Consider the following 70,439-nt stretch of genomic DNA (forward strand, 5'->3'; position numbering starts at 1 on the left):
GCTCTGAGTTTTTTCCTCCAGGACACTGAAGAGTGGCCAGGATTTGGGGACATCTGACTTTTTGGTAATATGGTTCATTCCAGTCTGGTCTGGGACACACTGAGCAGTAAATCTTACTGCATGTTTCAGGCTCCAAACTAACCATTTGTTTAAACAGCTGGATATTTTCGGGGGAAAATTCAACTCCTTTTTTTTTTTTTTTTTAGATCTCTCCTGTGTGTGTGTGTGTGTGTGTGTGTGTGTTAGTCACTCTTTCATGTCCGACTCTTTGCAACCCTATGGACTGTAGTCCGCCAGGCTCCTCTGTCCCTAGGATTCTCCAAGAAAACTGGAGTGAGTCACTCCAACTCTATGCATGTGACTTAGCTGCTTTCTAAGGGTGCACGAGCTATTGTGTGTCTGATGTGTTAGGAAGGTACAAACCACTGGCCAAGGGCTAAGACCAGAGTCAGGCAGGACCAGACCTGAAGCCCAGTTCTTAACTCTGTGCCCATTTCCCCATCTGTAAAATGTGGGTAATCGTGGACCTACCTCACACACACAGGATCGTACTGGTGCCCAGCAAGTAGCAATTACTGGCCCAGTAGCCACCACGATGATATTACCACCATAGTTTCCTGCATAAGTGCCTGTGTTTAACGCTGCCCATTGACCAGTAGCTGCTCCATCAGGTAGACACCAGGCCACGACCAGTCCCTCTTCTCCTTAAGCCCACTACAGCCCTCTGTACACGGGAAGCCAAACAAGAGAAAATACTGCAAGGCTTTGCACTTGGAAGCTGGAAAACAGATGTGCAGAGCAGCTCCTCTGTTTCAATTGCACATGTGACGGGTGGGCTGATGGCGCCTTTACAAGGATGAGTTAAGTGGTTCGTTGACATATCATTATCACATTTTGAAGTTAAACCGCCACGGGATCCATGAACTCTCATCACGCAGTTAATTATTCCTGGATTTCTCTGCGCTCTTGAAACATATTCTGTTTATTTAACCATCCCCTGGGAGCGCGGGCTGCCTTTGTCCCCATGACACAGCCAGTGGTGTAAAACCCTTGCATCTGTCAGATTTCTGTGTGTGCAGCGTAATTGCCTGATTTCCATTTGAAAGTACAGCCCTGACGTTACTACCGCATAGACCCACCAATGATCACAGTGATGTCCCGACGCCTACAAGGGGACAGGGGTGCGGGGGTGAGGGTGGGGGCCTGATGCCATAACAAACGCGCACCAGATGAATGCTCGCCTTCACATGGACCAGGTCTGAGTTTACAGCTGCAGATGAAGTGTGCCTTGGGGACAACAACAACAAAAGAAAAGACTAAAGAAAAAGAAACCAGCAGATTAGCATCAGCGTGAGTCTGGTGGAGCCAGATGGCTCTCTGTGGAAACGGATCTTTCCCGCCTTCTTCCAGTAACCCCGACCAGCAGACAGCAAGCGTGCTAAGAGGAGAGAAAAATGATCTCACGCCTCAGCCAGGCACACGATTCGCCTTCTTTCTCTCACACACAACTCAAGCTGAAGGAAACTTGGAAAAGAAGGAGGGATGAAAAAAGAAGAGAGGGCGGAGGGTGCGGTGGTGGTGGTTGGGTTGCACTGAAGAATAAGCTGGTCAGAGCCCAGAGGAGGGTGAGGTGCAAGCTCCCTGGCCAGGCCGGAGCTTTGGAAAGGCAGGCTCAGATGTCCACAGAGGGGACAGCCATGCCGAGGCGTGGGAGGCAGGAGAGACCCCTGGCACATTGTTAGCCCCTCTGCACACATCCACCAACTTGTCCACAGGGGCATGGTGTGTAAGAGGCTGGAGGTGGGTTTAAAAGCGGTGGGATTAAGCTGTGTGCTCCCTTGGGAAGGACAGTGGATGGTGTTTTCAAAATTTTGCAAAGTCATTTCAGTCATATCCGACTCTTTGCGACTCTCTGGACTGTAGCCCACTGGCCAGGCTCCTCTGTCCATGGCATGAAGACCAGAATGGGTTGCCATGCCCTCATATCCACCTCTCTCTGAGGGCCGGAGGCCAGACTTTGTAATAGTCCTTGACCTGCCGGACGAGGTCGAGGAGAGCTGGATCAGAGACCTGGGATTCCAGTCCATGGCATCCTGGGAAAGGGGCTGGAAAACCAGACAGGGTTACTGGGGAAAAGGAACCTTTCACAGGTTGTGGGTGTGGGAGGGGGCCTCCAGACTCACTCCACCTCCCCGGCTGAGCAGAGCATTCGCTGCTCATAAACAGAAGTCTGTTACCTGCGGTGACAACCAGACCTCGGACTGCTGGCCACGAGGCGGGCCACCAGCTGTTGGTGCCCACACACAGCCCTGGCAGGGGCCAGCGGGTGCAGGCGTCCCACCAGCTAATCTAGTGTGCCCTCTGAGCAAGTGTGCACACACCCCCAGCCTGGCACCAAGGCTCCAACCCAGAAAGAATGCTCCCCTGGGAGTGGCAGGGGCTCGCAGTCAGCCTGGCGAGGTTTCCTGGGCACCCGAAGTTTGTCTCCACCAGTGTTCACTCCGAAGAATAAATAGTGGGCTCCAGGAGAGGCCAAATGCAGGCTGTAGTCATTCGGTTACAGCTGGAGAAGATTACCTTGATCATAATAAACATGGAACAAAATCCACCTCGTTTTCAGCCAGGGCTGGGACACCTGCTTTGCCATTTCTGGCAGCCTTCGGTGGAGCTGAGCATTAAACTGGCATAGTTTGTCTGGGCCAAGGAGCAAAGCGAGCTGCCAGCTGGGAGCTGAGGCCGCAGGCTCCAGCTTTTCTCCTTCCAAAAACAAAACAAAAAACCACTACTCAACCAAGCAACCGTTTTGCCCTTCATCTCTCAGGCAGTGCTACCACCTAACCATGTTCCTAGTTCTAGGCGGGTTTCTCTCCCTCACAACTGGGCTGAAGGATTTTGAAAAGAAAGCACACAGGGAAAGTCACAGGAATCACAAGGTGGATCAGCTCTCCTTGGCCCCACTTGAGCAAGAAGACCACTCAACAGGAGGAACATTTTAAAAATAACATTTACAGAGGGATAACTAAATGTCAGTAACTTTAAGTGCTTTGTGGATATGTCATTAATCCTCATGACACCCCTACAATGCAGGTCCTCTGATTACTCCCATTTTACAGATGGAAACTTCAGGTGCAGAGATGTTAAGCAACTTTCCCCCAACACATGCAGCTGCTAAATGGTAGAGCAAAGATTCAAACTGGGCTCTACCTGGCTCCAGGGTCCACATCCTGGCTATTCTGCTTTTTTGACCTTATAGTAACAGTGGAATGTGTTCCACTCAGCCAGTGCCAGCACTGTGGGCTACTTGAGTCTCCTGGAGTTGACTTCCTCATCTGTCAATCAGGGACTGGAAACCCTGGCTTATTATGGGGTTGTGGCCAAGAGCAGAAGTAACGAGTCACATACGTGCAAGGCCAGTGCCTAGCATTTGATCGAAGGTCTATACATGTTAGTAGTTACTATTGTTGTGAATATCAAGGGCAGCTTTGCGCTCTTGCAGTTCACTGTGAGCTCGGTGGAGCAGCTGCCACTAACCCCATTTTACAGGTGGTGAAATTGAAGTACCAAGACATCCAGTAGCAGAGTCTGGACAAGAACCCACATCTTTCAAAGCTGCATTCAGTCTAATCCTGACTCGCTGTGAACTACAGGCTGCACCCCCTATTTCTAGAAACAAGATACCGCTGTCATCTAGAAGGACAGCAGAGCAAGGAATTCAACTCTTGTCACCTTCTCTTCCCCTCCTGCTCCCGGGATTGGCGGCCACAGAAGTCAAGTCTGCCCTCCTGGAAGACAGTTAATGCCTCTGGGGACAAGTAAGGTTCTTGCAAGAATGAATCGCAAAATTCTGGGTGCCCTTCACGTGGGTTAAAAAATACTTGTCTTTTCACCAAAACCAAGGGCAGATGCAGAGACCCCTGGACCACTTCTCAGCCTCCCGCACCCCAGGCCTCTGAGAGCGTGTCCAGCACTCACCACCACCCAGGTGTCCCCACGCCGCAGCTAGAAGCAGCAGAGGAAACTCGAGTCTGAAGAGGGACAAGGGACCTGGTGGGCCGGCCGCACTCTGCCTGGTTTCCCCATCTTTCCTGACTCTGCCCTTCTGGTGATGCTCACATTCTCTCCTCCCTTTTACGTCCGTAAAAACCTCTGGGGAAGGCAGCTTTTATTCCATGGCTTCATATAATTCCCAGGGCTGGGAATGAAAGTGATTTCCTTTCACAACCCCTGGCTGAGTGCCTTTCGCATCCTGGCTGTGTTGTGGGGTGATTTATCAATGCCAGGGGCCAGGGCTCCTTCCCCATCCTCCCCGCTCCTGCCATCACTTAGAACAGGACCGTGCCCACAACCGGCTCCGAGGCCAGGGCGTCCTCTCAAGACGGCTCCGAGCCAGGACTCGGTGGAACCATCGTGATGAGAGCCGTTCGTTCTCCTCAGAGAGAACAAACGCGGCCTGAAGTCTCCAAGTGTCAGGGCTGGCTTTGAACCGAGACTGTGAAAGCATATTTTTCCAAACTTGTCAGGATCGTGTTTCATTTCTAGACCTTTATTCTCCGAGGGACAATGAGAAAGAGACGCAGTTTAAGAAGTCTTGGGCTGAGAGATGAAGTTCCTTTTCTTTGTCACCATTAAACCGAGCAGGGGAAAAATGAAGCTGAGGGGTTCATGTTTCGCTGTCACAACAAAGCGCCGAGGCCAGACGGCAGCGGCCCACTGGGAAGGCCGCGTGTCTCTGTCTGAGCTGAAGGCCATGGTCTGGCTGCTGCCTCCCCAGGTTCCCGTCCCGCCACTGGACTCCCTTTGGGTGTTGACCAGTCAGAAACTGAAACGAGACAGAGCAGTGAGCTGAAGAGTTGGCCCCAGACCGATCCCTGGTCAGGGGGTTTCTGTTTGCGCCCGGCCCTGGGGTACAGTGTGGGCACCGTGGGGTTACCATACCACCTCCTGAGGCCGAGAACATCTTCCCAGTGAGGCCAGAAACGTCCATTCAGACCTCAGCCTTGTTGCTCAATTATTGCTCTAACCTGTATCGCTTTGTTGGCCACTTAGCAAATCCTGGGAGAAGGAAATGGCACCCCACTCCATGGCTCTTGCCTGGACAATCCCAGGGACGGGGGAGCCTGGTGGGCTGCCGTCTATGGGGTCACACAGAGTCGGACACAACTGAAGTGACTTAGCAACAGCAGTAGCAAATCCTGACTCATGCACAGCTCTCATAAGACCCCCAAGCCTCCAGACCTGCTGCCCCATGACCGTCTACACGAGGCCTGAGCATCACCACGCACAGGGTTCAGAGCCACGGCTGCCACTGCTCATCACTACCCTCTCCGGGCCTCGTTCGTCCTCATCTGAAAAGTAGGGAAATGCCGAAGCTGAAGCTCCAATACTTTGGCCACCTGATGCAAAGAGCTGACTCACTGGAAAAGACCCTGCTGCTGGGAAAGGTTGATGGCAGGAAGAGAAGGGGACGAGAGAGGATGAGATGGTTGGATGGTATCACCAACTTGATGGACATGAGTTTGAGCAAACTATGGGAGACAGTGAAGGACAGGGAAGCCTGGTGTGCTGCAGTCCATGGGGTCGCAAAGAGTCAAACACAAGTGTGCAGCTGAGCAACAGCAGCAGTGATAGCCTCCTCCCAGAGTCGTTGTGGTAATTCAATCAGATGCCTTCTATGAAGTGAGTACACCATGCCCCACACAGAGCACAAACTCAAAGATGCCAATTCTTATTTTGAAGTGTGGGAAGCCCATGGAAGAGGTACTGGGAAAGAACCTAGGACTGTGAGCCTCAGCAAGGAGGGGGAGGGAGCGGTACTCAGAAGGAATGGAGACCAGCAGGCTGGGTGGAGACGCATCTCCTGCTTGCCCTGCAATTTCACTGGGAAACGTCCGCATTGAAGATTTTAAAGTCGTCCATCATTTCCATTTCTCTCTCTCTCTCTCTTTTCACACTCATCATTGTTCAGAGACATTCAAGTTCAGAGGGGCTCCTGTATTTGATTTGAGGTTCTAATAGTCTAGAAATCAGGAAATGCAGGTGGGGCTTCTGTCTCCAGCCTTTTATCCTCAGATGAATGAATGACTTCCTTCACCACTGGGGGCTGTCAGTGTCTCCCTTCCTCCCCAACCTGGATTAGTTATTATCTCTGCTTTTAGATTCTAAAAGCTATGGGCAATTTTCAGCACAGAGAAATCAGATGGCAAGTTCCATTTGCTAATGGACACGTCATTAATGAATGTAAGTGATGACACACACGTGGAAAAATGTGGGTGACTGGACCCGTCCCCAGGCTCGCTCAGGCTCAGGATAAGGTGAGAACTTGGCAGATCTAGAACCATGTCACCGGTGCAACTCTGAGTGATGATTCATATGGAGTATTTAACTCCTGCAGAACCCAGGGCTAACCTGATAAGGTCTATAAACCCCTCAAACTCAGCATTGTATAAGGTATGGCTTGAGACCAGAGCTGGCTAAGTGACGATGTCATAAACTACAGGTTCGTTTGAGCATTGTGGTACATACAGCCACTCCACACTCCACCCCCCAACCACACACACACATGCAAAAGACTGACTCCTGCTCAGCAGGATTTTATGGTCTTTGGAAATAAATTATTCCAATATGGGGTGGGATTTTTGCTTCGTTTTTGCTAATTCTCTGCTAGTTTTATTACTCCACATAGCCTTTATCCCTTTCACTTTGAATTACAGAGTTGATTGCAGTATTGTTTTTCTTTGACATGTAAGCCCAAGTATGATTTTAAAAGGAGTTGAATTTTTCAAAAAGGGAAACATTCAGGATAAATGTTAAGGACAGTGTGTTTGAAAAAGCCGAGTTCAGTTTTGTTTGGGCATCATCGCAAATAAAGGAAAAAAAGGAACTGATTACAGACAGAAATTGTAGTGTTTCCTTTTTTTTTTTTTTTTTCCTAGTAAGTGTAGCACAGCCTCCAGGTTGCCCATCAGCACCAGGAAAGGCTGAACCCTCCCCATCTAGTTTTTCCCTGTGCCTCCCCTCTAATGGGATCCTAGACCATACATCGTCTCCTACTCAACCCATGGAAATGTTATGAGAACCGTCGAGAGTAAATCTCCACAAAACAGTACTGCGATCACAGAATGTATTCTGTGTCTTTGTAATTATACCCAAAGTAGCGGTTACCCTGATAAAAACTGAACAAGAAGGAGCTGGAGTTTTTGTTTTGTTTTTTAAAAAGAGGGAATACAGCAAAGAAAAACTGTCTCTTTTCCCTATCAGCAGTTCAGGCTCTTGTGTCTAAGGTGCTCCAGGATCGAGATGGCACCAAGACTTCTTTTGTAAACAAGATGAATAATCTATTTTATGACTTAACCTCTCACAGATAATCTTGGAAGTAAACTCAGCACCAGGAAATAACATTTACAGACCTCTTAATCTTCCCTTTATGCAACACCTAATTTCTCTTATCAAGAAAAAAAAAATGTACAACTTAGCTTTTCACTTCTAATTTCCTTTTCTTGCATCCACAGCAGTTTTCTCTCATCGTACTTGGACGTGTCTCATTTTCTCACTTATGTCTTAACTGTGGTCCTCCTCCTCCTCTTCCATTTCTACTGCCATTCCCCTGCCTGTGAAACCTGTTTTCCCCTCTTCCTTTCTCTCCTTGAGGAAAAGTTCCTTGATCATTAGACCAAGACGACAAACTAGGACTGTGTTGGGGAAGGAGCTGAGACTGCCTATTGAAAGCTAAACAGGCCCAATCTGAATGATGCTGCCTGACAATGTCAAATGAGAATTGGTCAGCACAGAACTGCAAGACTCTCTTGGAATCTCTACACATATGTATTTGACATTTTACCCAAATCCAATTCCACAGCCTGGATGGTGGAAGAATTTCCTTGTTTCCTTGAGATAAATTCTCACCCATCATCCTTTGTTCCCATGGAACCATTGCTCATAGCCCTCGAGGACTGCCTTGTAGGACCCTCACGTTGCTACAGTCGAATGCTCGTTATTGTGCACAGCTAGGAAATGCAGCCTCCTGATCAATGTCGTGTTCTGAGTAATTGAGAATTCCAGTGTACATCTTCTAATCTAAACACCAGACCTAAACGAACTAGGTGAGTCCTTGGAAAGCTCAGAGGCAACTTCAGGACTCACGGAATGTCAAGGTCACCACAGAAGTGGTGCAGATCAGCAGAAGGACAAGATAATTGGGGTTTCCATTGGATATAAAGTAAATGTAGCTTTCGGTGTGTAGCATCAGGGAGCGAAAATAAGGGCACCATTTCGAGCACATAATTTTTTTACATATATACAAAATTTGAAATGTTCTGAAATGTTTAGGTGTTCAAAGGAAAGAAATTCATGGCCTGCCAATTTACAAAACAATCTCTGTGTGATAATCCCAGGACTGTAAGAAAAAGTATATATGTACACACATATACACATACCCTCATGCACTCAAGTCTGGGAAAATAGCCACCAAAATTGTAACAATAGTCTCTCTGGGTGATGGAATTAGAGAAGCTTTTGTTTTCTTCTTTTGTTTTAGCTGCACTTTCTAGTTATAAAAGATAATAGTTAAATATTCCTTCCATAATGTAAATGAATAAACAAATAGCCTTAGTTGAGCAAACCAACATGGCCCGATAAGTAATTAAAGGCGGCACAGAAACCCATTTCAATGTAGATTAAGAATGGATTAAATGGAAAGAGTGGTAGCAGAAGAAACCTTCCTGTTACGAAAACAACCATCACACGAGCTGTGTTGTCAAACGTGGCCTTGGCTGGGGAGGGCGGTGCGGAAGTGGTACTGAGGTGGAGTTTGGGGGGCTGCCACTGCCTTGGGGAGTATACACTGGATTTGGGTCATCACCTGGTCGTTACAGGCCGGGCTCTGCGAGTCATAAAGGATATGACTATCTTGGGGTCACGAGAAGGGATTCTTAACATTTGCAATGAGAACAATTTCTTGTCTGCATTTCTGCATCTGTTTCTAACTTCCTAGACAGAATCAGATATGGGAAACCACATCTTGGTTTCAATCCTGATTCTCCCCCACTGAGGGGAGGGGGTTTGGCTTGAGCCTGAAGTCAGACGCCATCGGGTCTCCCCAGGACCCAGTCCTGGTCCTTCCCAGCACAGGGATGCTTGCTGGCCTTCCCGTCTCACCGGTTCCTCCCACCCCAGCTTTTACTCTCCAGGGTCTCCATGTGTGGGGGGCACGTCATCTCCTCCCCCTTGGTTCCATCAGGGTTAATGTTCTAAGAGACTGACCTGCTCTGAGGAAAAGGCAAGCGGACCACACCATAATGTTGTAGGTGTGAACAGAGAAAGGAGCCACGGGTTCTGGGAACATTTGTGGAGGGAGACACCATTGGTGAGGGAATTTTATCCTGTCCATAAAAAGGGCTTGATGGAGCTTCCACATTTAGGGCAGGTGTTGCCAGTCTAGGATTGCCCACCCGCCTGCTTCCTAAGTCTGTCCGTGAGCAAAAGAGACCATGCCCTGGAGGAATGACATCTCCAGCTTCCGGAAGCCCCTGAATTTTCCAGGGATCAGAACAGAGGCCCCATCCTTGCTCAGCCCTTTCCTGCTGTCACCTGCACCTTCCCTATGTTGCCACTGTTGTGCTGGTCGCTCAGTTGTGTCCGACTCTTTGCGACCCCGTGGACTGTAGCCCGCCAGGCTCCTCTGTCCATGGCATTCTCCAGGCAAGAATACTGGAGTGGGTCACCATTATCTTCTCCAGGGGATCTTTCTACGCCAGGGATCCAACCTGGGTCTCTTGCATTGCAGGCAGATTGTTTGCCATCTAGCCACCAGGGAAGTCTGCACCTCCCCAAGAGGCTCTCAAGTCCTCAGTGTGCCTCAGCCTCTCCTGTGCTTGCTGTTGGCCCTGTAACACCTCACGCTGGGCAGTGGTCCTGACTTCCATGGGGCTCTGCTACACCTGCTGATCTAAAGCTCCCTGTGGGGAGGGGGGTGGGAGGGGGGTTCAGGTTTGGGAACGCATGTACACCCGTGGTGGATTCATGTCAATGTATGGCAAAACCAATACAGGATTGTAAAGTAAAATAAAAAATAAATTAAAAAAAATAAAAAATAAAAAAAAAATAAAGCTCCCTGTGTATGGCAAACCAGTCTTCTTGAGTTTTGTGCCAAGACTCACCTATTTGTTAAGTGAAAGGATTCTCAACAATAGAGTCCCTGAGTGATGAAGAATTGGCACCCTTGACCTTTTTATTTTTTAGCACTTTACAGCTTTCAGATGATGCACAGTATCTCACAGGTTCCTCCAAGTGACCTCAACCTCTTACAGCAGGCGTTCTATCACCCCTGCTCTCCAGATGAGAAAAATGAAGCAGAAAGGGTGGCCCACAGCCACCCAGCTAGTTACTGGGAGCAGACCTGGGAATTCTGATTAGGGGCTAATGCTCTCGCCACTGTGACAGTTGGTTCTGAAGCCTGGCAGCTCATCCGACTGCCCTGGGGAGATGGCAGAGAAACCGGGGTGGGATATACCCTGCTCTGGACCTGCGGAGACACTCGGCATGAGGCTCTGCCACCTACATTGTCAACCACAAGTGACTGGTGCCCCCTACAGCCTCCCCACACCCCCAGCTCTGACGCTGCCTCCCCATCTGTGCCACCAAAGCTGACAACCAGCGACTTTATGGGCTAGCTCTGACCCAGAAAGCCAGTTCACTTACACCTCCCAGGATCTTCCTTCTTTCGAACATCGCTGAGTTAACAGCTCAACGTCTAGAAAGCCCGAGGTTAAAAATAACCATGCCTGTTCGTCAGCCCCCAGCAGAAGGGGTCAGGAGAAGGTGACAGCCGTGCTTATGAAGGCCTCAGAAAAGCTGCTGGAAAGCTTTGGAGCCAAGAATAAGGGCCCAGGTCTGTCAGCCTGGCTCCAAAGCAGTTGGACCTCAGTCTGTGGGACAGGTCTGGGAAACACCCTTGTGTTCTCAAGACTCTGTAAAGCCAGGGACAAAGACCCTGACAATTAAGTGACCACAAACCCATCCAAGAATTACCCATGGAGGGTGGAGGGTTTGTGTATGGTGGAAAGTTCTTCCAGTCGGGAAGGAGCATGTTAAATGTGAAGGCAGAGTCCCCTGCAGGCAGACTACTAAGAGCTCAGTCAGGAGAGAGAGCTTCAGCACTCATATCTCCAGGACAATTAGGAACTGGTGTAAGAAGTCCTCAGAGCTGACTTAACCTGCCCTGAACTTGGTGAGTGGACACCCTCAGCCCATGATTTATGGGGGAGCCCGGGCTCCCTGCCTGAGCGCTGTATACGGGTCAGCCTGGAACCCATTATAATAATCGTCGGGAGAATCAGCTTGGAGACAAGTTGAAGCAAGCTGAAATTTGAAAAAAACACATTAACAGGGGTCTGAAGGGATGCCAGAAGAGCCTGCCAGCAGGGGCAGCTGGAAGGCCAATTTTTCAGTCAATACTGAAAGGTGGTTGCTTAAATCTCTGAGTCAAATGCACAAGATTTTCTCTCCAGCTCAATACTCCCGTTTAATTGCTCTGCGGAGTCTCTCCACTGACGCATCTAACGCCCAAATACCAAGTGGGGAGGGAGAGAAAAGCGTGTCATTGACGTGCAAATGAGGAAATGAGGTCCTGGGTGCAGCCTGGGTCCTGCACTGACTGCCCCACCCCCCCCCAACCCCAGGGGGTCACCAAGGCCCCCCCTCCATAGAGATGGCTGGGGGTGGGCGGGCGGCACCTCTCAGCTGGCCTCAGGACTCTAGGGGGGCAGCTCTTCACCCCTGCAGCTCCGGGGCAGGCTGACCTGAGGACGGTCTTCAGGAGCCAGAGTTTGCACAGGTGAGAGAGGGGCAGGGGCCCCTCAGAGCCCAGAGCAAGGGAAATGTGAGCCACCGGAGGGCGTTCCCACATTTGACACCCAGGTGACAACCTGGAGAGACTGAGGGCAGACGTGATCATGATCGGTGAGGAAAGCCTCGACTGGGGTCCTGAGATTGGGGAACAGAGGGGTCTCTGAGGGAGCGAGGCCCAACAGCCTGACCTTCAGAGGGAGTCTCCTGACTGGAGCTCTTACCGTGATGACGCCCACAGAGGAGCCCGGGGCTAGGTCTTCATTTCTCTGAGCCTCTGGCTCACACAGCACTGTTTCCTATTCACCCACAGCATGGGGGCTGTTCCTTGTCCACACTTCCGCTATTCACACCCAACAATCAGAAATCCATTCACATGGGACCCAGAGGATCTGACAGAAGCATGGCTGTCCTGAAGCCAAGAAGTCCAAGCACAGCTGCCCACACTTGGGGGCCTTGACTGCATGCGTTCCCGCAGGAGGGCGCCCATGGTCTGCCCCAGACAGACAGCCTGAGGGGCGAGTCCAGCTTCACCCACTCGCTGGTTGTGGGACCTTCGACAAATCATATAACCATTCTGAAATTCAAGCTTCCCACCTCTTAGGGGATTAGCCATGTGACTGACATATAACGTGACTTGTATGGAGGGCACCATGTCTGGAGAAACCTCATTTTGTGGGTTCATGGGGACTAATAAGCTTTTCTGAGTATTAGACGTTCATTGGAGGAGGGCAGCAAGGGCCCTTTCAGAATGAGGGGGCCCCTACTTGGGACACTTAGGATGGGGAGGCGGGTAGGGTGGGGAGCATAGAGAAAAACTTGCTCAAAACACAGAGAACAACCATCAGAAGCATCCCGCCCAGGGGCCCCTCTCTGGCCCTTTCCCCTCCCCCGGGAGCTGGGCCTCTGGCCCAGTGCAGTCTGGAGGTCTCTGCAGCCATCTGGGGTACTCACCACAGGCTGCGTCACTCTTGTGCAGCTTCCAGCTGTCCGCATACTTCATGACAGCCAGAGTCTTGCCATCCCGACTTCCCTGATCACTTGCTTCTGCGAAAAAGGTGTGAGGGGAAAGGCTGTGAGTACGGGTCAAGGTGGGACCTTTCTTTGAGCCCCTGGGGACCCCTAACCACACACAGGACACGGAGGGTGCCCAGACCCCTCCCTCACTGCACACTGGAGACGCCTCCGGTCCAACCCTATCTGGCCATGAGGGGGAAACTCCCACAGCCCCTGCAGGTTCAGGGGTCACAGTCTCGAGTCCCCCCAGACCCCAAGCAGTGTCAGCATGGGGTCTTTCCTGAGGGATCCCAGTCTTCCTGTTTCTGGTGGGGATAGGAGGGGCAGACTCCCCAGAGCCTGACAACCAAGGCTCTGCATCAGAAATCCTAGGCTGATGGGGGGAAAGCAGAGGGAGATACAGAGAAGCGTGAACATGAAAAGAGGTGGCGATCCCCCTGCTTCTGGGTTCCACACACAGGGCTGTGTTTCTCTGCACAGAGATTCCTAACCAGGGGTTTGGCTGGGGCTGGCATTCACCTAGAAGAAGGGTGACTTTCCTCTATTATAAGCCATGTCTGGGGGCTGCCTAGGCCCAAAGAGTGCCTTTTCCCATTTTGCACACATGCTGTTTGGGGTCTGGGGGGGCTGTCCCCTTCCCTCTTTCAGATCCTCTCTTCCTCCTCTTTCTCTGGGTCCATCGCGAAATCTGCAACCAAGAGACCCTTTACTCATTCCTGTTTTGTTTCCAGCTCAGAACTGAAAGTGGGTTGGAGTCTACTGGCCCAGACCAGGAAGAGAATCCTGTTTCTCAAATTTCCAGCTCAAGCGCCCCTACAGGGAGAAAATGGAAAGAAGTGTTCCGTGGTTTGAGCCAGGTACACCTAGTCAATTTATCCCGTACAGCCCTCTGTCCTTCAGGGAGGACGTGCTGGTGAGAAGGACAGATGATGCAGGTGGGTGAGGCACCCAGAGCCTAGAAATTCAGAAACTCTAATTAGGGTACCTCCTGGTCTTTATTAACCAAAACTCTTTCTACTTTTTCATTTAGATCTTTCTACCTCAAGTGTCTCCAGCAATAAAATGTGGCCAAAATCAATCACAGCTCCCAGGCACACTAAGGTGAGCTGATGTTAGAATGACAGCACCTCCAAAGCCATTGAAACAATTCCCCTCTCCATTGGTATAACCCCACTTTTAAAAATAGGAACCGTAATTCATGCGTCCCCAAGTGACCTCCCGCATAAATGAGCTACACAAATGGGGAACCTGTGGATTTAGAGATTTTTCTCTGTAGGCCCCAGGAGCAACTAAAGATTAGTTCCAATCAGAATGAACGCATTTCCTTCATGAGTTTGCTTCAAACGTTCAGGAAGCTTTGCCTATCGGATTAAGTTTTAACCTATCTGGAACCAAGTGAGTCACACATTTTATCTTTCTTCCCAGTTTTGGAGGTGGAACCTTCCAGTGTGTGAAGAGGAAGCCTGTCTGGAGCCTCCCTGGAGGCTGAGGAGCAGAGGGAGGCTCTGAAATCCTCCCCTAGCTGCAGGAGAGGCTGATGGGGAAAGCCCCTTTCTTAGGGCAGCGCCTTTAAAATGAACTCATGTGGGACTCTTGAGCCTGGATGCGTTCAGCAAGAGAGGATTCAGGCACAATGGTCCCATGACTCGTCAGGGGCCATGACTGAGCAGAAGGTCATAGCCTGGGGGTGGGCGGGATGGTACCCAGGCTGGCCCTCAAATACGCTTGTTGCTGTTGTTCAGTTGCTAAGTTGTGTGACTCTTTGTGACCCCATAGACTGTAGCCTGCCAGGCTCCTCTGTCCATGGGATTCACCAGGCAAGAACACTGGAGTGGGCTGCCATTTCCTTCTTCAGGGGATCTTTCTGACCCAGGGATCGAACCTGCATCTCCTGCATTGGCAAGCAAGCTCTTTACCACGGAGCCACCAGGGAAGCCCACTAAACAGAGCCGAAGTTGCTAGTGGAAAAAACACCCAATAGGAGTACTGATGAGGCTTCTCTTTCTTGCTTACCCTCGGAATCAAGCCGAGCCTGAGGTTTCCCCATGATCTCATCCTCTGAGGCCTTCAGGTTTCGTATCAGAAAGTAGGTGGTCATCTTCCCTTTCCCTTTTACTTCAATTTCACCCCACTCGGTTATTTCAAACCCTTGATTCTCCAAGGCTCTGCACAGAGAAGAGAAAGAGATGCCCCAGGTCACAGAGCTGTGACTCAAGAGTGGGCTGCAGTGAGCAGGATAATGTGCGAGGAGAAGTCTGAGAGCCAAGTGAACAGGGAGGGGCCCGTGCAAAGGGACAGGGCTGCAGAGTGACTAGGAAACTGCTCGTGTTTATGTATTTACTGGCTGTGGAGAGATGCCGAAGACACACCACAGACCAGTGCAGGCTAACATCACATCCAGTTCACGGTGAGCTGCCTCAGCCAGGGCTTAGCACTCATCAGGCTTCCCTTGTCCTTGGCTTTGGCTGGTTTCGTGGAGATTTCAGACCTTCACCAGGCTCCTCACATCCCCTCATTAGGCACCTGAGCTCCTCGCCCACATGCTGCTGACCGTGCATCCTACTGTGTGACTTGTTTAGCTGCTCAATCGTGTCGGACTCTTTGGGACTCTATGGACTGTAGCCCACCAGGCTCCTCTGTCCATGGGGATTCTCCAGGCAAGAATACAGGAGTGAGTTGCCGTGTCCTCCTCCGGCGGGGGTCTTCCCAACCCAGGGATTGAACCTGGTCTCCTGAATAGCAGGCAGACTCTTTACCACTGAGCCACCAGTGAAGCCCACTCTGTCACCTGATCTATCCACAACCTGGAACCCTTAGAGCCGAGACCCTGCACCTTCTCATCCCATTGACCACACCTGCCCTTTCCCCCAACTTCAGAGGTTGAAGTATCTTGTTGAAGGGCACCCACCCAAGACCCATTCCCACCGCCTCAAGGCCCAGCCCCCGGGTCACCTCTTCTTTTATCTTCAGCTCCCTCTCCATTTGCCTCCTCCCTTAAGCCTAACCAGCTTGCTAAGGTCTCTTCCACCCTAAAGAGAAGTAAAAATCTTCTTACTTGTTCATCTTCTGCTTTAATGCCATACGAATGCTCGTTCCTTTTATCCTTCAACCCGCAATCCAGTGTCTATTCATTCCCCTGCCCCTCATTGACCACAGTTACTTCTGATAATGTTCCCACACCTCTGACTATTTTTCACTCCTTGCCATGGAATCATCAGAGAGCCACCAGGGAAGCCCAATTATAGTTGATATTTTTGTTCCATTCTTCCTCCATAAAAATAGCCAGAAGGGTGCTTCCCTTCCTGAATTCTCTGCTTCTCCTGCCTTTTCATGGCCCCTTCCTCCATCTGCCAGTGAAATGTTAGTTCTTCCCATTGTTCTTCTCACACGGCAGCCCTCTGCAGGTGGGATAACCACCTCTGTGTTATTACTCTAAGTCTGGTTCCCCAACCAACAGCCTGATTCCAAATCTCACCCAGTGAGTTAATGCCACTTCTCTCTAGATGCTTCCCAGTTCCTTTTATTCAATACTTCCAAACCTGAGCTCATCGTCTCCCTCCTGGACTGGAATCCCTTTTCCCTTATCGCATCTCAGATGATGAGATTCAGGCCCAAGTTACCCACGATGGAGACCTGGGAGACAGTCAAGGCTCCTCCCTCTTTCTCAGACCCCATTTCTAGCAATTACCAAATTTAATTGATTTTATCCTCAGATTCCTACCAACGAATGTTCTGGTTCAAACTAAACTCTTAACAAGTCTTGTCTTTCCCATCTTGTGATGCTCAAATCTGCCCTTACATAGCCTTGAGTGGTCAGTGTCAAGCAGGACCCTGACCTTGCCATCGTGTCCAAGCTCACACTCCTTAGGGGCTCACACTCTTCACCGTCAGTGTGAGCCCTGCCCCTCAGGGAGGCACACACAGCTCTCCCCACTTTCTGCCTCACAGCTTCGACCCCAGCAATGCTAAATCATTTGTAGTTCTCTGCCTTTATTCTATGTCTGTGTTTGTACTGCTGGATATTCACTCCAATATCCCAGTTTGGTCTAAACTCTGCTCTGGAATTCCTTGTTCAAGACCCAGCTCAGGAAACTCCCTTCTCCACACAGAATCTCCTTACTGGGCTGGGCTCCTGTGCCCCACAACACACAATAATTCCCACAGGCATGGGAATGGATGGTTAAAGCCTGACTCCCTGGGTTATATCCAGGCCATTTTCCTTCCTAGCCAACTTGTGACCTGAAGCAAGTGAATTACCTCTTTGTGCCTGATTTTTTTTTTCTCATCTGTAGATGAGAATGATAATAGTATATCTTCATAGGGTTGTTGCAACAGTAAATGGACTAACATATGTTGACGAGGGCTTCCCTTGTAGTTCAGTCGGTAAAGATGTCTGTGGTGCAGGAGGCCCAGGTTCGATCCCTGGGTCGGGAAGATCCCCTGGAGAAGAAAATGGCAACCCACTTCAGGATCCTTGCCCGGAAAATCTCATGGACACAGGAGCCTCATGGGCTGCAGTCCATGGGGTCACAAAGAGTCAGGCACGATTGAGCAATTGACACTTACTTATGTTGATGAACTTAGAGACTGTGGCCTCTAACAAGTTCTCAGCAAACTGTAAGTATTGTTTCATGCATATCGTGACCACTGCACTTCTCACACTTTAAAAATAATTATCTGTGAATATTTCTTTCTTCCTGCACTACACCAGGGGTCAGCAAACTTTTTTTCTTCATAAAAGACCAGATAGGAAATATTTTCAGCTTTAGGGACCACGGTCTCTGCTCAGCTGCTCAACGACTCAGGTCTGCTGTGGTAGCATGAATGCAGCCGTGGATAAGATGCAGATAAAGATCCCAGCTGGGTTTCAATAAAACTTTATTTACAAAAACAAGCAACGGCTGGAAGTATACTACCTGCATCTGATAGCTGTGAGGTACTCTGTACCTTCTGGAAGAAGGGGCAAGGAGATGCATGAATAAGTGGTACCTGTAGGTCGTGGGGCTGAGATGCACTTTGCTGGGAAGCCCATGACTTTCCATCCGAGAGGCTGTGTTCACAGTGTCGCCAAACAAGCAGTACCGTGGCATCTTCTCCCCTACAACACCTGCCAAGACTGGTCCCGTGTGGACCCCCACTCTGATCTGCACAGAGAGAACCTGACTGAAAAGGGACCATCAAACACTCTTATTTTTACTCTTAAGTTGAGGTATAATTTACATAAAATAAAAAAGACTTTAAGGTATTTAGCTCCACCAGTTTGGCAAATACCCTTGAGCCACCAATCAAAATCAAACACAGACTGTCTTCATCACCTTGCAAAATTATCTCGTCCCCTTTCCAGTTAAGTTCCATCTCTCCCTGCAGAGGTCACCACTTTCTTCTTTCCTCTCCCCAAGAGGAATTTTCCTGTTCTCCAACTTCACATACATGGAGTCATGTAGCATATTCTGTTTCGTATCAGACTTCATTTATCAAAATCCATGTTTTTGAGATTCACCCATATTATATGCATCAGCAGTTCACTCTTTTACTTCTAAATACTATTCTGTTGTAAGAATTATATCACAATGTATTAGTCCAGTCTTCTCTTCACGATCATTTAGGTTATTTCCCATTTGGAGCTGTTATGAACAGTCTCATACAGATCTTTTTGTGGACATACATTTTTTCATTTTTCTTAGGAAAATATCTAGAAATGGAACTCTTGAATCACAAGGTAGATCTATACATGGAGGACAAATGTTTTTCCCATTCTGTGACTTTATATATATATTTTTTCCTTAATAAGCAGATATTTAAAATTTTGATAAATATATTAGTCTGCTGGGGCCAACAAAATGCCACAACTGAGTGGTTTAGACAAGAGAAATTTACTTTCTCACAGCTCTGAAGTCTGGAAATCCAAGATCAAGGTGTCGGCAAGTCTGATCCTGAGGTCCCTCTCCTTGGCTTGCAGATGGCTGCCTTTTTGCTGTGTTCTCACACTCTCTTCCCTGTGTGTACACATCCTTGGTATCTCTTCCTGTCTCCAAATTTCTCTTCTTATTAAGGACATCAGTCAGATTGGAGTAGAATTCACCCTAACAGCCTGATTTTGACTTGTTCACCCCTTATAAGGCCCTGTCTGCCAATGCAGTCCAATTCAGTCACCTTCATGAGGTAGCAGGGATTAAAGCAGCAGCATATGAGTTTCGTATGTACCTCGGAGCAATGTGTCATGGTTCCCTTTCCCTAACAATACCCTTCCATGGGCCAGCAACTTGTGTTGGGGAAGGCCCCATATACTTCTGGAACTGGAGCGCTCTCTCAGGTCTCCTCCACTATCCATAGCCTTTGACCAAATGAACCTATGCATTTGTGAAGATCTGTGGGGAAAATGTTGGCAAATGGCTAGAGACTCTGTGGCTAGAACTTATCAAAGTCGAGCTCTTTGGGATTCTAACCTGTCATTGCAGCTCCAAGGTGGCCATGAAAATGTCACTAAGCTTTAGATGGGTTTCATCTTAGCCTCCCCTTTGGTGGCTTATTTCTGCTGCTGTCTCCTAGGGAAGAACCATCATGGGTGTCCTCTTGAAAGGTCTTGCCACTTTCTGGAATTTAGTTCATTTCTATTTCTTTTTTATGTGATTTTTTTTTTAACTACTCCAGTGGCTCAGCAGTAAAGAATCTGCCCTCAGTGCAGGAAACGCAAAGAGACTTGGGTTCATTCCCTGGGTTAGGAAGATCCCCTGGAGGAGGGCATGGCAACCCACTCTAGTATTCTTGCCTGGAGAATCCCATGGACAGAGGAGCCTGGTGGGCCATAGTCCGTGAGGTCACAAAGAGTCGGACACAACTGAGCGTGCATGTGGAAACAGATTCTCTTGCAGCTTTCTACATCCCAGTCAGGTTTACTTGTCTTTTCATCTTTCCATGCCAGATTTTCTTTTCCTTAAAATAAGATTTTAAACTCTTTTCTCTGAATCCTTTAAAGCACCTTACTTTCATGCAAGGGTGACCTCAGCAAATGTGGATTATAGGCTTTACAAGTGACAGAATGAAAGATCTCAATGAGTATTAATTTTAAAACTGTAGAAGTAGCAGCACAATTCTCTTAAGGGAGAGGATGTCTCCAGCCCTTTCCTCTACTTCCTCAAATAAACTCACATGATATGCAGTTTCTGGTGGATATTTAATGAGGCTCCTTTGTCACTATTCTTTTTTTAAAAAATATTTTTTTATTTGGCTGTGCCAGGTCTTAGTTGCACATATGGGATCTTTAGTTGCTACATGTGAGATCTAGTTCCCTAACCAGGGATTGAACCCAGGCCCCCTGCATTGGGAGCATGAAGTCTTAGCCACTGGACCACCAGGGAAGTCCCTATTCCCTATTTATATCCTTAGAATTGACAACATCTTTTCCTCTTTTTCTTCCCCCCGCCTTGGTAAGTCCACTATGCAAGTTTCCAGGAATTCATTGTTCATTTTCAATCATATTGGTGTAGCACTATTACCATCTCTGTTGCCATGCCTCTTTCACAAACAGACACTCTATTTACACAACAGTGTATTTTCCATATTCTTTAGTGGCTTTCACTGGGGGTTTTTAGGTGGTGCTAATGGTAAAGAACCTGCCTGCCAGTGCAGGAGACATAAGAGACGCGGGTTCGATCCCTGGTTCAGGAAGATCCCCTGGAAGAGGGCAGGGCAACCCACTCCAGTATTCCTGCCTGGGGAATCCCATGGACAGAGGATCCTGGGAGCTACAGTCCATAGAGTCGCACAGAGTTGGACATGACCGAAAGGATTTAGCATGCACAAATGTGCGCATGGCTTTCATTAGAATTCTTTAACCAAAACACTTATCTCATTTCTGACCTTCTTGTCTCTTCTCTCTCATTACTTCCCTTCCTGATTTTTTATTTATGACATTGGGGGTTTTATACAACAGCTGTCTCTGTGTGTTTGCAATGGGCCAGTATCATGGACATGACGTGTGACCAGCTTTTGCTCTGAAGACTGCCACAGACACCACTACCAGTACCTGCAGTACTCCTCAGCTTCTAAATCGTTAAGGTGATGGTGAACGTGGCACATTTCAGAATCCCCTACACAGGGGCCATCGCTAGGGAAAATCCTACTCCATCTTATAGCCGGCTTTGTTTTTAGCTGGCTGTTTAGTTGATTGCACAGATCTGATTGACAGGAGCTGCGAAGGGACTTCGATTTTTAGAGGACAGAGACTGTTCCAGACCACCTCGGGACCGCTGGGCTCAGTCGAGCAGACAGAAGATGGCATTTACTTTTCATCATCAAAAGCGTCCAACTTTTATAGTGTGAACAAACTTCCATACTTGGAAAAGCAGCTTCCTGTGTTCCTGTGAGAAAGGCGAGCAGATGTCTCGCTCGTGGCCACGTGCTGGAGAGAAAGCTATTGTGAATATCTTATAGCACCACGGTGTCTGGCCTGCTGGCTGCAGGCAGTTTCACACCTCAGCCTGAGTTCCGAACCCGTCAGACGGCATGTCGGATACACAACTTCCCTAAGCAAAGAGAAGTTGGCTGTTTAGTCAACCTGAACCACTTGTTGAAAATGCTTGAGCAAAAAGGCAGGAATTGGAAATGAGCTGGCTTCCTAAGGATGGAAATCCACTAAGCCAGGGTTAGGGACAAAGGAAGCCTGCATTAACCCCATCATAACCCCAAACTCTGAAGCCTCTTCTCAAATTTGGGAGAAGCTGAGGCAATAACCTGGAGAAGGAAATGGGAACCCACTCTAGTATTCTTGCCTGGAGAATCCCAGGGACAGAGGAGCCTGGTGGCCCGCTATCTATGGGGTCGCACAGAGTCGGACACAAGTGAAGCGACTTAGCAGCAGCAGCAGAGGCAATAACACCCTAATATCTCTGTTACTTTACGCAAGAGAAGAGACAAGTTGGGAGAAATGACCCATTTCAATTATGTCACATACCCAGGAGCCATCCAAGCAGACTAATAGAATTCTACTATATTGTGTGAGGTAACTGGTATTAAGCAAAGAACTCGGTTGCTCTTTACCTGGATGGGTTCTCCGGTAACAGGATTCATCACTTCTTTGGCAGAAATCATCATCCCCAAGGCAAAGTTCGCTACCCTCTGAGCATGGCTTCCAACAGGCACTGGTACACCCCCCACCACCATATAAGCATCTCCTATTGTTTCCACCTATAAGGGGGGAAATAGGAGGGAATTCAGAGGGTTTTCTTAATGTGCTAAATATAACACTACATATTTTTTTGTCAATCTCTGGTAGAGAACCTGCCTGCAAATGCAGGAGAACCAGGTCTGATCCCTGGGTTGGGAAGACCACACCTCCCCCACCCCGGCCCCGGGAGAAGGAAATGGCCACCCACTTCAGTATTCTTGCCTGAAAAATCCCATGGACAGAGGAGTCTGGTGGGCTACAGTCCCTGGGGTCACAAAGAGTCAGACATAACTGAGTGACTAACACACACACATTGATAGAAGGACCATATTAAAAGCTGGTGGTTATTTTCTATGGATGTGAGGGGCATGAGGGAGGGTGAGGTGAGAAAAAAAAAAATGACTCAGGAGATGCCACAAGGGAGCCAAAAGTTCTTTCTGCTTTTGGCAGAGGCAAGTCCCAGAGAGGACCAAGCTGTCTATTAGAGCCACATATAACGCTATATATTAGATACACATTTAGGTTAGACTTGCTGCTGAAATGAAGGCATAGTATTCTCTGGGAAAACAGTATGCCTCTTGAAGGCAAACTTACCACTGGGCAGTATAGAAGGATTTTTGAAAAATTTTAAATTTTAGTTCTTCCTCCCATCCCCTCTGGCATGCACACCAAACTCTAGACTAGTGAGGGGAGAGGAAAAATGAAGACCCAACACCAGGTACACACCCTGCCCCGACACACAGGGGCACACACAGCCCAGGGCACCACACGCTTACCTTGTAGACCTCATGGACGCTGGTTAACCTGTCGAACTTGGAGTACATTGAATTCAGCACGTTCACTATCTGGATAGGTTTGCAGGCAGCACAGATGTTCGTAAACGTCACCACGTCGCTGAAGAGAATCGTGCAGGTTTTAAATTCTCCTGCAACATAAACCAGGTGTCAGGGAGAGCCAAGGATGTAGAATAATAATTCTATTAATTCTGGATTCAAGTAGCCTTTAGGAACCAAATTTGACCGTGGCTCAGGGAGAAGGAAGCAGGTCTGCATCACCATTCACCATCCACCCACCAGACATCTGCTGCGTGTCTATTATGAGCTGGTCATCGTGCTGGTGGAATTGTATGATATGAAGCAGACAGGGGTCCTTGCCCATAAGGAGTGCCTAGTCTAGGGAAGCAGACAGAGTGCAAACAAACACTTAATAGGATGTGCAGACCACCGGGGGATGTCAGGATGGTCTGGGTGGACGCCGGCTTACAGAGAGGTCGGTGAGTTAAAGCAAAGCCTGAACCACAGGAGACACAAAGGGAAGGGAAAGTTCCATGGAGGGGAGATTATTGCCAGAGGTACACCCGCTCAGAACTCAGCAGGCAACCCTTCACCACGTACCCCTGTGTTCCAAGTACAACACCCTGCCGTGTTTACCCTCAGAGTGCCTTACCTTGACTTTTGCTGGGCCATTCTCTTGAAATGCCTTTCCTTATTTTTTTTTGGCAGAACTCAAGGCGGCCCAACTCAGGTGTCACACTCTATATATCAGCCTTCACCCCCACACCTAAAGTCTGTCTCTTTCTCTTCTGACATTTATAAACCATGAATTTCTGTGTTATCTGTATTTCCAGAGTAACTTCCATGGTGGGGAAAGAAGGATGAAATTTGGAGTTAAATGGACTTCTGATCCGTTTCCTGCTCTTTTACTCATTAACTGGAGTGAACTTGTTCCACCCTTTTAGCTAATAACACCTCCCTTCTGGAAATGTTCAGAAAATTAAATGAGAGAGCATATATAACCTATCTAACAGAGATCCTGGCAAGATAACTTCTCCTTAATGCACATAAATTTCCTTTTTTTCGGTCACCCCCATTAATGTATTCTGTAGGAACCAGTCAAACTCACAAGACTATAAGCTTCTTTGAGTCCCAGCACCCAGGACAGCACCCTGGCACTCAGCTTCCCATGCTTGCCTGGTGAAATGAACACTCGCTGGTGACCAGCAGAAAGTGAGTTTGGAATAAACATGGCCTTCTTCCCTCTAGAAAAAGCTTGCTCTCCCAGAATGGATTCTCCCAGACATCCCTTTATTTATTTAGCGTGAATGTATCAGCTTCCCTAGTGGCTCAGACAGTGAAGACTCTGCCTGCAATGCGGGAGACCTGGAAGCTGGGGACCTGCATCGGGTTCCATCCCTGGGTTGGGAAGATCCCCTGGAGAAGGGAAGGGCTGCCCACTCCAGTATTCTTGCCTGGAGAATTCCATGGGCAGAGGAGCCTGGCCAGCTACAATCCATGGGGTTACGGAGTCAGACACTACTGAGCCACTGACACTTTCATTACCACGTCATTTCCAATTGTGAAGAACCCTATATGGTCACTGTATTATTATTCTCAAGGTAGAAAGAAGAAAGCTAGGCTACGGAGCTTAAGTAATGAGCCCAAGACCACAGTTGCTAATAAGCGACGGAGACAGACTCCAAACCTTGATCCGCCTGGTTTCAGAGCGGGCGCCCCCAGGCAGCTAGGCGCCCTGCGCGGGGCCGGGCACCCCTCACCTGCTGCGACCTTCCTGCCCTCCTTCAGCTGGTTGGCCACGTGCTCAGGCAGCATGGCGTACAGCAAGGTCTCGGTCTTCTTCTTTTCTGCGGCCAAGTGCGTGGAGAGGACCCGCAGCTCCTCCTTCTTCCTCTCCAGCTGGCTGGACAGCTCGATCTCCGCCAGGCGCTGCTGGTTGAGGAGGATGAGGTCCCTGGTGGGGTCGTGGGGGGCGATGTCGGAGAGGTGCATCCGGCGCTCCCCCAGCTCCTGCAGGCTGCGGAGCCTGGGGCAGCACAGATACAGCACGCAGCGCGGGGGCTCCATCCACATCATCTGGCCTTCCGCCCGGGAGAGAGATGGGACAAGGCGGCATAGCACACGGCACCCGACCGCCACCCCCACGGCCCGCCCTGCTCGCACGGCTCAGTCGCGCTCCTCCCCTCTCCGCGAAGGTCCTGAAAGTCCTCTCCTTTCTTCCTGTCTCCACGTCCTGCACTCCCGCTCTGTCCACAGCAGCTCTCTCCACGGCTGCTTTTCTTACCTTGAAGGGACTCTCGTCCATGACCTCCGAACTACCTTTCCTGTAACACAAGTCTTTTCCTGGCTGGGCCCTTCTGCCATTTAAGGGCGTAGAGCTAATCCTGCTTCCTGGAATCTATCTCACTTCTGGGGACTTTTCTGACCCTGCTTTCACTTAGATTTCTCCTACCTCTTTCCATCTCTCCTTTAGGACTTTCACTCAACCCTTAGATGCTGGCGTCAGCATGCCCCAGCTGCACTCCCACAGTGAATTTATGGAAAAACCTTGCTTCCTGGACTCAAGATACCTATTACTTTTAACAATTTATGTCTATTCTCTTATTATAAAAGCAGTAGACATTCAATGCAGAAAATGCAAAAAAGTAAAAGAAAATAATAAAAATCACCCACAATCACACCACTGATAATTGCTGTTAATATTTGGAGGTATATCTTTTCACTCCCCCAAAATGGGATTATCAGCCATCTTCTTTGAGTAAGCTCAATTTTTCACTTAAATTCTATAATAGATATTCTTTCATAGCATTAAATATAGATAGGTGTCACTGTTTGCTGGGTACATGGGTTATACTGTACTTTATTTAAGCAATAAGCTAACATTGATTATATCTATTTCATCATTCCATATACAGTGAACTACCTTGAAGTACTGAGTGTGATCACTCACCTAGAGCCAGACATCCTAGAATGTGAAGACAAGTGGCCTTAGAAAGCATCACTACGAACAAAGCTAGTGGAGGTGATGGAATCCCAGTTGAGCTATTGCAAATCCTGAAAGATGATGCTGTGAAAGTGCTGCACTCAATATGCCATCAAGTTTGGAAAACTCAGCAGTGGCCACAGGACTGGAAAAGGGCAGTTTTCATTCCAATCCCAAAGAAAGGCAATGCCAAAGAATGCTCAAACTACCGCACAATTGCACTCATCTCACACGCTAGTAAAGTAATGCTCTAAATTCTCCAAGCCAGGCTTCAGCAATACATGAACCATGAACTTCCAGATGTTCAAGCTGGTTTTAGAAAAGGCAGAGGAACCAGAGATCAAATCGCCAACAACCACTGGATCATGGAAAAAGCAAGAGAGTTCCAGAAAAACATCTATTTCTGCTTTATTGACTATGCCAAAGCCTTTGATTGTGTGGATCACAATAAACTGGAAAATTCTTCAAGAGATGAGAATACCAGACCACCTGACCTGCCTCTTGAGAAACCTATATGCAGGTCAGGAAGCAACAGTTAGAACTGGACATGGAACAACAGACTGGTTCCAAATAGGAAAAGGAGCACGTCAAGGCTGTATATTGTCACCTTGCTTATTTAACTTCTATGCAGAGTACATCATGAGAAATGCTGGGCTAGAAGAAGCACAAGCTGGAATCAAGATTGCCGGGAGAAATATCAATAACCTCAGCTATGCAGATGACACCACCCTTATGGCAGAAAGTGAAGAGGAACTAAAAAGCCTCTTGATGAAAGTGAAAGTGGAGAGTGAAAAAGTTGACTTAAAGCTCAACATTCAGAATACAAAGATCATGGCATCTGGTCCCATCACTTCATGGGAAACAGTGGAAACAGTGTCAGACTTTATCTTTTTGGGCTCCAAAATCACTGCAGATGGTGACTGCAGCCATGAAATTAAAAGACACTTACTCCTTGGAAGAAAAGTTATGACCAACCTAGAAAGCATATTCAAAAGCAGAGACATTACTTTGCCAACAAAGGTCCATTTAGTCAAGGCTATGATTTTTCCAGTGGTCATGTATGGATGTGAGAGTTGGACTGTGAAGAAAGCTGAGTGCCGAAGAATTGATGTATTTGAACTGTGGTGTTGGAGAAGACTCTTGAGGGTCCCTTGGACTGCAAGGAGATCCAACCAGTCCATTCTGAAGGAGATCAGCCCTGGGATTTCTTTGGCAGGAATGATGCTAAGGCTGAAACTCCAGTACTTTGGCCACCTCATGTGAAGAGTTGACTCATTGGAAAAGACCCTGATGCTGGGAGGGATTGGGGGCAGGAGGAGAAGGGGACGACAGAGGGTGAGATGGCTGGATGGCATCACTGACTCGATGGACGTGAGTCTGAGTGAACTCCGGGAGATGGTGATGGACAGGGAGGCCTGGCGTGCTGCGATTCATGGGGTCGCAGAGTCAGACACGACTGAGCGACTGAACTGAACTGAACTGAACCTTGAGGTACGTCATTGTGCATAATTGTGGCTATTTTGTTAAAGGATATATTCTTAGGCAAAAATATGCTCATTTTAAGATTTTTGATACATATTGCCAAATTGCCCTCTAAACTGTGACAGTTTATAGACCTTGTTACAATGATTTATTATTATTATTGTCTATTAGGTGTTTATACATGGATGTCTCCAACTGGGCTCACCTTTAGTCCCATCTACAAATCTCTTTTCTTAACTCTTTTATCACAGACATTTTTAGTTCCGACCATGACTCGGGCACACTGCTGTAGGTATGGAAGAGGACACAGCAGTGACTCAAACTGACAAAGTTGTTGTACTCAAGTTGTCAATACCATCTTTCCTTAATCACACCTTTATGACCAGTTCCCTAAGCAAGAAAGCTAATACTTACCCAAATATTCTCTTTTTTAACCTCTACACCAGTTTCTGCCTTAACTCCCTCATGAGTCTGTTCCCCCATCCCTGCCCCAGGGTCCCTGCTTGCCTGCACTCAGCACCCTGAGCTTCCCTCCTGCTCTCCAGGGGCGGCATCCCCTGGCCTCCCAGGCTCCATCTTCTCCCCGGTCCATCCTTCACGTGGCTCCAGAATGACCATTCTAAATCTCAAATCTGATCATGGCAGACGTGTAAAAAATGTCTGCAACTACAGGATAAAGCTCAGGTCCTCATCTCACCAGCCTCTTCTCCCATCATTCCACTCTCAAGTTCAATCAGGGTTCCCAGAACATGTCATTTTCCTCTCAGATGTCCCCACCACTCTGCCTGTGTTTTTGCCTACAATACCCACTAGTCCAACAGAAAGCTCAAAGTATGTGTGCCTCGTAGCATGTTAAAAAATTAATGCAAAATGGGTCAAAGACGAAATGCCAGAGCTAAACCAATAAAACCCTTAGAAGAAATCATAAGAAAAGCTTCGTGACGTTGGATTTGGCAATGATTTCTCTGATGAGACACCAAAACCACAGGCAACAAAAGGGAAAATAGGTAAAGTGGAGAATATCAAAATTAAAAGCTTGTGTGCAAACAATACAATCAACAGCGTGAAAAGGAAACCCACAGGGTGGGAGAAAATAGTTGCAAATCATAAGGGGTTAATATCCGGAATATATGAAGAACTCTTACAACACGACAATAAAATCCAAACCACCTGACTGGAAAATGGGCAAATAGTTTGAACAGACATTTCTCCAAAGAAGATATACATATGGCACTCAACATCACTAATTGTTAGGGAAATGCAAACTAAAACCACGGTGAGATACCACTTCATACCCATTAGGATAATATTATCCAAAAAAACACCCCAAAACAATAACAGGAAAGAACACGTATCCATGAGAAAGTAGACAGACTGGAACCCTTGTGAACTACTGATGGAAATGTGAAATGGTGCAGCAGCTATGGAAAACAGTATGGCACTTTCTCAATAAATTAAAAATAGAATTGCCATGTGATCCAGCAATTCCACTTTCGGATATAAACTGACAGGAAGTGAAAGTAGGGACTCGATGAAACATCTGTACACACATGTTCCCAGGAGCATTATTCGTTATTCAAAAAGTGGAAGCAACGCAACGATCCACTGACAGATGAGTGAATAAGTAAAGTATAGTCCATACCTGTGGGAATAATAGTAATTCAGTCTTAAAAAGGAAGGGAATTCTGACATGTGACAACACGGATGAACCTTGAGGACATTATGCTAAGTGAAAAACGACAGTCACAAAAGGACAAATACTATATGATTCCACTTATATGCTGCTGCTAGGTCGCTTCAGTCGTGTCCGACTCTGTGTGACCCCATAGACGGCAGCCCACCAGGCTCCGCCATCCCTGGGATTCTCCAGGCAAGAACACTGGAGTGGGGTGCCATTTCCTTCTCCAGTGCATGAAAGGGAAAAGTGAAAGGAAAGTCGTTCAGTCATGTCCGACTCTTTGCGACCCCATGGACTGCAGCCTACCAGGCTCCTCCATCCATGGGATTTTCCCAGCAAGAGTACTGGAGTGGGGTGCCATACCTAAATTAATCAGATTCATAGAGACAGAAAGCAGCGTGGTGGTTGTCAGGATGCGGGGTTGGGGAAAACAAGGAGTTGGTGTTTCATGAGCATAGAGTTTCAGTTTTGCAAGATGATTAACTTCTGGTGATAGATGGTGGTGTTTGCACAACTTTGTGAATGCACTTATCCCTCCTGAACTGTACACTGAAAAAGGGTTAAAATGGTAAACTTCATATTCTGTAAATTTTACTATAATTGAAACAAAGCCAAAACAAAAATGTGTGCCCTATTAACAGTAGGGCAGATGATCACGTTACCGTATAAAAGACAGACCATTACTTGAGTACAAATAGTACCACCTGTATTCTGAAAATTCTGGTAACAGAAACCAGAACTTTATAATTACATGTAAATATAATCAGAGTTCCTTTATGCCTAAACTAGACATGGTTTAAAGAAATAAAATATATTGCTACCAGATGAAGCCAAATGGAAAAAACATACGCTGCTCTCAATGTAGTCCCCCACTTTTTAGCCAACTTTTTTGAGGAAATTAGAAAACTGCTTCTTCCCTTTCTGTCTGGTCTCCCAGGGCAGAGAGCAACCAGGAAGGAGCAAGTTACTACCTCGGAGTTTGAGCGCAGGTTGACTTCTCCAGGCTGCAGGCAGCATCTCCCTGCGCACCTTCAGGACAAATTGACTGTTGATAAATTTGCAGATGCTGAAAATGTTGAAGGTGACTTGGGGATGCACAATGGAGAAGTACTCATCTAATCGAATCTTCTGGGTTTGGAGACCTGGGACGTACTTCTGAATGCTCACTCCAGCTTGTTTAACCTGCAGCTATCCACAGGGGACACATGTGAGACCTCATAAGAGACAGCAACCTGAACAGTAAATGTTCCCCTAGAAATAACACACCCCACCATGCTTTGTGACTCGCTACGGGTGAAGGGAATGAAATAAATACCACGGTAGTGATGAAACATTTAAAAGGCAAACCTGCAGCTGACCTCTGAAAGAGAAAAGATCAGCATGGGAGGGCCTGAGAGCGCATTCATTTCTTGACTCACAGGAAAGAGGTTAAAGCTGTCCATGGGGATAACAGTTCTTTCTGAGCTTTAGTCCTGTCTTCTGACTTTGTCTCTCTTTGGAATTAACTAATAAAGGAATGAGAAAATTCTGTAGCTTGGACCTGACACCCAGATCTGGATGAAGAAAAGAATTCATGATGGAGGTGGGGTCACCTTTCACTGCCATCTCCAGGGAACACACAGAAGGAAAAAACAAAATAAGTGTCCTTTACATAAAAAGTCCAACCAGGGTTATCCAGGAACACTCAAATTAACTTCACTCTGTCAGGCTGTAGAAATCAACCTAACCATATGGAATAAGGGTCATTAAATTGTCTATTTCTATGACCAAAACCTAAAAAGAAAGGGAGTGTTTAAGTAGATCAGAATTTTAAATATTAATAGTAGCAGTAATTATAATAATTAATACTAATATCCTCATGGCATTGGGGGAAAGTCACAGTACATAACTTTATAATGTATAGTTATTTCACCCAGGGGTGTTTGATTTTCTCAGATCATAAATTCTTTGCAGCCAGAGATGACCCTCATGTGATGTTTCCTCAAACATCACAGAATCTGTATCCAGCATCTAGTGGTAAGGGATCATGTGACATATATATGCATTCACATAAATATCAGAGGAAGTCAGAATGGCTGAAGGCATTTTTAACTGGCAGTTTGGGGACCAAATTTATTTTGCCCTTAAATGAGTTTATAATTCAATTTTATCAATCACTTTTATCCAAGGAAACTGACCACACTTAAATGATCATTGTCCACCACCCCTCCCACAGAACAGTGGGTACAGGCCTCTCCCTCCTTCTTCAAGATGCAGAAAGACAAGCCTGGTGGAACTGAGCCATCCATGGTGGCTGTAAAGATGGGGAGTGGTCACATTTAGAATCCCACCCTGCCACTGCTGTTGTGGACTTTTGTCTCTTGCTGGAGTGACTTCAGTGTCCCTTCTCTTTTCTCTAATGGCAAATTTGCTCATGCACCCACTGGTTCAAACCCCTTGGAACTGCTCCCTTCCACATCCATCAGGAAGATGCTGCATTCTGGAAGATGCCACAATGAAAAGGAAGGTAGCAGTCCCGCCAGGCTAAATCCTAGCCTCCCAAACCCTGGGTACTCCTCGGGGACTTGAAAGTCCCCACCAGCTGTCGAAGACTATGAGACTTACTCCCCTCCCCAGCCTAGCCCTCGTTCAAGAGAGACAAGTCCCCCTTACTGATTCATCAAATATCACGTGAAAGGGAAAAGCAGTGCAGAAGGTCTTCGCCTCTATTCAGAGCCGCTCGGGATAAATCGGCTCAAAGGTGTCCCTGAGATCCCTGGATGGAGAAAAAGAATCCCATTCATTCACAGACAACACTCGGGCCACCAACCCCAGAGACTATGTCAAACGTTTTCCGGGCAAAGCGCATTCCTGCCCCTCGGCATCTCAAGCTCCCTCAGCATCTCCAGATGGCCACGGCAATTCTGCTTCCAAATTAAAACAAACAGAAAACTTGCTACCAGGTTGAGAAGCGCCCCCCCGCCCCCTGCCAAGTTTCTGCCCGCCGCTCAAGGGTTCCTGGGCCAATTGATTGTGTCTCGCCATGAAAACAGGGCCGGCATTGAAACGCTGACAGCCAGACAATGAGCTCGCCGAGTGCAGCGCGCGCGCCGGGCCGGCATCAGGGACATTTGCCATGGAGCTCTGCAGACTGACAGTTTTGGGTGGCACATGAAAATTTCATCCAACAGCCCTATTTGGCAGGGAGTGGAGATTCGAAATGGAGCCTTTTTGATATGAAAATCTCCTAGACAAAGGATGTCAATTGCATGTTTGACTCGCCTGCAGAGGCTTGAAGGACTCAAAATGCAGTCCTTTGATCGCAGTTGATCTTCTCCCAGACACATGTCGTCATGACCCATGGTTTATGACCGGGGGTCTCCAGCCCCCTGTTCTGACTCAGGTCTTATGTGCTGATCATGAGAGCAGACATCAGCGGGGGCGTGCCTTCAAGAGCCTGATACCTTTGCTTCACAGGTGGAAGATGGAACACTTAGGCTCCCCAGGGACACGGCCAGAACTCTGTGATCCTGGTTCCCAAAAGAGTATCCTTCACACTCCTGGACATCATGGTTTTTACCTACAGACGTCCGGGCCAGAAATGCCTTGTAGTCCCGAGGGCCTGAGGAGCTGCCACAAACTCCTGTTATTGATAATACGTCAGCATTCATCTGCCTCCTCTTCAGCACAGTCACCAGCGGGAGCTCAGTCCTGTCTCCCCTCTAGCAGCTTCCCCTGATTGCAGGGAGACTGTACCTCCGTGTCACCCCCAGCACAAGTGAAAGGGGCAAAGGAAGGCAAGTTAGAGCTAGTGTTTTGAAGCTATAAACCACGCCCACCAAACCCAAGCTCTGCAGAAATCAGTGACCATCCTCAGGATTCACACCAGGTGGGTCTTCCACTGGCTTGTACCCAAAGGGGTTAACCTTCCATATCTGTTTCCCATTGCTTCTCAGGAAATGTTTTTTTTTTTTTTTCCGAGTATAGTTGATTTAAAATGTTGTGTTAGTTTCTGCTGTCACAAGGTGGGGTGAAAGTCGCTCAATCGTGTCCCACTCTTTGCGACCCCATGGACTGTAGCCCACCAGGCTCCTCTGTCCAAGGAATTCTCCAGGCAAGAATACTGGAGTGGGTTGCCATTTCCTTCTCTAGGGGATCTTCCAGACCCAGGGATTAAACAGGTCTCCTCCATTGCAGGCAGATTCTTTCCCATCTAAGCCACCCTGCTGTATACCATAGTGAATCCGTTATATGCATACATATATCCCCTCTCTTTTAGATTATTTCCTCTGAAATTCTTTCAAATGGATCCACTGTTGAAAAAGAAATCAGTGGCATCTTGGTGATAGAGGACTTGGCCCATTTGTGTGCAGGAAACAATTACCCTGGTCTCAGAGCTGAGGTCAGAAGAGCCCACTCACCTTTTCCGAACATGACTATGTTCCTCACAACTTCCCAGCGGGACTTTTTCATGGCATGAATAGAGACACTCAAATATTTCTCCTTCATCCTAAGGAAAGCTGCCTCCGGGGTCTGCAGATAGCAGGGAGAGAAGCATACACCGCTGGTCATGTGACTGGTCGTGTGACAGGAGGTGCACAAGCCCCTTTGGCTAGGATGGGGCCAGAGGAACAATGGGGCCATGCAAGGTCAACTTTAGCAAGATTTCATAAGCCCCAAGACTGTTATCCAATTAATCCTCATGCTGTTTCTCCACCAAAGGCAGCATTATATAAGGCAGCAGATTATAAAATCTCAAGGGGGGTGGTGTTGGTGACAGGAAAATCACCTGGTGACTTCTCTTCCTGTGGGTGAAGATTCTGCAGTGAGCAAAGCAAGCTTTGAAAGCTCTGAGATGCAAACATTGTGTGCTCCAGGAATCACAGACTTCTCTGGATAGTCCTATGAGCTCTGTGGACACAGAGAGCCGTGCACCTAAACTGATATGGTACCTAAACTGATCACAGTCACTCCACAAGCTGCAATCAAGGCAGCCATTCGCAGGCTTCTGAGTTCACTCCAGCCCCCAGCCTGGCCCCAGCTGCAGAAATGGGCACTCGGGACTTAAAAGGTCAATTTGCATCATGGGAATTGCAAAATAAGCCACAAGCTCCAAATTTCAAGGCCTTTACGTTGATAGTTTTTTAACAGGCAAAAATGTGCCAGGCTAAGGTCCATTCCCAAAGAGCCTCCCAATTTTTATTCAAATGAGCTTAGCCCAGTGGCTCTCAACCAATAGTAACTTTGTTTCCCACTCCTGCTCTGAGGACACTTGGCAGTGCCCAGAGACATTTTTGCTTGCCACAACCCGGGTGGTGGGGGGAGAGCTGGGTGCCACTATCATCCGGTGAGTAGTCCAAGGATGCTGCTAAACTCCCACCAGACCGCCCATCATAACGAAGAATTATCTGGTCCAGAATGTCAGCAGGGCTGAGACTGAAACACCCAGCCCTAACTCCACTTTTAGGAGGTCCAGTTGATTCTGTTCTTTGCATCAATTGTTCTGAGACTGGTTGCTCCCCAGAGAAACTGTGCTTTCTGAAAACACACCACACCCGGTACCTCTCGACCTCTCTGGCTGTCCTGACTGTCTTGTGATCCCTTTGGCTTTGCCCTTCTCATCTGTGCGTGTGACTTTTGCACAACCAGAAACACTACGTGCTCCTTCTTCCCCGTCCTCTCCTCCTCCTGATTCACGTCAAGGATGTCCATGGTCACGTCAGTGTCGAAGAAGTCCTTGGCCACAGCTTCAGTGATCCCTGCAGTAGAAGGGCAGGTGAGGGATGGCAGAAGGCAAAATCTTAAAGCAAATCAAGTTATACAACGTTTGACAAGTATTCCCAAGGCCCTGTGTCAGAGCAGGCAGCACATGACAGATTAATAAACTAAAAATAATAATTTAAGGTGGCGATTTCTATAACTAGGCACCAAATATATTCCCACCACTCTAATTTCTAGTTTGGCATCTATTCATTGGTTTGTTTTTTCCAGGAAGGCATGCAACTCATTAAACAAACGCTAGAGAAAATGTAAGAAAAAGTCAGCTATAAAAGTATTAACGATCATTTTTTTTAAGTGTTCCTCTAAAAATCTATCCCAGGGTTTTAACATAAAACATCAGAAAAGCACGCATGAAGATGTTCATTTCAGCACTGTTTGCAATAGCGAAAGAGTAGAATCCACTGAAAATTCAACAATAGGTGACTAGTTAATTACGATATAGAATATGAGTCAGCCATTGAAGACACGGCTTTAAAGACTCTGTGAGGAGCTTCCCTGGAGGTCCCAGTGGTTAAGACTTCCCCTTCCAATGCAGGGGTTGTGGGCTTGATCACTAGTCTGGGAGCTAAGATGCCTCTTGGCCAAAAAACCAAAACATAATAACAAATTCAATAAAGACTTTAAAAATGATCCACAGCAAAAAAAAAAAAATCTTGAAAAACAATGAAGACTGTGAAACTCTGAAAGGATGCCTTTTCTATAATACTGAATACAACAAAAGGATACAAAATAATATGCAGAGTTATCACAATTACGTGAAAACTCACATGATGAAAATGCTGAAATGAAAATCATCCCTTTGTTTGGTACTTGGAAACTTATTTCAAGGCTCAACTTTGGGAGTTATGGTCACGATAGCAAAAAGTCAGGCTACGAAAGAGATGGGACTTGAACTTCCTACCCACAGCCGACTCTTACTCATCCTGGGGAATCTATGGGGAAAGACATTCCTTACGCCATAGACCTCACAGCTCTGGGTCTGGTTAAGCCATCTCCATACCTGGTACAATGTGGCACAGACCACTTCTATCAGAGTAGTAATGGAGAAGCATCTTCCCCTCTGCCCCTCTCTCCACACGAAAGGATGGTGCGTTCATCTCCTGTTTAAAAGACACAGAACATTTTCCCCCGTGGATACATCTTATTTAAATTATGCTCGTGAGACTTTGTGAAGCAACAGTACTTACTTATCACGTCACATAGAACTGTATCCCCAGCCCCCTTCCAATCACATCCAGTGGAGAGTGGCCTAGGTCCCTACAGGTCCTTAGAACAGTCAGGGAGGAACTTTCTACACCTCTAGGATAGGCTGGGGTCTTTGACCCTTGTCTAGCAGGAAGAAGTTTCATAGGAAAAGACCTCCAGCCCCATAGCCCTTAAGAACAAGGGTATAGAGTCTCTCCAGGGGAATGAGACAGGCTGGGACCCTTTGCTGCAGTCACTGCAATGCTTGCACCTATACACACCTCTTCTCAAGCAACAAAATACAAAGAAACTGTGTGGGGCTAAAAATAACGATGTGCATGCAAGCGGTTGGGGCAAATTCTGGACAAAAGATACAGAGACCGAAAATCCCCTACTGCTACTTCTGAAGAGCCAGGAGCAAAAACTGAGTGTCAGGAGCAAAAGCAGGGTCCTGAGCATGCCCCTGCACTCAGCACCACCAGAGGGGTGGGCAAAACGCCTAAGCCAGCCCCCCAGCTCGACCCCTGGACATACCCCTGCCCTCACCCCATATGGGGAACAAGCTTTGCTCCCTTTGGGGAGTAGGCATGCAAGGGCACGTGTTATTTGTTCTTGCTCCCACCGGCTTCAGTGTTAATAAGTTCAGCTGTGTCTGACTCTGTGAGACCCTATGGACTGCAGCCTGCCAGGCTCCTCTGTCCATGGGATTCTCCAGACGAGAATACTGGAGTGGGTTGCCGTGCCCTCCTCCCCTGCTGCACTAGGGCTCCAATAAAGCCTTGCCTCCCCCCAAAAAAACACCCACGATTTTTCAGCCCCTTAAAGTCAGGAATTTTATATAATACCTAATCACCTAACCAACTCTCCATATGCAAGTATCATTGCTGTTGTTTAATCACTAAGTCATGCATAGCTCTTTTGTGACCCCCTGGACTGTAGCCTGCCAGGCTCCTCTGTCTGTGGGATTCTCCAGGCCAGAATACTGGAGTGGGTTGCCATTTCCTTCTCCAAGGGATCTTCCCGACCCAGGGTTTGAACCCATGCCTCCTGCATTGGCAGAAGGATTCTTTACCACTGAGGGACCAGGGAAGCCAAGTGTAAAGAGGAGGAAATTGAGGCTCAGGGAGGTTAAGGCCAGATTCACTGTAGAACATTTTTGACCCCCAAATGAGTCTTTCCACCATGCCATGCTGCTCTGTCTATACTCCAAGGGGTGGCTGGCTGCGTGCTTGGCCTGTGACCAAGTGACCATGAGCATCTTCAGTCTGAATGAGCAGGAGCTTGGAGGAATTGGCAAGTGGAGAAAAGTTCATCTCTTGCTCTGGAAACATGAGGCCATCTGTGCTCCAGTGTTGCACATCTGAAAAGGCTACATCCGAAGAGACCATCTTGCTCTGGGAATAAATGTTGACATCCAAGTATGTACCATCTCACGATAGATGGTGCCAGGGTGCCAGGATGTCAGGATAATCCCTAAGGATGAGTGAAAAATTTGGGGTGTTATTTTGGCGGGTAGGAGGTGGTACGGGGGATGTCAAGAGGAATCCCTGAGAGTAGCTCTTTTCTTGCTTGCTTGGGTAGTAAGCAGCTCAGCACCCAGGTTCACAGCTTTTGGCCTGAGTGAGGGAAGAGATTAAGGATGGGGGTTCCTTCTGAGATTTTTGTTCTCTCCCACAGTGGTGGTGGTAGTAGAGGGTGGGGGTGAGAGAGTCAGAAGGAGGTAAAGAGGGGGTGCTAGTTAAAATGAGGGTTTTTCCCCAAGTATCTCTTTCCAAAAGCATATACATAGAGTATAGATGGGCATGCTTACATTTGAGTAATCTGAAGAAGATTTGAGGCAGCGCAATGTAAAAATTTGATAAAACAGGAAAAAGTTACTTTAAAAAATTATATCCAAAGCCTACCTAGTGAGAAATAACAATAATAACAGAATGCAAAAGGGCTGAAACGAAACACAAGCTTTTGCTAGCATTTTACCCTCACTTTGCACCCAAGCCTCAGCTACTTCCTAGACACAGTTCTTGAAGCTGGTGTTTTAATCCTTCTGGTCATGTCTCCAACCCTCTAAATATTAAGATTGTGCTTTTATATTTTACTTGAAATGTGATTTTATAAAAGTGGAGAATCAGGGCAATGGGAAAATACTGAGAAGCCAACCAGAACATTGTTTTTGGAGACAGACACACCTGGGGATGGGTCCTGACTCAGCCCCCACAAGCTGGGTGATTTGGGACAGTTTCTTTGCCATTCTGGACCTCAGTTTTCTCACCTGTATAATGGGAAAAATAAGAGTGCCTAATCTTAGGGGTAAGAGGATAATTCAGTGTTTATACACTACTTAGCCCAACATCTGTCTCATAATTAGCACTCAAATGAAATTCAGCTAAAAAATAACAAGATGAATGGCACAGTTAAAACCAGAAATACAAACCTTAAGATTTTACCAAATTACTAGAGACAGACATAAAGAAAAAGTCAGCTTTATCTTATTGTATTTTTGCCTAAAGAGATGATCTATAATCTTTTGCCTGGAAATCTATCAGATATCATTGCATACATTTTATTTCAGCTCATATAACATTTATATATTTTATTTATCTCATTATATGCAAAATGTCCTCACTGACACCAGTCTATTGCTCCTCTCATGATCGTTTAGTCGCTAAGTCATGTTGGACTCTTTTGCGACCCCATGGACTAGCTCACCAGGCTCCTCTGTCCATGGGATTTCTCAGACAGAATGTTGGAATGACTTGCCATTTCCTTCTCCAGAGGATCTTCTCAACCCCTGGTTTGATGGGGATCAAACCCTCATCTCCTGCACTGCAGGCGGATTCTGTACCACTGAGCCACCTGGGATCTCCCTCAAGAGTAGTCTGAGCATTCAGTGTAGAAATGGTGAAGAAAAAGCTTAGCAAACTGTAAAGGGCCCTAAAAACAAATATCAACTCTTTTATATAAAATAATAAGCTATTATTATGACATGTGCAAATGCCACTTTGCCTTTTTCATACAGCATTTTCCTTTTTAAAAAAAGGAAAAGTGAGCCTGGCCATTTAAATTTCCACCAATGCCTACAAACAGGAAAACCAAGAACTGAACTCCAGCAGGACAGATCCCAGTAGGGGTTTAGCACCTCAGGCAGTCACGCCATGGGTTAATCAGAGTTGGGTGGTATCCGATTCCGGCTCTTGGCCCTGTGAAGACATTGCATCTAATACATGAATAAATGAATCTGGCTGTACAAGTTATTTATCAGCTCCTTCTAGGCCAGGAAACCTGAGGAGAGAATTTGCAAATCCCCTGAAACCTGACTGGTTCCCAGTCTTTGTTCCCATTGTGATTAATCTTTAAATCTTCTGGACTTAATGTCAAACCCCCAGCAGCTACCATCAACAGGGGCTGTCCCCCAGCACAAAGTCGACCTCTCTAGCTTGCCCTTCTTTGATCATTGCAGCCAGTTTATAAAAGTAGCCAACAAGTTTTCATTTTCCATTCGCCCCCCTAGAAAACTCAGCCCACTGATGCCATGTACCAAGGATTCCACAAGCCCCTGGCAACTGCAGCCTCTTAGGGGAGGTGGCGAGATGACCCAGGACTGCTAGAAGCACCTGCTTCCTCTCAGGGCCACTGAGCTCTGACCCAGCTGGGCTTACCTGATAGGAGTGCGCCAGGTAGCTGTGGAGGGCATCTAGATTTTCAATAAACTCTGTGAGGTTTCCTCCCAGTGTCCGTAACATCCGGTCATAGCCAGACATTTTGCAGAATTTAAAGAAGTATTCCCCAAAGAGTTTCAGAATGGCTTCCCTGGAGACCCCTGTGAAACCCAAAATACAAGCCCCGGCCAGGTGAAATACTAAATTCCACTCATGTCTTTTCCAAAGGTGATGAGCCCCTGGGAAGAGAACTTCTGAAAAGTGCATGGACACATGTGGATTTGTTCCTTCCTCTTTCCTCCTTCCACCCCTCCTTTCCTGCTATTAATAAATCTAGCTTATTCAAGGTGAGAAAAAAAACAGCTGTGTTGTGGGCCCCCTAGGCTAAAGCTCTGAGCAGGTGCATCCTGTCACCTGCTGGAAAAACCACCCCAGAGGCCTCCCCATCCCCAGGACCTCTGTCAGGAGGGCTGGGCCATTTGCAAAGTTGGATCTTAAAGTGGCAGTGTGTTCGGGGCGGGTGCACTGGGATGACCCAGAGGGAGGGGATGGGGAGGGAGGTGGGAGGATGGGGAACACATGTACACCTGGGGCGGATTCATGTCAATGTATGGCAAAACCACTACAATATTATAAAGTAATTAGCCTCCAATTAAAATAAATCTATATTTTTAAAAAAGTTTTAAAAAAAAGTTTTTTAAAAAGTGGCAGTGGCAGCCTTGTGCAGAAACACTGTCTGCTTGACTCTGAGGTTCTATACAGGTACAAAAATCCATGAAGTTGCTGTTCCAGACACTGGTTATTCTGTTCCTGCCCATCCCACTCTGTTCATAGGAAAGGACCTCTGACTGTTTCTGGAGCAACCATCTTGGGTTTGGGTGTGGTTTTCCCCATCCCTGCCGGGCTTGGAGCTTCCTCTAGGATTCCTAGTTGAGAATGCTAGTCAAGGAGAAGACAAAGGTCACTTTTCAAAACCAACCCCTGCGTTGTGTAGCTAGACAGTTTCCCTTCAGTGAATTTAGGATTCCCTGAGTTTTCTAAGTCACGGGACATCAGGAATATGTGGGAAATGACAAGACAATGCAAGAAAGAACTAAAGACAAGTCGTAGATGCCTTAGCATATTTTTTGACAGTGTATAGAAGAGTTTAAAACATGCTTAGTATTCTGTCTTTTGTGTAGCAAATAAAGGTCAATAAGGAAACACGCATCTATCTACTTATTTGTGCAAAGATAAACACCAGAAACTACTGAGATTGGTTACCTATAGCAGTGGTCCCCAAACTTTTTGGCACCAAGGACCAGTTTTGTAGAAGACAATGTTTCTACAGACCAGAAAGGAAGGGGATGATTTCAGGTTTGTTCAAGCGCATTTGAAAAGACCCTGATGCTGGGAAAGATTGAGGGCAGGAGGAGAAGGGGACAACAGAGGATGAGATGGTTGGATGGCATCACCAACTCTCTAGACATGGGTTTGGGTGAACTCCGGGAGTTGGTGATGGACAGGGAGGCCTGGCGTGCTGTGGTTAATGGGGTCGCAAAGAGTCAGACACGACTGAGCTGAACAAGCACATTTATTGTGCACTTTGTTTCTATTATTATTACATCAGCTCCACCTCGATCATCCAGGATTAGATCACAGAGGCTGGAGATCCCTGACCTACAGGGCGCTGGGAATGGGTGGAAATAGAACAATCGTGGAGTGTGCGTGCATAGGGAGGAGCACTTCTCTGAGCAAAATTTTTGCACAGTTCTGGTTTGGGGCATCATGTTAATGATTCTTACACTTGAAGAAATAAATAAGGATAGAGAAAACTCTAAGATGGAATACAAACAGAAACAAATGAACAAAACAATATTTCAACAGAATAGTTCTGAAGATCCTAATAACCCAGGGGGGCAACCAAATAGCCCAGGCAGCAAAAAAAATAGTGAACTCTGAACATAGGATTTCGACTCTGTCCTTTAGGCTAAAGAAAAAACGAACTTTAAATATTTGACTACGTGAGTAGGCTTCCTTCCCACAGCGATGTGAGTTAGCAAATCTGAAATGACTTTCTGAACACACAAGGATTAAAGCTATAAGTAAATATGTGGGAAATGATGGGAACCAGGTTTCTCTTTGTATGAGAAAGAAGAAGAGTAGAAGGAAGCCCGTGGTGTGGATTAGGAAAGCTACCTAAGAAGACCACAGAACCCATCTGTCTGTAGCTTCAGACAGATACAGATAGATAGAGAATATGAGCATTAGAATAACAAAAATATAAGATGATAGCCTATTAAGAAAAATAAGAGTAAAGAGTTCACACTGCTATAGATAGGGAAAATTCTTCCTAATAGTAGAAATTCAACTAATGAATTAAAAGGAATGATATGCCTAGAAAAAAAATCACCATTTGACCACATTATAATTATTGATTCAAATAAGAATCACCAATGAATACTAAAATTAGGGAAGGGAGAGTTTGAGAAGCAACAAGATATAGACATAGTCTGAAAGTCTCTCTCATAAGATACTATTCGAAGAGGGAAAAATAATAACTTTACAGCAGAGAAACCTGGCAGATTCCATGTAAACCAAGCAACCAAATTAGCACCACTAATGGGACAAATAGGCATAAGATGTCTCCTATGATGAACTGGGAAGGACAAAACATAACCCTCTGGTCTTCCTGCCAAGAAAGTGTAGCCTGAGCTGAATCACGAGAAGACAGCAGATAATCCTGAGTTGAGGGGCGTGCTACAACATAGCTGGTCAAGGGGACTTCCCTGACAGTCCTGTGGTTAACATCTTGCCTTCCAGTGTAGGTGTGCCGGTTCAATCCCCGGTCAGGGAACTAACTCCCAGATGCCTCGTGGCCAAAAACAAAACAAAACCTTCATAAAAACAGAAGCAATATTGTAACAAAATCAAAAGACTTTAAAAAAAATTATCTACATCAAAAATTAAAAAGATAGCTGACTAGCACTTGCTAAAGATGTCAACATTACAAGACACAAAGACTCAGGGACAGTTCCAAACTACAGAAAGTCAGAGAAATGTGACCACCAACTTGATCCAGGGTGTTCTTTTGTCCTACAGAACATTACTGGGAAAGTTGGGAAAATCTCAATCAAGTCTGTAGTTTAGATAATAGCACCATAGCAACATTCATTTCCTGAACTGAACTGGTTACATAAGAGCACTTTTGGAATAAAGAGACATCATTTTCTTAACATACCAACGATTCAGGAAAAAAATATAGAGAGAAGGATAGAGCCAACGTGGTAAAATGTTAACATTTTGGAAAGATGGATGAAGAGCGTACGGCAATTCTTTGTACTATTCTTACAATCCTTCTGTGAGTTTGAAATCATGTCAAAGTAAAAAGATTTCCCCGATTGTCCTGAAAAAAACCTTAGGAAATCAAACATCAGAAGACCACAGTTCTCCACCACCAGCTGAGGTATAGCTGGCTCCCGGGTCTCTGGAACATTCAGAATTTTGCTAGGTAGAATCATGGCATTATGATTATGCCTTAAAATGCCTTTATCTTGTTAGAGATTCATACTGAAATATTTACGGGTACAATTATGGGAAACCTGAGATTCGCTTGAAGATTTTCCAGCAAAAACGAAATGAGAAATAAGGGAGGAGGAACCAGAGAAGAAACAAGATTGGCAAAATACGAATACTGATTGAAGCTGGGTGAAGGGGATGTAGGCTTCGGTGTGCAATTCTCTTGATTTGTGTGTGTGGGTATGAAAAATTCTATTAAAAAGTGGTGTTTTTTTTGTTTTTTTTTGTTTTTTTTTAATAGAAGGGTTCTTTGATGGCAGGGAAATAACAGTCACTGAGTGTCTGTGCTTGGCTTCCCAGGAGAGAGAGAGAGCTGTAGGGCCTTCTGGGAAGCTTTTCAGTTGGAATGATGTATAAGCTCAAACTTTCTGACTTAACAAGCTTGGCTCTTCAGCATCACCAGGAAATGTTTACTGCTTGCTGGGCGACAGCTCAAGGGACTGGAAAGAGCAGAGGTAGGCTGTGCAGGGCGGGGGGTGGGAGGGGACACCTGGTAAGGCCCAGGGGGGCCCAGAGCCGCCGCTGCCTGCACTGGGCCTTCTCTGGGCAAAGGGCCCTCTCCAGGCTGCCCTGCCCACAACCTCTGCCTGCCTCCTGTCACCCAGAAACAAGCGACAAGAGCTGCTCCTCACGGGGACCCACCCAAGGCACCCAGAAAAGCACGTGCTCTTCCACAAGACAGGGAAGGACTGCCACACATTTTTGAGATTTTTCCTTTGAAAATGGGTCTTTTTCCCCCCAAAGCTTGGGTATCCAAAGGAATACGCTTCAGATACCTGGAAAGAACCATTCGTCTAGAGCACTCTTCTTCTCAGCAATATTACTTCAACCAGGTATGAGATAACAGATGGGAACATCTTCTGTGAGGAGGCAGAGGCCTTTAAGGAAGGGAGAAGGGGACTGCCCTGGTGGTCCAGGTGGTTAAGACTCCAATGGGTGGGGCACAGGTTTCGATCCCTGGTGGGGGAACTAAGATCTCACATGCCACAGCCAAAAAATAGAAGGCAAAAAAAAAAAAGACCAGCCCTCCGTGTTGGTACCATAGGTTACAAGGAGGGAAAGTGAAAGTGTTAGTCACTCAATCACGTCCCACTCTTTGCAACCCCACGGACTGCAGCCCGCCAGGCTCCTCTGTCCATGGGATTCTCCAGGCAAGAATACAGGAGTGGGTTGCCATGCCCTCCTCCAGGGGATCTTCCCGACCCAGAAATCAAACCTTGGTCTCCTGCATTCAGGCAGATCCTTTCCTGTCTAAGCCACCAGGGAAGATCCACAAGGAGGAAACAGATTCTCAACTGGGGGGCGGGGGGTGATGGTTGATTCCTGGTATAGCAATGTGTTTATCAGGTAGTAGGGAAAAAAAAACAAAACACTGGGAAACGGATGCAGGCAGTTCAGGCGGGAGACGGTCTACAGCCAAGTGCTGCGTTGCTCACACCTGGTGTGAGCTGCCTGCTTCCTGGTGAGCTTTGGAGCAGAGAAGTCTGCCCAGCAAGGGGTCCACCGGTTGGGCTCAGGAGGGAGGGCCTGCTTTGCTGAGTGGAAGGCACTTGGCTCACATGATCGAACTTCATCTTTAGGATAACCACCTGATGTAGGTGCTGTAGGTGCCAGCAATGTTTACCGATGAGAAATTTGCCCCAGCTTACCCTGTTAGGGATGATGCAGCCAGGGAGTGCACCCAGGGCTACCCAGTTCCAAAGACCTTGCCAGGAACGTCCCTGGTGGTGCAGTGGTTAAGACTCTGCGCTCTCAGTGCAGGAGCCCGGGTTCCATCCCAGGTCAGGGAACTAGATCCCACATGTTACAACTGAGACCCAGCACAGCCAAATAAACAAAAATAAATGTTGTTAAAAAAAAAAAAAGTGATCTCGTGCCCACCCAGTCCACTGCTCCTCCCGCCCACCAGCTGCAGTGCAGGCCTGGGCGTCAGGACACCTGAGTTGTATCCCCATTTTTGGTTGGTTGCAGGATCTGGGCTGTTTATTCCACCTCAGAGAGTCACAGTAAAGATAAAATGATAACGCCTGATTTCAGGACCTTGTAGAATGTTATGTTCTTCCTCTTCTTTTTAAAGAGCTAGGTGCAGAGAAGGCTTGCTGGCACTTGCTGATGGCTAGCTGTTGAAATGCGTTTTACTGCTGGTTTCTTAGCTGGCGAACTCTAGACGGGCACAGCTGTGCCAAATGGCTGTGGTGTGTTGTTTTGAATTTTGTCACTTCAGATCACTAATAACCCACTTACACGCTAAGTAGGCGCTGATTCATACACAGAGCAATTCTTATGCAAGGCCCAACCTGCCATCTGGTGCCTCCCTGAATTATTCTGATTAGAAAGCACAGAGCTATGCAGTGGCAGAGTGGCCTGGAAAAGTCCCAACAATTGCTTAAAGGTAGAGAATTGGCATTCTGGAGCCCGTTAGGAAGGCAAAGTACTAACTAGTACTTTGTAACCGAGCATGCACTTATCCTTTGTCTAAGGGAAGAGTTTGTCTCGATTGACCAGTGTCTTTTGTTAAACAATGAAATGCCCTTCCTGCAGACGACTCTCCTCCATCAGGGCCTTGCTCTCTCTGATTTATGGAAGATAGACAGACAGCCAGCCAGCCAAGACGTTCACCCAGATCTATCTGATTCCAAAGGCTTTTCTAAAGACCTAGTGCCCACCCAGTAGGTGGGTACTATTTATATGCATCTATGGTGGGTGTGTGCATACACATTCAGTCATGTCTGACTCCTTGTGACCCCAGGGGCTCCTGTCAATGGAATTTTCCAGGCAAGAATGCTGGAGGGGGTTGCCATTTCCTTCTCCAAGGGATCTAACCCGTGTCTCTTGTATCTCCTGCACTGGCAGGCAGGTTCCCTATCAGCTGAGCCACCAGACGCCCCAATATCTGAATCTATATTGGTATATCTACAGCTATACCGACATTGTACAGGAGACAGGAATCAAGACCATCCCCAAGAAAAAGAAATGCAAAAAAGAAAAATGGATATCTGAGGAGGACTTACAAATAGCTGTGAAAAGAAGGGAATTGAAAAGCAAAGGAGAAAAGGAAAGATACACCCATTTGAATGCAGAGTTCCAAAGAATAGCAAGGAGAGATAAGAAAGCCTTCCTCAGCGATCAATGCAAAGAAATAGAGGAAAGCAACAGAATGGGAAAGACTAGAGATCTCTTCAAGAAAATTAGAGATACCAAGGGAACATTTCATGCAGAGATGGGCTCAATAAAGGACAGAAATTGTAGGGACCTAACAGAAGCAGAAGATATTAAGAAGAGGTGGCAAGAATACACAGAAGAATTATACAAAAAAGATCTTCATGACCCGGATAATCACGATGGTATGATCACTCACACTCACCTAGAGCCAGACATCCTGGAATGTGAAGTCAAGTGGGCCTTAGGAAGCATCACTATGAACAAAGTGGAGGGGGTTGCCATTTCCCCCTTAGTGCCATTAGTGGAGGTGATGGAATCCCAGTTGAGCTATTTCAAATCCTGAAAGATGATACTGTGAAAGTGCTGCACTCAATATGCCAGCAAATTTGGGAAACTCAGCAGTGGCCACAGGACTGGAAAAGGTCAGTTTTCATTCCAATCCCAAAGAAAGGCAATGCCAAAGAATGCTCAAACTACCACACGATTGCACTCATCTCACACGCTAGTAAAGTAACGCGCAAAATTCTCCAAGCCAGGCTTCAGCAATACGTGAACCATGAACTTCCAGATGTTCAAGCTGGTTTTAGCAAAGGCAGAGGAACCAGAGATCAAATTGCCAACATCTGCTGGATCATCGAAAAAGCAAGAGAGTTCCAGAAAAACATCTATTTCTGCTTTATTGACTATGCCTTTGTGTGGATCACAATAAACTGTGGAAAATTCTTCAAGAGATGAGAATACCAGACCACCTGACCTGCCTCTTGAGAAACCTCTATGCAGGTCAGGAAGCAACAGTTAGAACTGGACATGGAACAACAGACTGGTTCTAAATAGGAAAAGGAGTATGTCAAGGCTGTATATTGTCACCCTGCTCATTGAACTTATATGAAGAGTACGTCATGAGAAACGCTGGGCTGGAGGAAGCGCAAGCTGGAATCAAGATTGCCGGGAGAAATATCAATAACCTCAGCTATGCAGATGACACCACCCTTATGGCAGAAAGTGAAGAACTAAAGAGCCTCTTGATGAAAGTGAAAGAGGAGAGTGAAAATTTTGGCTTAAATCTCAACATTCAGAAAATGAAGATCATGGCATCTGGTCCCATCACTTCATGGCAAATAGATGGGGAAACAGTGGGAACAGTGTCAGACTTTATCTTTTTGGGCTCCAAAATCACTGCAGATGGTGACTGCAGCCATGAAATTAAAAGATGCTTACTCCTTGGAAGGAAAGTTATGACCAACCTAGATAGCATATTAAAAAGCAGAGACATTACTTTGTCAACAAAGGTCCATCTAGTCAAGGCTATGGTTTTTCCAGTAGTCATGTATGGATGTGAGAGCTGGACTATAAAGAAAGCTGAGTGTTGAAGAATTGATGCTTTTGGACTGTGGTGTTGGAGAAAACTCTTGAGAATCCCTTGGACTGCAAGGAGATCCAACCAGTCCATCCCAAAGGGGATCAGTCCTGGGTGTTCATTGGAAGGACTGATGTTGAAGCTGAAACTCCAATACTTTGGCCACCTGATGTGAAGAGCTGACTCATTTGAAAAGACCCTGATGCTGGGAGGGATTGGGGGCAGGAGGAGAAGGGGAAGACAGAGGATGAGATGGTTGGATGGCATCACTGACTCAATGGACATGGGTTTGGGTGGACTCCGAGAGTTGGTGATGGACAGGGAGGCCTGGCATGCTGCGGTCCATGGGCTCGCAGAGTCAGACACGACTGAGCGACTGAACTGAGAACTGGAACAGATATATCTATATCTCTCTATACCTACAGATCAATAAATAGATGTGAACAGAGAGAAGCCACACAGTCCATGCTTCCCAGGGTCATCCTGATTCCAAGTCTCATGCATGTGTTTACTCAATTTTGAATCCCAACTTTTTAGTTGAAAAATGCACTCACCATACCTATACACCCTTTCAGGAAGAGGCCAACAGATGTTACTGTGATAAAGAAGAGGAAAATACCCTTCTGACTGTCAAAGCTAGACAGAGAGAAATCACAGCACTAGACTTTGGCCTTTGGTAGGAAGGCAGTGTGAGTCAGCCTACACGTTGGTCTATACACTTGTTGCTGCCTCGAAACGTGTTGGTTGGTTGGGAAGTGTGAGTGCCCTGGGGCAGGCATGTGATGGGATCTCTCTGCCGAAAGTACTGCTACACCACAGTGGCATCCACAGTCACACACAGTCACCAAAACAGCCTCGGTGTGATATTAGGGGTATGTAGTATTTCTTTCTGGACCCATAAATACTCATTAGAATTCCTGTACTGGTCTGCTAGGACTGCCTAAGCAACATACTGTAGCCTGGTGTGTGGTCTAACACAGACATTTATTTTTCTCAGTTCTGGAGGTTAGAAATTCAAAGTCAAGGTACCAGCATGGCAGGTCCTAGTGAGAGCGCTCCTCCTGGCTTCTCCCTCTCTCCCTACATTATGTGTGTGTGCGGTGGGGAAAGACAGAGACAGACAGACAGGCAAGAGACAGAAAGCAAGCTCTTCAGTGTCTCTTCCTATCAGGGCATTAATCCCATCATAAGGATCCCACCCTCATAACCTCATTTAAATTATCTCCCCAAAGGGCCCCTCTCCAAGTCCATCCCATGGGGGTTTGGATTTCAACATAGGAACTTGAGAGTGGACACAATTCAGTCCACAGCAGTTCTCAATTTAAAAGAGATTTTCCAAATCTTGAAAAATACCTGTTTCTTACAGCTCCACTGTCCAGATCATGAGATGACCAAACTTTTCCTGGAAAGGGCAAAGAGCCAATAGTTTCTGTATTGCAGGCCAAGTGGTCTGTGGGGTAGTGCATGTTTGAATAAGAGGGTATCTACCTGTGAGCTTTGATATTTAACATCGTAAGTGAAAGTGAAAGTTGCTCAGTCATGTCCGACTCTTTGCAACCCCATGGGCTATATAGTCCATGGAATTCTCCAGGCCAGAATCCTGGAGTGGGTAGCCTTCCCCTTCTCCAAGGGATCTTCCCAACCCAGCGAAGGAACCCAGGTCTCCTGCATTGCAGGTGGATTCTTTACCAGCTGCGTCTCGAGGGAAGCCCCACGGGAGTATGGGTGAGGATACAATAGGGTGAGCAAAGGGAAAAGCCTGGGGGCAATGAGAAGCAGCCTCTCCTGTGGCCAGCACGGGCTGTGACTGTCCTGAGAACACAGAGGTGGTCTGGGCCACGGTGGGGGTGGGTGGGAGGGGGCGGCCACCGCGGCAGGGAGGCAGGAAACGTCCCAGGCCCACCCCAACACAAGTGAGCTGTGAGGCAAAATCACTTCCTCCTTTAGGCCTTCATTTCCTTATCTGTAAAGGTGGTGGTGGGTGAAATTAGTGTTCCTCCGCCTTCTTCTCAATCCACGCTCCTCCACCTCATACACACACTCGGAGATCCTGAGACAGCCCGAGGGGCCCTGTCTCCACGATTGCACATCACTGAACCAGAAGCTCCCAGTCTCCCTCTGTTGGTGTATTTTCCCTCTCGGGTCCATGTCGGCACAGGGGTCCCTGAGCATCAGTGGATCCAGCTCTTCCAAGATGCTGCATAAGGGCCACCCCCCTGGGCAAATGGGGGTCTGAGCCACCACCTCTCCCTTAAGTGGGGTGCTCTCTGCCGTGTGGCCATCACCCTCCATCCCTGCCTGAGTCTGCCAGCCTCTTCTTTCCTGTAGGCTGAGCTCATGGTGTCAAAGGTGGACGTGGTTTGTGCCTATGTTGCACGTTTGTGGAATGCCAGACATGCCCAGACTGAGAGGGTTATTCAGAGACTGTCAGCCTTGTTTATTGATCCCAGAATCTTGCATCTAACACCTCCCCAGAGTCAGTGCTCACTGGCATACAGTCATTCGATCCGCTTTAGAGAAACAATATGTTCCCCAAGAATTTAAAAAATAATTAACTAATCGATATCCTGCCAATGAGATGACAAAGCCTCTGGTAAGAAGAAAAGGAGAGAGAAATGGCCATCGGAAAACATGCTGGTGAGATTGGGGGTTGGAAACATCAACAAAGTAAGAGGTAGATGACCCCCGCTCAAAAAAAAATTCCAAGCATGTAGGTGGCCAAATGGACACATATTCAGGAGTTTGGACAAGTCAGTATTTACCTAAAAGAGTCAGCCATTAAATGTATGTTTCTCTTTAGTTGGTTCCAGCTAGTGACACCCAAAACATCTGGGCAGGAGACTAGGGCCAGGTCACCTTTTCCACAATAACTTGGGGAGCAAAATAAACATACAGATTCCTGGGCCCTGGAGGTGGGGTCTGGAAATTTATATTCTTTTAACCACTTGTCTCCAATTATTCTCCAGTCTTGGACATCACTGCTCAGTAACACTTTCTGGGATTCAACCTGGCAAGCCAAAGAATTGCAAGTTATAGATCTTACATTGTTCAACATGACTGAACTGATGTAATGGTTTCTAAGAGTTCAGAGTGAGCTGTAAAGCCCACAGGAAAAAATAAATAGAACTTTGTAGCAAGCTTCAGGCCAAGAAAACGGGATTGGTTCTAAAGCCTGGGAAGCCGTTCCTTCGAGAGTTCCCTTATGGCAGGTAGGGAATTATAACAGATCTGAGTGTCACCGTGGGATCCAAGGGCTTCCCTGGTGGCGCAGATGGTAGAGAAATCTGTCTGCGATGCAGGAGATCCAGGCTTGATCCCTGGGTTGGGAAGATCCCCTGGAGAAGGCAATAGCTACCCATTCCACTCTTCTTGCTTGGAGAATTCCATGGACAGAGGAGCCTAAGAGTCAGACATGATTCACTGAGAAAGACTCTCTTGCTTCAACTCTGATGCTCTCAAGCTGTATTCCAGGGAACCCCTGTGTGTCCCTAAGAGGCTTTAAGGGGCCCATGAAGTCAAAACCACTTTCATAATAAAATGAAGATGTTATTCACCCTTGTAACTGGTTGATATTTGTGATAATGGTGCAAAAGCATTGGTGGATAAACTATTGGTGCCTTAGTTTGAATAATAGTGATATCAATCTGTACTAAATGATCACTGTATTCTTCACTGCTATATATTCATGGTTTAAAAAAGAAAAAAGGCCAGCTTCACTTCAGATCGTTCTTTGTGATGCAGTAAAAAAATGTCAGCTTTATTAAATCTTGGCCCTAAGTCTACCTGTTCTGAACATTCTTTGTGATGCAGTGGGAAGCACATGTACACAGAAAGCACTTTGCTGTATACAAAAGTGTAGGGGGCACCTCGGGGGAAAGCACATCTACGATTGCTTTTGTGAGACGAATTAGCCACTTTTTTCATAGGACATCATTTCTACTTGAAAGAACCACTGACAGACAAATAACGATTACTCAGACTTGGATATTTGGCAGACATTTTCTTAAAAAAAAAAGAAAGAACAAAGTTAGCTTGTCATTTCAAGGAAAATAACTGACAGAATTTGTTGCCAATGATCAAACTCAAGCTTTCAAGTGAAAATTGGAATTTTGGAAAACTTGCATCTGCTACTGTGAGCTCATTAGCTCCCCAATTCTAAGAGGCTCTGGTGGGATTGTGGTGATATTGACAAATGTGATTTTGATATTGTATAATGTATGGTATCATGTCAACATTCATAAGATCTGCATAACTCAGGGAGCTAGTATTTTTCGAATGACTCGTGCATGACAGCTCAAAATGATGGGGAAAGATTTATTTGAAAGGATAACACAGGCCACGGAACTTTCACTTAATGGAGTATGGACAAGGTCATTGGTGTTTGGTTTCAAGGTCACTGAAACCAAGGTCATTGGTTTCACACTCAATATTGTAACTGTGGGCTTCCGAGGTGGTGCAGTGGTAAAGAATCCTCCTGCTAATGCAGGAGACACAAGAGACGTGGGTTCCATCCCTGGGTTGGGAAGATTCCCCTGGAGGAGAGCACGGTAACCCACTCCAGTATTCTTGCCTGGAGAATCGCATGGACAGAGGATTCTGGCACGCTACAGTCTGTGGGGTCACAAAGAGTCAGACAAGACTGAACACACATGCACACAGATTGTAACTGATCTTTGAGAGATGACCACCGATGGAGCTTTGGTGAGGCTTAAACGAATCTCCACAATTACCTAAAAAGAGTACTGAAGTACTTCCTCCTATGTTTTCTTCACTTCGCTCAACCGAAACCTTGGATCACAACAGACAGGGTGCAGAGGAGAACATTCAACTGTCTTTCAGCAATTCAAACATGAAAGGATTGCAAGAATCTAAAAAGAGTGACACTTGACTCTCTAATTTTTTATTTGAATAATGTGGTTATTTTTCATAAATATAAATGTTATTTGTGCTGACATGTAATAAGCGTGTTACATTATTAAGTAAATTAAATTTACTATTAATTTTAGATGAATTTATAAGCAGCCATTTTTTAAAGTTTCTCAGTTTAAATTTCTAATATGATAAATACTGATAAATAAACAAAAGTTCTTGGGGTTTTCGACTGTTTTTAAGAGCAAAAAGGTTACCTAACCCACTGTATAACACATGGAACTCTGCTCGATGTTATGTGGCAGCCTGGATGGAACGGGAGTTTGGTGGGGAATGGATACATGTCTATGTATGTCTGAGTACCCTGTACTTTTACGGTACTTAGCACAATCTGATTTACTTGTTTATAGTCTGCCACCCCACCCTGGAATACATACATATTCCTAGAGAACAGAGCCCTCATCTATTTCCTTCATCACCATTCCCAAGACTGGGAATTCTGGCTGGCACATACTAAGGACTAAATGAATATTGTTGAGTAAATAAACATGCCCAAGTCAAACATCTAGTAAACGATCTGGGCAAAAAGTAAAAGTTTATATGACTCCAGGGAACTTACTCTTCTTAATCTATTAGTTGCTTCTCACTGTTAAGTCTTGGTAAAGGTTTTAGTCAGGAGGTTATTAAAGAGTGGTTCATAATTAGAAATCTATAAATCTAGGGTATATGAGAGAGTGATAATGGAGACAAAGGAGGAGAAACATCTGTTTCTGATTATTTCATACAAAGTAAAATTTATGTTGTAAAGTCTGGAGACATACTTCATTTTACCTGATCATTGCTTCTTAAAATTTGTCTAGGAATTGATGCGGTTTTCTTTTTTTGCTATAATTCTATTTTAAAAGCACCAGGGAACTTGTTATTTAAATGTAGCCTGAAGGAGATATTTGCACGCAAATAATCTTGCCTTAATTTGCACTTGATGAGTTGAGTTTTCTGCACTACAGTTTTTTTTTTAATGAGTTATAATATGCAATTTTTGTTGGGGGCTGAGCTTGTTAGACTTTTTGCATAAGGTGTCTAGTGCTCAAACACATCCTTTGAGACTTCAAGATTACAGAGGTGAAATCTAGCAACACAAACTTGGGATATGGCCCCACTCGGTTCTCTGTCCCTAGACACATTCCTCTGATTGCCTGGCACCTTTCCTCACCGCTTGTTCAAATATCTCAGTCACCTTCCTGTGGATACCAGGGCAGCCTGCTTGTTTGGGATGCTGTGAGGAGTGCCCTTCTGGGACAGGAAGAGAAAATGTACCATTTACAGTGAGGTCACACCAAAGGTGAAAACTGGGAAAAGTTTCTTGTATAGCATCTACTTGCTATACGTATGGGAAGCTGGTTTTCTCCCCTCTAGATTTACAGAAATACATTGACTATCTCAACCAATCAAAGTCCTGATATTTAATAGCTGGCCATGCTATATCTGTTCCATACATAGGGGACGGCAAGAGGCATTCCGTAGGGGCTTCCCTGGAGGCTCAGTGGTAAAGAATCCACCTGCCAATGCAGAAGACATGGGTTCAATCCCTGATCTGGGCAGATTCCACACTCCTCAGAGCAACTAAGCCTGAACCACAACTATTGAGCCTGTGCTTTGAAGCCCGTGAGCCCTAGAGCCCAGGCTCTTACAAGAAAAGCCACCGCAATGAAAAGCCTTCGCACCGCAACTAGAGAGCAGCCCCCACTTGCTGCGACTAGAGAAAAGCTCGTGCAGCAAAGACCTCCTAGCACAGCCAAAAATAAGTAATTAACAAATAAAAAGAGGCCTTCTCTAAATAGCATCATTCAGCTGCCTGTCACAGGCAGACAACACCTTGCTGGTTTATCTCCACTGATGTCTAACTGCTCCGGCTATTTCTGGTTATTTTCAGTTATTTCCAGAACCCTGCCCACTCTCCTAGTCAGGATAGATTCCTCTGGGCCAACCAGTCGAGCGAAGGCTCAGACGGTACAAGGTTCACAGTCAAAAATCGATCAACAAAAGCTTGTCCTTCCCTCCCTGTCCCAGGCTGGTCACTGGCGAGTATGGGGGTCCTTCAGGCAGGTCTGGACAATGGGTGTTGGGGAGATCAGTCTGGAGACAGAAGCAGAGGCAACGCCATCCACCGAATGATGCTCATTTTGGGAGCCAGGTTTCCTCTGGGCAGAGCAGACACCCTAGAGGAACGTCTGCCTCCTCCAGATGGAAGGCAGGGTCATCCGACCAGCGGTAAAGTGGCGCCTGTGAATGTCACATATAACCTGACCCAGCGCAGCACCTGGATTCTGGAGGGGAATCACACCTCCTGGGCACCTATTATGTACTTTGGGGTACCTTAGGAGACCCTAAAAGACAGGGTCTTCACCTTTTATCATGAGTTTCAGAGAAGTGAAATGGCCTGCCCCAAGCAGCAGAAAGTGAATGTTAGTCGCTCAGTCGTGTTCGATTCCTTGGGATGTTATGGACTGGAGCCCACCAGGCTTCTCTGTCCATGGGATTCTCCAGGCATGAATACTGGAGTGGGTTGCCATTCCCTTCTCCAGGGGACCTTCACAACTCAGGAATCAAACCCAGGTCTCCTATATTGTAGGCGGATTCTTTAGCATCTGAGCGATTGGGGAAGCAGCAGAGCCAGGACTCAGTCCAGTCCAGTGGGAGGCAAACCCTACCTCCCCAGGACCTCTCCCCAGCTCACCGAGCACCCGCCTCTGGAACGCAGTGAGCATCGGCTCCTATCACACAGCTTACATCTATTCAGTGCTCGCCACTGACCAGGCACTCTTTTTCTAAGTGTCTTGCTTGCATTATTGCATTTAACATGTCAAACAACCCCTACAAGGTTAGCTACTTTTTTTTTTTTTTTGATGTTGAAACACCTAGGTCACATCCAGGTGCATCTGGGCTTCAGCTCTAAGCACTGCGGCCTCAGAGCCCCTGCTGAAACTGACCTTGACTTCCTGGGACATGCAGCCACACCCTTGAGAGTGCAAATCCCTCTCCCCGGAGTTGGTTCCTACCCACCCCTGCCGGCAATGTCCACCCGATGTTCTCTGTGCTCACCACCTGTCCTAGGACTGACCGCGCCCTGGCAAGCAAAGGGGGCAGGGCTGTGGCGTGTCTACCCCCGTCCGGCTATGGCAGAGCAAATGATACCAGTTTCTGTCTGCCTTGGGCCTTGGACAGTAGTCCCCATGTCCGAGGTATACAGGCAATTTCTACAGACTACAAAACCATCCAGGCAAAATGGCTTATCTGAGTCATTCATCCTCCAGTGTTTTCCACAGAACCAGGCATTCTACAGGAGCTCAGGAAAACCAAGTTTACAGAAATGCCCCTTGCTTTTCACTCAGACAGGTCTTTCCTGGGGGCTCACCCACTAAAGAATCTGCTTGTAATGCAGGAGACTCAGGTTTGATACCTGGCTCAGGAAGATCCCCTTGCAAAGGGAATGGCTACTGACTCCAGTATTCTTGCCTGGGAAATCCCATGAACAGAGGAGCCTGGTGGCTCAATCAGACATGACTGAGCGACTAACATTCTCACCCAGACTCTCGTTATGAATCAAAATCTGTGTTGTCAGTCGCTCGTCCTTGCTTCAGGCAGTGTGGCCTATTAGAAAGAGGAGCTTTCACAGTCACAGGTCTGGGTTTGAGTCCCAATCCTCGTACTTAACCTTGTGACCTCTGGCAAGTTTCCTTCTGGACGAAATGAGACAAAAACCTGCTTTGTAGTGTTCTTATTGGGCTACTAGGATCAGTTATGGTAGAGGTCCAGCCCAAAGCAGGGGCTAATCTAAGACTATTCTTTTCCTTCCTCTTCTTACTGAGTTCACCCTTTACAATGTAACAGCATTAAAAAAAAAAAAAAAAACTTCAAATGTTTTTGTTCCCAAGACAGGTTAGTGTTACAGTAACTTAGTCAAGTCTGACTCTTTGTGACCTCATGTACTCTAGCCCCAGACTCCTCTGTCCATGGAATTCTCCAGGCAAGGCAGCTGAACGGGCCCAAAGGGAGCACTTCAAGCGTCTGACATTTCGTCTTGGCTCTGTTGCCCACTTACTGTGCAGTCTTGGGCAAATCCCCTAACCTCTCTGGGCCTTAGTTTTCTCAGCTGTAAAAATGAAGAGATCTGGGCTAGATGATCTCTCCAGCACCCTCCAGTTCAAGCATTCTCTGATCATAATTACGTAAGTGTTCCTCTCGAAATACTTGGAAATGCGTTTTCTTGGCCTATATAGTCCAGAGCCCAAACTTGCAATACTCTAAGCGAATTACCCCAGGGATGCTGTGGGAAATGGCTCAGGCAGCCTTTCCCTAAATGAGGGGGTCAGGGCACACGTGTGAACAGTGTGTGGTCAGAGGGGCTGAGGCTGTGGGGCCCGCTGGGCCCCTCCTCAATTCAGCCTCCTGTTTGCGAATCTGCTGAATTCTCAGCTCTAATTATTTCCTTTGTAAAATGGGGGTAGACGTGAGGAAAGATTGCACTAAGTATTTGCAATGGTTTTTACATTACAAAAGCAATGAAAAAATATAGGTATTAGGGAAAAAGTCAGTAATACGGCATTTTATCTTTCTAATTCAATTAGTATGAATAATTCGTTATTTTGTTCTTTCTCTTTTTCATTTGCATCATTTACTCAGTGGTTAGGTGAATTTTGTCTTGTTTGGGGAGGCTTCTTGTTTGTTTATTTGTTGTTTGTTGTTTTTACTTACACTGTTGTAAAATCTCACAAGTCGCTTCATGATCTTTGTTATTATCTGAATAATGGTGCATGTTTCTTTTGCCATTCCATTTCTTAGTTGGTTTGTTTTCGAACATCTAAAGGATTTTTTTCTTTTATTATTTATAAACGTAAGGCTGTGTTACATATACATGTACACACAGGCATATACACGTGCGTCTCTAAGGGAATCAATTCTCAGGAATAAAATTACTACTTCAAAAGATCTCCTCATTTTCATAGTTCTGGTACATGTTGTCAAACTGCTTTCCCCAAGGATTGCACTAATTTAAAATGCTATCAGCAATTACCCATTTTGCTGCATCTTAACCAGAATTGGTAATTATCATTTAAAATTTTGGGCGATTTAATAGGCAGAGCAGCGCCTAATTTTTTTCATTTTCATGCCTTTGAGTAACTGAGGAAGCTAATAATTTTTCCAGATTTTTCCGTTCTTCCCTCTTCATAAGACCAGGAGATTTCTGAGACCCCATTCAACCCTATCCCCTGATGTTTTAAAGCTGGAGCCTCCAAGAAAGTGGAAGAGCTGCCCAAGATTACAGGAATCAGACAGGAGACTATACGGCCAAGTAAACAGTATTAAGGGCTTAACAGACAGAGGCAGAGAGGAAAACCATAACAGTTATCTAAAGAAAACCTAAGGAGAGATTCTGGCTAAATTTAAAAGAGGGTATTACCCCCTCCTCTGTGAGATTTCAGCAGCTCCATTTATGTGCCATGCGAATAACGTAGATGTTTTCTCTTCTGTGATTAAAAACAGCGAACTCATTCATGAAATAAAAGCTAACACTGAAGCTGCAGTACTTTGATGCAAAGAGCCAACTCATTGGAAAAGACCCTGATGCTGGGAAAGATTGAGGGCAGGAGGAGAAGGGGGCGACAGAGGATGAGATGGTTGGATGGCATCACCGACTCAATGGACATGAGTTTGAGCAAGCTCTGGGAGATAGTGAAGGACAGGGAAGGCTGGCGGGCTGCAGTCCATGGGGTCACAAACAGTCTGACACGATTTAGCGGCAGGACAACAATAATACAACAATGTTGTATTAGTCACAGGAGAGCCCTATTTTAAGGCTGGTTTGGGGAATTGATAGAGAGACCTTCCTTAAAGACAGATTTGAGATACCAGGCTTTTTCTGTATTTACTTGGTGCGTTCAAGGAATCTGATCACCCTAGTAACAACCAACTGATTTAGTCAATAGGCTAGTAAAAGCCTTGTAACCTTCAAAACACCAGAGGCTTACCAATTGTACCTGAGAGTTTTCAGTTTTCCGTTCATAGACTTACTTCAGTTTTTCCCATGTCTCTTCACCAAATTTCTCTATCACAAGTGACTGCAGACAGGTGTTGATGAATCCATACTAGAACACAAAGTGAAGGAAAAATGTGGTTGACGAAGCATGGAACCCCCGGTGACAGATATCTGAAGGGTCACTTTTAGGAATCACACAATAGCCTCCTCCTGGGGAGATGAGTCGGACCTTTCCCTGTTTCTCGTGAGTTTGCTGTGCTCGTTCCCAGCTTAGGACAAAGTCATTTCCATAGAGAAAACGTATGAGCTAAATTGGAATTGGATTAGAAGTAGAAGGTATTCACTGTAATCATCTTGGAACTAGGGAGTCATACGGTTAGAACAAAGAGTTCAGAAGCAGAAAGGTGGCAAAGGAATGTTTAGAAGGATGAAGACGGATCCCACCCACTGTCACACCCAAAAAGCAGTGAGAAAACAATTCTCTTTACAAAAATGAATCTCGGGCTGTGTGTGTCTGTGGCATGTATGTGTGTTCAGCTGCTCAGTCGTGTCTGACTCTTTGCAACCCCATAGACTACAGCCCACTAGGCTCCTCTGTCCATGAGATTTCTCATGCAAGAACACTGGAGTGGGTTGCCATTTCTTCCTCCAGGGGATCTTCCTGACCCGGGGATTAAACCCCTGTCTCTGGTATTACAGGTGGATTCTTAACCCACTGGGCCATCAAGGAAGACATCAAAAGTGGAGGAAAATAGAGACAGATACCAATAACACAGAGCAAACACTGGAATTAACAAAAAGAATTTTCTACTGGGTTTGCTCTTTCATCTGTGAGATTCCTTCTTCCTTCCTCCTTTCTTCTGATTAAAAAAAAAATTTTTTTTTAATAAAATAGAGAACCCATGAATGCCTCTGCTGAGTGAAGAGCAATGCAACCCATACAGGCTGCCCCACTGTCCACAACGTGGGGCTCCTAATCTGGGGGCTTGTGGATGAATGGAGTCTGCTTAAAAGTACCAAGGGTGCTCAGTTTTTTAAAAAAGCATCTTCATAGCGTGAAGAATTCTCCTGTCTCACAAATATCAGCCTCAAGTTGTCTTATAAATTTGGGTTTTCATCTATGGGGATTTCTTAAAGGAAAGAGGCCACTGCCACCAGGAAGGAGAGGGCTCGAAACCCTAGGAGAGGACTTCCCTGGTGGTCCAGTGGTTAAGATGCCAAGTTTCCACTGCCAGGGGCGCAGGTTTGATCCCTGGTCAGGGAACTAAGATCCAACAGGAGGCACTATGTGGCCAAAAAGTAAAAAAAAACAAACAAACAAAAAAAACACCTAGCAGCTCTTTTCTGGGGACAGAAGGTGTGTCCTGATCGGCTGCGTTTCCAGCTCCCCACCACGATGTGGCCCGGTCCCCTTTGTTCATCTTCTCCTAGGTCTGCCCACCCCGCTGTGTGTGACCCATTCACAAGGCCACATCCTGGCCTGGCCTTCAAAGCACCACTAGAACTGTCTTCATTTACGCTCACTATTACCTACTCCTGCGGGCTTAGGCTCACCCCAGATAGCTCCTGCTCTTCCCCAAACAGACGACACTTCTCCTATCGTCCTTTCCCCGTTTTGTTTATTCATCTGTGGCAAGTCTCAGCTCCATCGCCATCTCATCTCTGAGACTGTTCTCACTTCCTGCACTGGCCACTGGCTGGCCTTCCCTAGGTCCTAGGCTCATCGCTCAACCCCCTGCATCCTTGTCACCACAGGACTGTCTTGTTAAAATATCACATGCACACAACCCACATTTCCTATCTATCTAAACATGCGCATATATACACACAACACACAAAATGTGTGTGTATATATGCACACACACATATATACTATTTTTCCCTCCCCTCTACTAAATTATAAGCTCCTCGGAATCAAAAAAGTAGATATAATTTATCTACGTTTCAACTCAAGTGCCAAGACAGTCCATGGCACATAGGAAGTATTTAATAGATACTTACTGAATAAGTAAGTACTGAATTGAAGCCTCAAGTATGATCTCAGGAAAATCGTTAAATACATTTTTTTGTTTGTTTGTTTTTAGTTGCTAAGTCGTGTACAACTCTTTCGCAACCCCATGGGCTGCAGCCTGTCAGGCTCCTCTGTCCATGGGATTTCCCAAGCAAGAATACTGGAATGGGCTGCCATTTCCTCCTCCAGATCATCTTCCCAACCCAGGGACTGAACCCGCGTCTGCTGCATTGGCAGGCAGATTCTTTACCACTGAGCCACCAGGGAAGCCCTTCGTTAGATACCTTTTAAAGGCATTTAAAATCAATCCAACAGTAACAAAGATAGCAACTATTCATTCTAGCCATCTTTCAAAACAAGTGCCAAGTCCAGTGAAAACATCCTCCCTAAGGCTCCTAGTGTATGATGAAGGGAACCCAGACAAGGAGAATCCAGCCGTCTGCTGCTGGGTCACCGCCACACGGGGTGATGCAACTCGGTTTGAAGACCTAGGGTCAGCCCGGCACTTGACGTTCAATGGTCCCCAGAGGCGGCATAACTAATCACTGGGGACCCCGAGTATACTGTGTGAGAGCAGCTGCCTCACCCTCTGCTGATTGTAAACACACCTTTCTTCTGGGCGCTGAAATCAGGGGACTCCCTCTATCCCCAGAGAGAGCCAAATAAAAAAGGCCGGTTCTGCAGAACTTGTCCAAGGTATGTGTTAGGTCTTTTGTATTTACTTCTTGCATACCAGGTCAGGGCTTCTCCCCAAGACACACTCCTTCTACATTTGAGGGCCCCAGGGAAATGGGGAAGAATGACAAACAGCACCCAAGTTCTCAATACTTGGGAACTAGCCCTGATAACAAGTAGATCATCAAGCAGGCAGGTGTTCTCATTGGCTGACAGAATCCAGATCCTTCCGGGACTCTTCGAGCAGTAACCACAGTACCTCTGAGAAACATCAGTATTCGAAAGAAGCCGTTTTTTTCTGTTTATCTGAAGTCCAGCAAGTGTTAAGTTCTTGCTAAATCTCCTTTGTACAGTCCATACCCAATTTTGCTCACCATGCCTCTCATCTTTTTTCTGGGGGATGGAGCCCACAGTGTAACACAGGTCTGGACAGGGGGTATGGCTTAGAGCAGGGGTCCCCAACCTCTAAAATCTAATGTCTGATGACCTGAGCGGGGAGCTGATATAAGAGAAATAAAGTGCACAATGAGTGTAACGCACTTGAATCATCCTGAAACCATCCCCTCACTCCCCCTCCCCCTCTCCCAGTTTGTGGAAATATTGTCCTCCATGAAACCGGCCCCTGGTGCCCAAAAGGTTGGGGACCACCGAGAGGAAACAGCTTGGATCCTGGAGCCAGAGTGGTTTCTGTCTCTGTGTGGTTTTGGGTAAATTACCTAACCTCTCTAAATCTAGCCTACTTACTCACAGGGTAACCTGGAAAACAGAGAGCTTACTCTTTTGGAGGACTGTTATTTAGCTTTATAGAGAGAGAGTTCTGGAGCTGGGCTATGGGGGTTGACTGGTGAACCCACGTCTCATCAGCTGTTGGACCCCAGCCCTTCATCAAATCTCACTGGTCTTCAGTTGTTTCATCTGGAAAATAGGAATGAGAATGGTCCCCTCCTACAGGGTTGTGCTTGCAATGTGCACTAAGTTGCTTCAGTTGCGTCCAACTCAGCCTGCCAGGCTCCTCTGTCCACGGGATTCTCGAGGCAGGAATGCTGGAGTAGGCTGCCATGCCCTCCTCCGGGGGGTCTTTCTGACCCAAGGATGGAAGCCCAGACTCTTACATTTTCTGCACTGACAGGCAGGTTCTTGACCCCTAGCGCCACCTGAGAAGACCCACAGGACTATAGTCAGGATTAAACAACATAATAGGTAAGAGGCACTTGGTGCTTAGCAAGTGCTCAGGAATTTGAGATGTTAGATGGATGCTCTTTTTAGATAATAAGTCCTGCAATTAATAGCTGCTGGACAAATGGGAGCTGAGGGGGGAGTCAGAACAGAGGATGCTGAGAGCTCCTTACCATAGTGATGCTGCGTCTTCAGATCTGAGTGGTCACCACCGTCCTGTCTGCCCCCAGCGGCTCAGGAGAATCCCAGGCATCTGCAGAGGAAGCCTGTCTTGTAGAGGTCGGATACCCCCCAACCTCCGCCCCCCAGGGAAATTAGAGCTAATCCCCAGCCCCCAGGCCAGGAGCTGACGATGGGGCCCTGACCTGCCGAGGGAGTAAAAAGTAAGGCCGCTTGCCTCCCCTGAGCCCAGGCAAGCATGTGGGACCTGCTCCCCAAGGCTGACCCCCCACCAACTTCTCCCTGAGGGGCCGACAGCACCACTGCGCCTTTCTGCCCGTGCAGAGCTCACAGGCTCGAGTCCAGAACCAGGGAGGCGGCTCTTGGGCATCACCACCCTGGGTGGGAGAAGGCTCGGAGGACCTGCCTGTCTGGATCACAGCTGGACACTGGGGTTTCTGGTCGCTTTCCACTTAATCTCGCTGCAAATTCAGAAACTCACTTTGATCCCTCTCCCATCAAGTCTATTCCTCCTTAACAAGGTCTGTGCAGAGTCTCGACTGAAGCCTTGGTTCCTGGATTGGCTTCAGTAGGAGATGAGGATTCCTGGAGCATCTGAGGCTTTTTTACATGCATTCCTCCTTTCCTTGGACACGCTGTTGGTCGCCTACCTGCATGATGATGAGCACCTGGGGAGCGTGGAGGCTGAGGGTACGGGCTGCACTCTCGGGTGGCCCCCCATGGCCCCAGAGCAGGGCCTAGAACCTGAACTTAACTTTGAGGATGCCCCTGGGATCCTGCTGGGAGACCGCCTCCTGGATGAGATTGCCTATTGAGAGTTTTTTTCAGTTCTTCTTTAATTAAACCTCCTTGGATGTGGTCCAGGAAAGGCCGGCCTTGACCTGAACTTGACTTTATAATGTCATAATGTGAAACTCCCTGGTGCCTTAAAGCTTTACCCTCCTCCCCCAACCCCCACCATCACTGCTCCATTTCAGGCTTCCGCAGCCTATTTGCTAGAAGGTTTTTACATCCTGAGTGTTGTGACCAGAGTTGAGAAACCTGGGCACTAACCGTATCGGTGAACGTTGCCTGCAGCAGTTCCTATAGACATGCCAAGCTGTGATGTAAAAGCAAGGGTAAAAATAATTATAATAGAAGCAAAGGCTTAGGTAAGCTCTCCAGGCTGCAGGGCTCTGTGGAGAGACAGGACAGTCACAGGGACTCGGGGTCAAGCCAGCATCTTGTGAACCCAGTGAAGCCAGAGACGACAGGCATCCCCCTGAAATGAATCCCCAGGCATCTGACATGCCCTCTTGATGGTACCAAACAGCTTTATCTCTGTATCCCCAACATGACAGTAAGCTTCCTAACAACGCTGGAAGATGTCTTCCTTCTCACTGGGTACCACATCCCCGCCCCCTATCAGAGTTTCTCCCCTCCTCCTCCCCCGCCCTCCTGCATCTCCCTTTGGGAACCCCCCTTGCCGCCCCATCCTTTCAGCCTTCTGGGCTCCTTGTCTGCTTCCTCTTGTCCTGCTTGCGTTGCTCTCTCCCCAGAGAGACCTAATACTCAGAGAGGCTGGTGCTTGTTGAAGCTCCCTCTTCTTCCTTTCTGAAACAGAGATTTTCCTTCTTCTTGAAAGCTGGCCTCCCCATGGGCTGTTCCTGTGTAGAAGGAACATGTGGTCAGGAGGAGGGCGGGGGGCGGGGGGGAAACGCTCTGGAATAGGTGATTTCCATAATTATGCTTCCCAAGCCTTTGCCACCATTCAGCTGACAGTCTTCTTTCTTCCCTGCCAAGTGGGCTTGCTCTGGCTTGTTCTTATGCAACCCCCCCCAACCAAACCCGGCCCCTAGCCCTGCTTTCTTAAACACACCAGCACTCTCACATTTCACAATAAGTAAATGGTTAAAAAAAAAAATCTCCATTTTCTTTCTCATGCAGCAGATGGCAGGTCTCAGGAACTTGGTGGAAATGAGGCTTTCTGATTTTCTAATAAATTTCAGCATCTCACACAAAAGGCACAAGCTCATTCCGATTCTGATGTTAAGCACCATATGGCATATCTTTCTCGAGCTGTGGCAGCTTCATCCTCAGGGTAACAAGGAAGCGGGGAGAGTCTTTCCTAGAACAACAAGATGGAGCTGGTAGGGACCAATTGGCTGTCTCGGTGAATACCATTTGATAATAATATTGTATATGACAGTGGAGCAATTATCTCTCTTTTATGGTATGTGTTAATTTTCGCCGCCAGTTTTCCTAATTACAACTGCCACCCGGAGGACTACTTGCTGTAAATACTCTGTAAACATTTGAAAAGACATAGGCCGCAGGAGCACCAAGACAAACGTCCTTGGATTTTGAAACTGTCTGGAAAATTGGCTGACATTTTACATGTTTTTCCACTGCGTAGACAGCCTGGTGAGAACTTGGATTACGTGGAAATTCCCTGTCTCTTCTATGACATCAGGGACCTCCTACACTTACAGGGACTGTGGTTCTTAGGCCATTTCTCACTGCTTCCTGCTTGACGTTCAGTGGGCAGTTCCATGAACATTGACAAATATCTACATCCATGTAACTCACACCCTAATAAAACCATAGAATGTCTCCATCATGACATAAAGGTCCCTCCAACCATTTCTCAGCCCACCCCACCACCCCCAGCCACTCCTGTTCTAATGGATTTCTCTATAGATTAGTTTTGCTTGCTCTTGAATGTCATACGAATTGAACCATAGAATATGTCTGGATTCTTCACTTTTAACCCATGTTTGGTGCACTGAAGGGTTCAAACCTCATTCCCCACCTTCAACATAAGTCTGTAAACATACAGCCTCATTTGATGGATAATCAATGACACGTGGTGAGAGCCTACAAGATACCTTCTTGTCTTCCGTGGTCTGTGTCCAATGTCAGTGAGAAACACAAACCTTTCCTTTCTCACATGACAAGTGGGGGAGAGTGAGCTGTCAGAGGGGTGTTCCTGGGGTGAATCTCTAGACATAGAGGAAAGAAATGAGAAGGAGAGTGCGAGGAAAGAAATGAGGAGTGTGCACGGAAAGAGGATCTGGGGGTGGGGGGGAATCTTTCTCTGATAAAATATAACCAGTCTCTAGTTTTATTTGCTTTTGAATTCCTAGGACTGTAGATCTGTGTTCTTAGTGGGGACCCCCAGGACACCTCCAGCTCCCTATTAGGGCCTAATGCAGCAGGACCACCAAGTGGGATGTAGGCAGACTCCTGGGTTCCCAGAGGCTCTTATGACCAAAATTATCCTCATCCCACGGGCCTGCCCCAGGTATCTGAAATTCTCATTGCTTTTGGCTACAGCTTTGAAAACTCTGCCAAAAGGAAAACAGTCTCTACTCCTTAGGCTAGTAATATCAGCTAGCACTTGCCAGACTTGCTAAAAGGGGATGAGATGCAATCTAGGTACATCAGAGAGAAAAGTCTCAATACCAGCCCCAGGTGCAGAGTGCTCGCTTGGAGGGGCAAGGGAGGCTCTGCAGGAGACAGCAAAGGGGGCCCTGAACCCCAGAGGTGAGAATTCACCTTTACTCAGAGAACAAGTGGTACCGTGTCAGCCTTGATCTTCATCCTTGCTGGAACCAACCTTGCTGAAGGCAGGCTTTAGCGAGAAATGGCTTGACTGATAGCATAGCTGTGATATGTAGATGTCTGTCAGGCATATTTTCCTATTCGGAACTTGAGTCCATGGAAACAGCAGAGTGTCCTACTAGTAAGAATCTTCAGGAAAAAATTTCCAGAAGACAAAGCAACTCTTCTAAATGTTCATAGTGAGGGCTTGTTGTCCTCTTGTCGTGCTGGCCGTGATAATAACAACTCACTTCTGCCAAGTCTCCCTGTGACTTGGCACAAGACCCTGTAGGATGAACCGCATGCAATTGTTGCCCTTGTGGGTCAAAGACTGTTGGACGTCAGCAATTTCACTTGGCTCCACTTAATATTAACTCATCCTTACCACAGTCCTATAAAATAGGACAGAGGGCTTCCCTCGGTTATTGAACCCAGCTCACCTCTGCTCCCCAACAGCCCCTTGCTCTCTGGCAATGGTATCTGTGTTGTTCTGAGAAAGGACACACTGCCTCCCCTTTCTATTTGTTTCAAATCATCCGTGATAGAGAGAAGCCGCGGAATTGTTAGGCGTGAAGCGCCATCGTGTGGCCAAATGGTCGTATACCATCGGCTGCTGGGTAATTGATTCCTCCATCAGAGGTGAGGCCACTGTACATGGCTTTGAATGACCACAAACAGCTCAGAGGACTGGACTCGGGTTCGAGTCCACGCTCTGGGATCCAAGATTTGGATTAATCATGAAAAATTCATTCAGTCTTTCCCAACTGACCAATTTGGGGGTTGTGGGGACGGTGGGAGGCAGGCAATTCCAGAACTTCAAAGAGAATACACATTTGCCTTTGCACCTTACCTGCAGAAACCAGGCAAGGCTGGAGATGAGGAGTCAAACAATGGCTTGGCACTCCTCTTAAGGTTCACTTGAGATCAAATTCAGCAACCTTCAAATCTAACCTAATCTATGCACGCATGCTAAGCCACTTGTCATGTCCAACTCTGTGCGACCTCAGGGACTAGAGCCTGCCAGGCTCCTCTGTCCACATTCCAGGAAAGAATACTGGAGTGGGTTGCCGTTTCCTCCTCCAGGGGGTCTTCTGGACCCGGGGATCGAACCCATGACCCCCGCATCTCCTGTGTGGGCATTCGGGTTCTTTACTGCTGAGCCACCGGGGAAGATTGGACAGTTATAATCAAGCTTAAAAGAAAGCTGGGCCAGATTAATAAGAACCAGAATATCTTGTGATACTATGTTTTTAGGCTGAATAATAGCCTCCCAAAGATGTTTCCATCCTAAGCTTTGGGGCCTGTGCGTGCTAAGTCACTTCAGTCGTGTCCGACTCTTTGCGACCCTATGCACTAGAGCCCACTAGGCTCCTCTGTCCATGGGATTCTCCAGGCATGAATACATGGGCCCTGTGAACATTACCTTATTAAGCAAAAGAGAATATGCATATTTAGTTAGATTAAGGGGGCCGGCAATAGGGGGATGAGCGTGGATCATCCTTATAAGGTGATCCTTATAAGAGGGATCACCTTATAAGATCCCTATATCCTTATAAGAGGATAAGGAGGTCCTTATAAGAAGGTCCTTTTAAGAGGGAAGCAGAAAATCATAGTATTAGAGACATGAAGAAATAGGGTGGGGGCAATGCAAGGAAGGAGTCACAAGCCAAGGAATGCAGGCAGCCTCTGGAGACAGAAAAAGGCAGGAGTACGGATTCTCCTCTCACAGCCCCAGGAGGAACCACCCCTGCCCACACCTTGATTTATCCCAGGGAGACTGATTTTGGTTCTCCTAACTGCCAGACACCAAGAGAATAAACTTGTGGTAAGTCCCTAGCAGTGTGGTAGTGTGCAACGGGAAACTAAGCCATCACGTAAGGGCCACCCGTGATGAGGGGACCGCAGTGTCCTGTTGGAATCTAGGCTCTAAGTAAGAGTCAGCACCAGGAAGCTCTGTCCTGCCAGCCCTGTTCTCAGTTGCCTAGCAACCAACCAAAGAGCTGGATGTATACTAAAGGCTCCCATGTCTCTTTCTCCCTGAAGGCAAAGACATTGGGGGGTGGGAGCTAGAATCCAGGGCTAAAGAACAAGCCAGATGTCCTGGACTCTCATCCTCTATTTGAACATTCTGTCTGGGGATAGGTAGATTTTCATACATCAAAACAGACAGTCCTGGGAAAGCTGGGGCTGCTAACATTGTACCCCAGTGATGAACCAACTGAGTAGTCAACTCCAGGCAGGGAAAGAATCACGAGTCAATTTTACTGAGTTGACTTTTATTGTCTCAAATGTTACTAATTACAAGATCCCAGCGGACACCATCTCGGGATTCCCCAGGCAGAGCCCAGATCCTAGGGTTTATCACCAATTTCAAAGACCTAAAATCACCCCCAAGACAAGCCAGCCTTATGTTTCTGAAGCATGGAGTTTTTCAGGCAGTCTGTGTATAGTCTCATCAAAGACAAAAAATATACAAAACGTGAGGCAAAAGAGAAAAGCACAGTTTCATGTCCCATAAGCAATAAATGCTAAAAATAAAAAATCAAGACTCCAATGATCCCTACCTGCCCTGCTCATTTTTTCTTACCTATACAAGCAAAATACATAAAGTGTGTTCACCATTTGATGTCAGGGTCGATCTATGATCAACCGGAGTTTGATAAGGGCAGATCCTAGAGACCCTCATGCTGAGTCTACCCCGAACAGTGAACTCTCCTTTGTGGGGCTTCAAAATAAGGCCACATTTGGAGAAAAGAAAGATACACAGTGATCTGACTTGGCGTGCATTAATGCAGTTCATAAAACAAATGTCCCAAACATTTATTCTTCAGACAAGCCTCTGGCTCTAGTGGGCTTAGGATGAGCAAAAACAACACAAAAACTTCCAAACATTGACATTGGCACTCAAAGAATAAGAAAGGCAAGTATTAAAACATTTGCTATACATTTTCATTCTGAAAATGTGTTGATATAAAATATCTTGCCCACACCCCACGCCGGGTTTTCATCAGGTTTAACATTCAAACCTCTAAGTCATCAATTCTCAAAATATGGACCCCAGAACAGCAGAATCAGCATCAACTGAGAACTTTTTAAACATTTTTATTTAAACTAGAAAAAACATTTTTTTTTCTTTCTCACAGAAGTTACGAATACTTAGATTCAGAGTCAAAATAACATAAATAAAAGCTTCTTTCTAATAAAACCTGAACAATAAGAATATCATCCCATGGGCCTGGGAGAAGGAAAGCTTTATTCAGTTCACAGAAGGACCCTTAGCCTGAAGCAACCTTGGCTTAATTTCAATTATTAATTTTTCCTAGTCTGTTTTCCTCCATTATCACCATTAACACCCCTGCACCTCTCCCCCGCCCTGGGTGACTTTTTTTTTTTTCTTATAAGAAAATGCCAGAAGAAACTGGTGAGGCTGGACAAAGCTCAGTGTAGTCTCCAAACCAGCGGTTCTCAAACTTGAGGGGGTCAAACCCTATGCAAAACGTGCAAAAAAAGTACAGGAGAAATGCAAAGCATATGCTACACGTGTAATTCCTTTTAAAAACTGTATTTCTTAAGCGAAGTTTTTTCTTTGTCTTTATTTTTACTCACTGGCCACACCACGCGGCACATGGGATCCTAGTTGCCCAACCAGGGATGGACCCCAGCCCCCCGCAGTGGAAGCTTGGAGTCTGAACCACTGGACCACCAGGGGGAGTCCCTGTAATTTGGACAGTTATGGAAATCAAAATCCTTTCTACTCCAGAAGGTTCTGATTGCCCTCATAACTGCGGGAAGGGAGGGCCCTAGCTTTCATCCACAGGCTGGGTGAGTATCTATTAGGGTTGGGGGACCAAGAATTAGAAACGAAATATCATTTCATCTTCCTTCTTGCCCAGGCAACTGTCTGTGAGAAGTGGAGCTGAGCTTTGGGGCTGGGGGAGACAGCGTGGTCCCCAGGCAGGGCCCTCACACACCGCGTCCCCCCTCCCGCTGCCAGGACACTGGCTTCATCTTCAGCCTAATCCAGCAGAAATTTCCAGAACACTGTGAAAAGAGGGTGGGGGGGGGGGAAAAACCAGCTGCTTCCCAAACAGCATTCTGCAGAGAAGAACAATTTCAGTAAGTGACCAGAGGGTTTCTGAGCCCCGTGGACAGAGGAGTCGCCTCTCTTTGAAAACTTTGGCCCAGAGATGAGTGGATGGGTGCGTTTCTTGGTTTCCAGTACCAAGCGGGATGTTCCCCTGTACGAGGGGAGGCCAGGAGTGAGCCTGGA

General features: G+C 46.7%; 1 protein-coding gene across 1 annotated transcript; it reads right to left on the minus strand.

Moving 5' to 3' along the window:
* Positions 1-13,502: 13,502 nt before the first annotated feature.
* Positions 13,503-55,276, minus strand: LOC120882898 (guanylate cyclase soluble subunit beta-2-like). Its single transcript, XM_040266715.1, is given in 13 exon segments — positions 13,503-13,546; positions 14,872-15,023; positions 17,848-18,002; positions 21,898-22,044; positions 22,801-22,949; positions 24,579-24,899; positions 29,933-30,149; positions 31,614-31,716; positions 33,358-33,473; positions 34,503-34,699; positions 35,722-35,821; positions 39,563-39,723; positions 55,246-55,276. Coding segments are annotated over 13 exon segments (1,893 nt in total).
* Between the last annotated feature and the right edge of the window lie 15,163 nt (positions 55,277-70,439).

Source organism: Oryx dammah, unplaced genomic scaffold (genome assembly GCF_014754425.2).
Source record: "Oryx dammah isolate SB20612 unplaced genomic scaffold, SCBI_Odam_1.1 HiC_scaffold_24, whole genome shotgun sequence".
NCBI classification, from domain to species: Eukaryota; Metazoa; Chordata; class Mammalia; order Artiodactyla; family Bovidae; genus Oryx; species Oryx dammah.